At 35.7% G+C, this 60,948-nt stretch overlaps 3 protein-coding genes and 3 long non-coding RNA genes across 8 annotated transcripts; 4 read left to right on the forward strand and 2 right to left on the reverse strand.

Annotated features, from left to right (window-relative positions):
* Positions 1 to 1,951: 1,951 nt before the first annotated feature.
* On the reverse strand, positions 1,952 to 14,019 carry LOC113297651 (vacuolar protein sorting-associated protein 8 homolog). The gene is made up of 19 exons (XM_026546199.1): positions 12,208 to 14,019; positions 11,467 to 11,778; positions 11,118 to 11,360; positions 10,877 to 10,997; positions 10,652 to 10,809; positions 9,184 to 9,817; positions 8,677 to 8,741; positions 8,210 to 8,311; positions 7,921 to 8,063; positions 7,036 to 7,091; positions 5,807 to 6,456; positions 5,459 to 5,643; positions 5,045 to 5,345; positions 4,584 to 4,871; positions 4,393 to 4,502; positions 3,930 to 4,260; positions 3,222 to 3,626; positions 2,290 to 2,538; positions 1,952 to 2,201 (listed from the first exon to the last, which is right to left on the reverse strand). Exons 1-18 carry the CDS (start codon positions 13,879 to 13,881, stop codon positions 2,305 to 2,307), a joined length of 6,012 nt encoding a protein of 2,003 aa, XP_026401984.1. The 5' UTR covers positions 13,882 to 14,019; the 3' UTR covers positions 1,952 to 2,201; positions 2,290 to 2,304.
* Positions 14,020 to 32,353: 18,334 nt separating this feature from the next.
* LOC113297652 (60S acidic ribosomal protein P1-like) lies at positions 32,354 to 34,408 on the forward strand. The gene is made up of 4 exons (XM_026546200.1): positions 32,354 to 32,468; positions 32,579 to 32,679; positions 33,765 to 33,977; positions 34,094 to 34,408. The coding sequence occupies exons 2-4, from the start codon at positions 32,608 to 32,610 to the stop codon at positions 34,145 to 34,147; spliced, it is 339 nt and encodes a 112-aa protein (XP_026401985.1). The 5' UTR covers positions 32,354 to 32,468; positions 32,579 to 32,607; the 3' UTR covers positions 34,148 to 34,408.
* A 3,632-nt stretch (positions 34,409 to 38,040) lies between these two features.
* Positions 38,041 to 41,210, forward strand: LOC113297653. Of its 2 annotated transcripts, none has more exons than XR_003333568.1 (4): positions 38,041 to 38,212; positions 38,550 to 38,697; positions 39,477 to 39,562; positions 40,497 to 41,210. It is a non-coding gene; the product is annotated as an uncharacterized LOC113297653 (long non-coding RNA). The 2 variants fall into 2 exon arrangements; XR_003333569.1 differs by having other exon boundaries at positions 38,550 to 38,633.
* Positions 41,211 to 49,191: 7,981 nt separating this feature from the next.
* LOC113293823 lies at positions 49,192 to 50,441 on the reverse strand. The gene is made up of 4 exons (XR_003332593.1): positions 50,305 to 50,441; positions 50,105 to 50,182; positions 49,768 to 49,838; positions 49,192 to 49,617 (listed from the first exon to the last, which is right to left on the reverse strand). It is a non-coding gene; the product is annotated as an uncharacterized LOC113293823 (long non-coding RNA).
* Positions 50,442 to 51,770: 1,329 nt separating this feature from the next.
* LOC113294773 lies at positions 51,771 to 52,789 on the forward strand. The gene is made up of 2 exons (XM_026543150.1): positions 51,771 to 52,040; positions 52,130 to 52,789. The coding sequence occupies exons 1-2, from the start codon at positions 51,771 to 51,773 to the stop codon at positions 52,787 to 52,789; spliced, it is 930 nt and encodes a 309-aa protein (XP_026398935.1).
* A 3,917-nt stretch (positions 52,790 to 56,706) lies between these two features.
* Positions 56,707 to 60,627, forward strand: LOC113297654. Of its 2 annotated transcripts, XR_003333572.1 has the most exons (9): positions 56,707 to 56,810; positions 57,059 to 57,169; positions 57,633 to 57,783; positions 57,904 to 57,936; positions 58,325 to 58,394; positions 58,483 to 58,632; positions 58,751 to 58,786; positions 58,864 to 59,072; positions 60,044 to 60,627. It is a non-coding gene; the product is annotated as an uncharacterized LOC113297654 (long non-coding RNA). The 2 variants fall into 2 exon arrangements; XR_003333570.1 differs by lacking the exons at positions 56,707 to 56,810; positions 57,059 to 57,169 and having other exon boundaries at positions 57,250 to 57,783.
* The last annotated feature ends 321 nt before the right edge of the window (positions 60,628 to 60,948 follow it).

Raw genomic sequence — 60,948 nt, forward strand, 5'->3', positions numbered from 1 at the left:
AAACGAATGACAAGTAATGGGTTTGTGAGAATATCTTTGTTAATGATTTAAATTAAGTTATATATATAGAGGTGGTGGTGGTGGTAGCCGGAGGTGGTAGGTGATGGTCGGTGTTGGTGGGCGGCGGTGGTGGGAGGAGATGGTGGTTATATATGTGGTTATTAGGTTGATTTTAAATTAAATTAGGTTAAGGGTAGGTTAGTCATTCCAACGCTTTAGGACATCCCTTATAACTATAAGGAAGGTGGCCTAATAAAACCATGACCCCCTCGAAAAAACCATGGTCCCTAAAAATAGTTCATATAAAAGGTCCTCCCTCGCTTCGCGCGATCGTCTGGCCCAATGAACCATTCTAAAATCAGCTTGAAGATCAGGTACAACGTTCGTTTAACTCAGCGTTTCTCTGGTTAACATCCTAATTCCATGTTTTTGCTATCATCTACCTGAATGATCAGCATCCCCCCCCCCCCCCCCCCCCCCCCCCACCCCCAACACACACACACCCTTTTTTTTGTAAGTTAAAATGCATTTAAAAGACTAACTTGGGGAGTTAGTGACCCTTACATGAAAGTGAGTAGAGCCATATAATGCAGGTCTAGAGTCGTCTCTAGCATTTGATTTATCTACTTATAAAGCATGAGTAATACAAGATGGAGCAAGAAGTCTCCAATGAAGAGTGATTTTGAAGGATTTAACTTCCTTAGCCAATATATCAGCTACATGATTTGCTGTTCTTGGCACATAGAAAAAACCTAGAAAATTTTGCCAAAAAGAAAACTCCCTTTTCACTTCATCCATGATGGATTTCCCATTCAAATAGTCAAAAAGATTCTTACAGTCCCCCTCTACACTGAAATTTGATAGATTTTCTTCTTTAGCCCACTGTGCTGCTTGGAGTAGACCTAATGCTTCTGCTTCTTCTGGGGATGAGGTTGTAAGTGGTCTTGCTCTGCCTTGAATGAATTCACCTGCATCATTTCTAAGAATTAAAGAAAAACCTGCTGGATCACTCATTGAAATCCAAGCAGCATCCAGATTTAGTTTATTTTGACAAGCCTCTGGGTATTGCCATTTACCATTGGAATTATTCTCAGCAGCTAAGTGCTTATTATGGACTATGTACTTATCCTTATGCTAGAAAGCTAAGTATCCTTGGATTTCTAAAGCTAGTTGGTTATGGGTTTGTTGTTGTTGACCAAAAATTCTATTGCACCTTTCTTTCCAAATGAACCAAATCTTAGTCATTATAATTTCTATAGGTATTGTTGGATTATCTTTACCCGGCCATTCTTTACAAATATCTAAAAAGGAAGTAGAATAGTTGAAATTCAAATCTACATGGAAAGGCTCTGTAGCCAAACAACTTTTGCATAGTGACAATGTAAGAATAGGTGTTCTATGGATTCAGGTTCATTACATCCAAAAACACAGTTAGGAGAAATGTCTTTCTTAAATCTTGACAGTTTAAGATTAGTAAAGACAGCATTTTGCAAACATTTCCAAGTAAAGATCTTGATTCTTTGAGATGTTCATATGGCCCGTAATTGCTTCCAAAAGGAGTCTCGTTGACCTAATTTATAGTTATTTAGAGTTTTTTCATTCAATATATTGTACATGAATTTAACATAGAATTTACCTAATTTGGTTAGAAGCCATCTAAGAGAATCCGCTTTTTGTTCCATATTATTGCCTATGGCAATTCTAATGCCTTACCCTAGTCGGTAGGAAATATTAGTTTAATGTTTAGAACGAGTCTTTTATTTCAGGGTTTCATTGAGTCGCCTCACACGGTATAAACCGTTGTAGCCTATCTGCGGTGGGTCTAGTATATTTGTAGCTTGGACTTGATGCTCTTTTCCAGCTCAATAAAATCCATAAACAGATAAGATAAAAGGATGAAATAAATTGCTGAATGGACTATTGGACAAGTTACAACTATCTGTTAGCATTCTAAGGTTGGTCGTATAACTATCTGTGCAGTGTGTACTGTGCTAATAGTTGTTTACAATTGCTGATGGTAATTACAAAATTGTTTATATTGACAAGTAAAAACAAACATAAAAACTCACATCTATACAAAACACATAAGAAATAAGCCAGAGAACACAAACATTTTACTCCGATAGCCAAAATCCTGGCTGAATCTGTCTGTGTAAAGCTGGTCTACAGCAATTGTTAAAGCTTTCTAGTCTGCTCATTACCTGCAAAACGCAATTGTAAATATGTTAAGAATTAGAACGGGGGAAGACCATGTTATAAACAGAAGAAGCTGGACACTAAGTAACATACCAAAAATACTAGATTTTAAAGGAAAAATCTATGTGTTGCTGATGATGAACCCTTCTTTTTCAGATCCCTTGGCTTCCTGGTTTTATTTATTTTTGCAGCTTTTTCCGGAGTACTTGATTCCCCAAGCGAAACAGCCATTCCTTTCTTTACCTTCTCATGATATACCACAGGAGGTGCAAGCCTCAACTGGGGCAGATTTTCTATTTGAAAACTTTTTTGAGCTTTCTGAAGACTATTCAAGATCTCAAACTGCATATATTATATAGATCAAAGAAAAAACTGTTGATGAGACGCTGAATTAAAAAACTGCCAGAGCATAAAAAAGAAAAAATATTGTCACCAGACTCACAATGACACAATATAACCAGATACGTTAACTTTACGTGCACGCCACTTATTATTAACAGCCATTTTCGCTAATGAGACACACAGTATACTGTATGTCAGAAGTCGGGTTCTTTTTTAAGCTTTTCTCCCTCCATTATAAAGATGAATGTCATGAAATTTCTCATAGCTCCGCCAAAATGCAGTTAAGGTTTGTCTATTCGCCAGATCAAAGAGGTCATGACTCACTATCTCTTAAAGATGGCTAGATTCACAGTTCATCCTTTACTAACAGTGTGAATGTCATGAAATTTCTCATAGCTCCGCCAAAATGCAGTTAAGGTTTGTCTATTCGCCAGATCAAAGAGGTCATGACTCACTATCTCTTAAAGATGGCTAGATTCACAGTTCATCCTTTACTAACAGTGCGACAAGTTAGGTTTAGATGTTTCAAAAGGAACTAGTTTTTATAAGGATGATCTAATGGGATAGCATGATCATCACAAAATCAGCATCAACCCCATGGAAGATGCAGAAATAAGGTGTTAAGTAGCAGTTAGAATAAGCAGGTGCAAGTGAAGTGTTCCTGATTCAGAAACGTTGATTACCCGTGAAATCTGATGAAGTCCATAAGGTTCAGCGTCAAATTCATTAGTGTGATGAACAGAAGTGTTCCCTTGGGTTCTCTGAGATCTTGGTGAAGAATTCTTCACTAATCCAGTCTCTGTAAGTATTGACTTGCTTCTAGCTCGTCCAGCCTTCTTCTTCGGGATACAAATAGGGCATCCCACTGAGTAACGATTCGATATTTCATTTTCTTGAAATTCACACTGGAGATGAGTTGCATGTCCACAACTAAATACTCGAATTCCAGAGGCCGAATATCTTTTGGTAAGGGAGGAATTGCAAATACAGCAAAGTGGATTCTGTGGTGAATAACCCTGAGAAGCTCCCTTCTTGAGTAAGCTCATTGTATAAAACGTATCATCCTCGATCAATGATTTGGCAGTGTCCTAAAATGACAGTAGAAGGTCAATGTACCGAAGAGAGAAGAATATTATATATTCTAAAATGTTTTTAAATATACTTTGGAAGCATGATTTCCTAATTGAATATTAAAATGCAGTATAAAATGCTTACAAAATGAAAAATAATATGGTAATTTCGCTTTCGAACTTTCATCTAAAGTTTTCCAGAATATAATGCACTACCTCCAGTAATCTTGTGCAGATCACTAATGGCCAAAAACCAATTTCAGGTGGTAATAATGAAATAAATTAAAAAGTACGTCAGTGAATACGAGGAGGGATAGATACCAGAATTCGTCTCTCAAATCCATAGGTTCCCAGCAATCCCGATATGGTGAGTTTATAATCGCCAAACTCCTGGCTGCCATTATCCGCCAGGAGCTTAGCCATGATTGATGGAAGGTGTACATATCCGATCATTCCATCAACAACCTCCCTGATGAACTGAGCAAAAACTTTTTTGAGAATATGAGCACCTCTGTGAGATTTCAATATCCTCCATTTCTCCACCAATGCTTCCTTGTCCTCTTGAAAACCAAACAGGAATTCTCCATTGCCAACAAGATTTGCTTTGGATATCATTTTATTATCATAAGAATCTTTTAAAGGGTCACAAAACCTGCATGCATCTCGAGGATGAACACACATCAAAAGGGAGTCATATCTGAAGAAGGTTGAAGTAGATTTCCTGGCTCCAATCATAGAACAATATATACAAGCGAAAATGAGTATGGTGGATGTATCAACTTACCAGTCAAGCAACTCAAACCATAGGGACTCTGACTCCTCGGGATCTAAGCGTAGGGTATTACGCTGGCATAAGCCGATCGAGGCATGCAGGATATCAAGTATAGATTTTACCTGCATAACATCAACAACTGCCATAAAGATCAATTCAACCAACTTAGTTAGTAGCGGTAAGGTTTACATTTATCTACAAACCTCTTCCATCCTCATAACAAAGTTTAGATGCTCCATCTCAGGGAGGCTACTTGATGATCGGTCAGAAATTATACTTTCCACAGCAATTCCGAGATTTTCAAATTTGTCTTTGAGCCCCGAAAGAGTAAGTAGCAAAGCACTTCCAACATCACCAACTCTTTCTAATAAGAAAGCAGCTGCGTCAATGACCCCGTACTCTTGACACAAACGCAAACACTGCTCCAGCCTATAACTTTCAAATGTCTCCAAAAACTTAAGAACAGATATCCGTTCGTACTTGCACATAAGCTGCACAAGAAAATGGAACACATGCTGAGAACTTGACATGACACAGGGGCTTAATAATATGCAAACACAGTTTGCTTCACATGGAGAGACACGTGTACTTGTACATGCAGTTCCTAAAAACTTGAGAGTTAAAAAAAGGGGGGAAATATTTCACCATTCTCTTTGATACCCACCTCGAGATAAAGTTCTACTAAATCGTCAGTTATACTGACTGGATTATGTTGTAGAAGCTTAGGGAGATCAGAGATCTTTTTCAAATAAGCCTCCACCATTTGCTCTTTCCCTAGCCTTCCACATGGCACATCCAGAATATAACCCTTTTCCAAAAAAGAAAAATCAAGTTTCCCCGACAGGTGAGCTTCAATGGTTGTCTTTAGATATAGAAAAAGGCTTTCTGAATGAGGACGGAGTTCAGATAGGATACGTTCACTTTCTCTACTGAAATGGTCAACGACCAAAAAGAATGCTCCCTCCCTGAAACAACAAATGAAGTTTGTAAATCAAATCTCACAAAAGCAAAAATAACAGCAATAGCACAAAAAGTAATGCATACAATGTGTAAATTTATGAGCTATTCCAATATTTACCTGCTTAAGATAACTAGCTCAGAGATTCGGGAAAGGACAGCAGAACGAAAAGTTGCTGACTCATTATCTCTTTCTAGTAACATGTTGATAAAAGAAAACGCATGAAGGGGCTCCTCCAGATCTTTTATATAGGCATCCAAAGCAGCAATATGCTGACCTCTACTAGCATATACAAAGCCACAAACCTGTATATTGCCATGAAAGTCAAACCTATAAATATTGTTTATGCCTTCTGACAGAGAGTAAATAAGATTAGTAAAGGCATCAAGATCGGAAGGAAATAGTTCATGGCAATGGATTTGTAATGTAGTAGACGATCTTCATGAACTTTAAAGTTGTTGCAAATACCTGGTAAAATTGGGCCATTTCGCTCAGATGCAATACATAAGATGACTCCCAGTCTGTTTCAGAAACTGCTCTTAAAACGGCAAGCACGTGCTTCTCTCTACTCTTAGAATTTTCGGTTTTCACATTGCGAGGGGACAAAGTAGTTTCTGAAATCAGGTACTCCAATACACGACTTAATACGGCCTTTGAAACTGTAGCTCTTTCCCATATAATGAAGTAGGAAATAAATTCAAGCAGATGACCAATGTCTTCTTTCGAAGGCCATATTCTTAGGGAACCAGTACCATCCACGCACGAACCATCGACTTCTGAGATTTTTACATCAAGAATATTTGCAAGAGAGTTTATTGTATGTTGTACCATCAAATTCTGATTTTCGTTGCTCTTCTCACTATTCTCTTCATTATCCTCCATATCTGGATTAGTCGAATCAAGGTCAGATATAGGAACTTCCAAGAAAGCAAATCTCAGAACTTCCAATGTTGCTTCAGTATCCAACCACAAGAGATGATACAGGTTTGGGCAAGCTCCACTGGAAGATTTGCAGCCTGCTGCAAGCTCTGAAACCGTAGCTTTTGAGTCTTCTAGAAGAAAGGATACAAGCTCTGTTCTAACCGAAGGCAATCTGGTGGGAGAAACGGTGCCGTGTCCTGAAAGTAATTCTTAAGAAATTCAACATCTACTCAAATATTTTACTATTTTGTCACCAAGAGAAATCATTACCACTCAACAGCAGCATGGTATTTTCAAAGTTTTCCTCTCTCTTGTCGAGGTGCATGTTCTCGCATGTATAGGTATAAATATAACCAACATAGCAACAATATGATACTTTTCTGGGTTTCCATTTACTTGGTGCTTCAAGGTTCTTCTTACACACAGATGGAAACAAAAACAGGTACAAATATCACACATGCACAAGTGGGAATGGTTCAACATCCTTGATAATGATATGAATATTAGAAGAAAAAAAAAGTATGCAAAGGCTCATTAGTAGGTGGCGTGCCAAAGGAATAAACTGAGATCCTAAAAGGAATAATAGCTCCATATACTCATATTTGGAAAGGTTGAACTCTTAAACCTAGAAAGCTTGTGATGCAGGGCTCATCAGCTTGCATGTGGAATGATATGTTTGACTTTTTTTTTTGTTTGGCAATCAAAGATCAACACCAAAAAATCTCATGCAATTTTACTTGCAAGTATGAAAACAATGGAACAGGTCAAGAGCATACCTGGAGGAAAGGCAAGACCTGTGAAGCAATATTTTAGATATACAAGCATCCTGTACCTGTTAGCAGAATTCATCAGGAAGCACCAGTTATCTAGAGAATGGAAATAGGGGGGAAAATAACAGTCAAGCTACAACAAAATTTAAAAGAAAAAAATGAAAAAATTACGAAAAACTAAGAAGAATATTAGATTCATGAATGCTTATGATAAACTCACATGGAAGTAACTAAGGTGAAGGATAGGAGAAAGTTCCTAAAATCCGTGAATACATTGTGCAACAAAGAACTATAATAATACAACATAAATTAAACCACACAAATCAACCAATGATTAACATTAAAACGGCCTACAGCATGTATAGCCAAAACAATTAGTTCTCTACTTCGTTCCAAGTATTCCATTTTTGTCGAGAGGACTGTTTTTCCTTTCAACTAAGAATTTGATAGTAAAACAGAACAATTCTTGGACATAAGAATTTATTCAGCAGCTGTTTACCATGCAACCACATTGATGCAATGTTCGTGGTTTTTTAAATTATTTTCTAACTTATTTTGGGAAAATATGGAAATTCCTTTTTCAAATTTGAATATATCTAAGGTTATCCTGTCTTTGGAAAATAACAACGGTTTCTGAAGATAACATTTTTTTAACTTTCTGAGACTAACCTTGAGTTGGGATACTATATTCATTTAATCTTATAATCATAGAGAGGTGAGTTATGTAATTCCTAAGCAACGAACATGCATTTGATCTTAAGTTTATGGCAGAGACGTGGAAGTTTAAAGTGTTTTCAGAGATTAAACGTATAAGGGTGCAGATAATAGCATATTAGCCCATCTATAAGTTAGAGTACATTCAATAGAAAATGATAAGTAAACGAAAGATACCCAATGGCAAGTGCATTTTCTCTTTTGCTACTCTGTACAACAAGCAAAAGTTCCTCAAGAGGTGCTTTGTAATCATCTAATCCTCGGTTGAACAGATAAATAAGAGCTCCATATAGTCCATGTTCTCGGCATAACCTTACTACCTACGATACAAATTCGAATTATAAGATTTAGCGATTTAATAAATTAATAGGATGATTCGTAAATGGGTCCAAAGGGTTTTAAGATTTAATATGACTAATGAATTTTACTAGATTCAAAAATACCTTTGTATACATATCAATCTTACCTGATTGAAATCCAATGATGAAATGTCCATGTGAAGAACACACTGTTCAACACGTTGCAACCATCCTTTGCTGCTGTAATGTTCAACCAGTGCTTGCATAATCTGCAAAACCAGTAAAACAGTATAGTCAAAACATTTTTGCTTAGATAAAAGGTTAACACTTGGCACAAAGTTAAGGCTTTTTGAAGCCTCCACTGGAACGATTCATCACCAACACAATGAAGTGATAATTCGAACAGAAAAGTCCGATTTTTTTATTTTTTTTGGCACTTTAAGGCAAATTTTCTCATTTAATATGATCCAATAACAAACTAACGCAATAATCACAAACTGGAAGAAAATATATTTAAGATGGGAAAACAAAAGGAAAAGAGAATAGATGAGAGAAAAAGTAACTTACAACTATGACACTCCCAATAAAACTAACTAAAAATAAAACAGGTAGGAAATTGATTAGCCAGCTATACCTCTGGAGGTAAACATCCGAGCATATCTTTCAATATATATGGCTCTAAAAGCTCCAAGAATGTTCCTGGAAAAAGAGAAAACTGGGAAGTCAGCATAATCAATGCAATAATCTTAAGGTGCACAGTTGCACTTTGCAGGAACATAGCTTATTTGTTTCGAACAGCGAAATAATTCTTGTATAGACACTATGATTTGATAATTCTCTCTTTCCTGATAAGTTAATGCTTACCCTAACTTTCCTGATAAGTTAATGCTTATCCTAAAGTCAGGTAGTTGAAGTATATAAGATTACAGAATTGCAATTGCTCCAGCACATAAACAGAGGATTAGTAAAGATTCTCCTACTATTTGAGAATCCCAAACATAAGACTCATAATCTTCTCATATGAAAGTTCATTAAGTTACGAAATCACTTGATTTTCTCTACGATATCAATCTTTGACTACTAGGTTGACAATGAATCGACAAATCATAGGTCATTGGATGCATCATTTTTTGACACCTACCTCCATGTTGTACAGCCACAAACTTGGAGAAAATTTTGTCAAAAAGGATATCGACTCTCTTGATGTGGACACAAAATTCTACAGCAACACCACCGACCCTTGCAAATTGCTCTTCCATCTCTGACTGCATGGAACTACTACTACTCTTTGCATCATCAACTTGTTCAGCCTTTCCTACTTGGTTGTTAAATGCCACTGAAATATAGGAAAATGATTCATCTACATACGATAAAACCAATTCCACCAAATATGGCATTACAGCCTCCCGTATGGCATCAACAGTTCTAGGAAGATCAATAACACCATGTGCTTGACCATCATAGAGTCTCATTGCCATTTCTAGTGCACCCATCCAGTCACCTGCCATTTGCAAAACCTGAATACGCTCCTTCCAGGGAAGAAGACGAGAAATTATAAGCTGCATAGACCCAATCACATATATAGTAGCTCCTCTTACAGCAACACAATTGTGATAAGTCTTCTCAGGATTCCCAAAAATATTAGTTAAATAACTTTGATAAGTAATGAGGTTGTCTACTACAGAACCATCTACAGAAAAGCTCGAACGATGAAGCTCCATTCCTTCCTTCGCAAATAGACAGAGATGGCCTTTCAGGGTCAAGACCACCAATATCTGAATAAGAAATGAGACTCATAAGTCATGATAACTTATTACTTCGTATATGTTAGGATCATTATTTGCATGATGCATGATGAAAGCACTGAGGCAGACGAGGGACATGGACATGCCACCACAGTAGACGCGGCAATTTCTCAAGAAACTAGGACGCGGACATGCTATAAGATCAAGGATACTTTCTACAAAAATCTATGCATTATGAATTTGAGTTCTTAAAAATACTAATAAACTGCTGGCAAACAGAAATTTTGTGAATGAACCAGAAATCCTTTATACCCGGTATTTGAGCAATGCTGATACATAATTATACTAAAATTGTGCATGGGATATGCATGTGACGTACTGATGTATCCATGGTGCGTCCGAACGCATCCGAGCGTCAGACATGCAACTATTTTAGGAGCTTCTGTGATTTCTAAAAGCATGCATGAATATGCATCCAATGATCAGAATGAGAACAAGGTGACATTTCAAGATGCTGCAAACGTAATACTTTGGTTCCAAAGAGGGCAAAACATAATACACCCTACAGAATTGTATTGTAAATATGCCACAGAAATATTTTAGTAAAGGCCGAGAGTAATGTTCAACAGAAATATATAATAAAGTTAAAATAAGAGTGTTCTAAGACCTGATTATTTCCATATTACGCAATACTTGGCTTTTCTACTGAAATTTAAAAGTTATTTCTACCAATTATAAGATGCTCTTTATCAAATAAATTTAATTTCCGTTTTATCTTTTCTCTTCTTATATAATCATCCGTTTGCCAGTGACACCTAAATTAGATGTTTATTATTCCAACTAGGGACATACACCCCAGCTTACCTGGTCGTCCAACCATGCCACACCTATTGCCGTATTATCAAGGGTCCATTCCCTGTATACTTTCAGCTCTTTTTTAACCAACTTTGCAACTTGGACTTTGCGATCCCATGCTATAGCAAGCAGTGAAGCTCTGTCTGATGGCTCGCTAGACGTATTCTCTGGTGAAGGTATTTTTTTAGATAAGATCAAACACAGAGATCTGAAATGAAGCGCTTTCATTCATACCTGCAGATGAATCTTGTGCCTGCAACGTACATTTCCATGCAGTGTAAGGCATGGAACCTTCTCGGACTCCATCCGGCTTTGGGAGTTGAGCATAGACTTCCAAGTTGGAAGTGAGCCTTACCTACAAGGAAGATATCTCAACAGGTTGGAAAGCAAAAAAAGAAAATTGCTGCATAACTGCAAGCACAAACAAGACAAATCAGGTACATAAATCTTGAATATCATCTTAAGGGATCCATACCACCAGAGCATTTTGATGGGTAGCAAATATGACCACACCTTGTTCGGCCAATGAAGATGCTTCACTGTCACTGAAGAGCTTCCAACCTGCCTTAGATCCAACTACACCACCCATCATGCTACCTATACCACTTGTGGAAGCTGTAGCATTTTTGAAGGCGGATGATAAAGCACCCTCAGAGACATCAACTAGAAGAGGGGAAGCAGACAGCACAGTCCCTGTTCTTTGACCATCAAGAAGGCACTATTTGATGAACAGAGGGTACAAAACTTGTCAGAACTAGGTGAGAAAAAATGATGATGCACAAATTTTCAATGAACCACTACAAGGGGAAAGACTTTTTACCTACCTTTGTTTCAATGGTAAACCGGTAAAACATTGGAACCACTGAAATTACATGTAAAAGGACACGCCCTTTACAGTCACCAGTAACGACTTTAAAATTACGTGTAGCTTGAGAATCCTGACCTAGAAACAGAGTGTGCACCACTGGTGATGTATGTTCCCCAGAGATAAGTTTTACCACTTGTGCCTTCTGCACATCCCAAAATATTATATGACCATCACCATATCCTGCTAAAAGCAGATCACCTTGATGATTGAAGCACATCGAAGTAACTTGCGACTGAGATTTGTCAGCTTGATAACCAAGATACAACATCTGCAACATATGAAAAATATTCTCAATAGGAAAAGTGCCATTTGAAGTAAATGCAGCAATTAAAGCGACAATATGAAATCTTGAACCCATGGAAAACCATACAGAAGCAGATGGTTTAGTACACCAACTTTCATTTGCTAAAATAGAGAGTGTCCGACATATACACGAAGTACTCAGCCTTAAGGACTTAACATTATGCTACTGTAAATGGGAGGCAGATCCTTTCTATAGTGACGGTGAAAGCAAAAGGTCTACTAGAGACCCCAATGGACAATACCATTCTAGTTAAACTTTTCAATATTTTCAGGGTTTAAACAGGGACTGTGTCTCTTGTTGGGATGTAATAGCTATAAAACCAAGAGTACGGTAACAAAGATAATTCTCAAGGAACAACCAAGACTACATTTTAATAAAGGTAGCTAATGTTACCTTGGGATCCATACGGTCAGCATGATAAGGAGAATATTTACTTGGTGCCACAAGTATAAGCCCTTTTGACATGCCCACGGCAATAAAATTTGCATGAACTGCTACTGAATGAGGAGACCCATGGTCGCTCCTGAATGCTTGAGATGATACTTTTCGTGTAATCATATTATCCAGATCAATCTGCAAGTACCCAACTGCAGGGGGGCCCCTCCGAATACCCTCAAGCCTCATCGGCTGTGCTGCCACACCCTCTTCCCAATCCAAACCAGAAAAGGCATGCTTTTTCTCAATTTCTTCAGCTAATTCGAGAGGCTTCAAAGGAGAGCGTGATGTTTTCACTGTCCAATCAGAACTTCTCTTACACTCCGATCCAAACACACTATCATTAACGAGCTCACTAACACCATTGTTTGCATTAGTTTCATCTACAGAAAGATTTTCTTCTCCATCTTCAGCACTATGACCAGTATAATCCTTTGACTCGGTATTCTTCAATGGCTGCGACTTTACTTCTTCACCCATATTGTGAACCTCTTCACTCTCAACAAAAGAAGAAACATCCTCCTTTTCAGCAGAATCAGGTGGAGAAAATGTAGGTCTCTCATCCATTTTTCCATCAGATGGACTTTCAATATCAGCAGGAATATGCGCTTCAACAACATGAACAGAATCTAAAACTACAGAATCATCATTCGAATTCGAACTACTCTCTGCCACACAAGAAGAATCCACCCTTGCTTCTGTGTATTCAGTAGTAGTACCACAAGAATTTAAACCCTTAAGACCTAACCCAATTTTACCCACTTCGGAAATTGTTGATTGTCCTTCTATAACCTTTTTAACTGGACTTTTCTCAGGTGAAACCTCTCCTCCTGAAGCATTTTCACCGAAACATGCTTCCACTACCGGTTCCACTGAAGAGGAGGACGACAAATGGCCAACTATCCCATCTTCTCCTGATTCTCCATCGATTTGATTAGTTCCAGATCCAACGGCTTCTGAAGATGTTAATCCTTCTAAATATACACCATTACCTGACTGAATCTCCAAATCACTAACCAAAGAACTATGTTCTTCAGCTCGAAGAGATTTCTCTCGGCGAGACTTAATAGCAGCAGCATGAGGAGAAGGAATCAAACGAGACGCTGCAGTAGCAGCAGCAAGTGCTGCTCCTGGTTTAGGGTTAGGTTTAACACTACCAAACAAAAGAGGTAAATGTCGTGATAAATCCCGCCCTAACAACAAAGAATTCCCTGAATTTCTCCTACTAATGAATGAATTGCTGACAGTATTCTTTTCATCTAGTTTTAATGATCCACCAGAATTACCAAGAGATGATCTTATAACAGAAATTTCATCAAATGTATTTGAAATTCGAGAATTTGAAATTAGGGTTTCAAAACTACCACTTACGGAAGATGATGAAGCAGAAACTTCTTCATATGATTGCTTCGAGTGAAAATTGTTTGAATCGATTAGATTATCAGACAATTTGAAAATTGTTGAAGAATCGGTGTCATCAGAATCAGAGTCGTTAAGAAGAATTTCATCAACGGTTCGATGAGGGATGATATTGTTGTTGAGATCATCATCGTCTTCATCACCGCTACTTTGTAATTGTAAAAACGAATCTAGGTTTAACGCCATTGGAGCTTTATTAAACTTCTTTGTCATTGCTGTCGATGAAAAAGAGAAAACCAGTTTTTAAAGTTGAATTTCTGGATTTTTGTTTGATCGCCATTGTAGAGAGTGGAGAAACAGTAAAAAGAGGAATTTTGGTGGGAACATTTACCAGTGTAAAGTCTTCTGGACTGTGAGTACTGTAAGGGCAGTTCCCATGGGAATTTGCAAAAAAAAAAAAAAAAAAGTATTGCCCAGTCACGGGATGAGGTTCGGCCGTTATGGTACAAGTTACTCGGCGGTAGACGTATGCTTTGGAACCTTGAAATATCTACATTGGATAAGAAAGAAGATTATTATTGGGGCGTCACACTTCAATAGAGGGGCTTCATTTGGATTCTTAATGTTCAAAAAAGTAGTTATGGGATATCCTAACACATATACAACATGTCTAGCTTACCCTTTAACTAAAATAAAACTTAAAAACCGTAGAAGTGATTTTACGTCCAGATTATGATTAATTTCAACCGTAAAATTTTATTTGCATGTAGTTTAACGTCCAGGTTTGGATTAGTTTCCAACCGTAAAAGCTCATTTCGTCGCAAGACGACAATGTCATGGGGCTTTATTTTCGCAAGAATATTTATGCCTGTCATATTGTCGCAACATTCCTGAAGAGGCCATAATACAAAAGAAAAAGTTAAGGCAAGATCAATGGGTTCATGCATGAAAGTGCAAGAACGTTCTGCGATTTTGTCGCAATGACAAGAGGTGGCATAATAAGATCTTTAATTAGGAAGGCAAAATAAGACCACATGACAAAACAAAATATTTATAAGTATTCATAACAGAAAAATTTTCGCAAGAAAGATAATGAGAGACAAGTATGAGAATCAATAAACAAGAGGCATTATCTTTCTCACCAGCAAAATACTAAAAGGGAAAATTGATTCCAAAGTAGGTTGAAGAATATTATTCGCAAAAAGTAATAAAGATGAGACAATTCAAGAAGATAGAACTAGATAAGAAGCTCATGCTTCAACATTAATTCCAGTAGAAGGAGATAATAGACGTTCTTCGCCAATGTTCTCATTATCGCGAGCCTCTCCTTCATTTCGATTCTGATCTTCGCCTTGATTAGCACCTTGATTATGGCCATCAATTACTTCTTCAGAAGAGATTTCTTTTTTGTTTTCATTTTGATTAACACCAGCAGTTGCTTCCTTAGAAGGAATCTCTTCTCCATCTTCCAAAAAACTATCCTCTGCACCACTTTCATAATCATAATCACTGTCAGCAGGACGAGGAACTTCATCATCATCTACTTCCAAAGGTTCGATTGATGTAGGAGGAAGAGATTTAGATAATAAAATATCATTTATAAGGACTTCAGCCCGGAGATGAACTTGACGAAGAAGTGCTCTCTGATGATTCCTATCTTGAATATCCTTAAAGTAAGCAAGATAATCAAGTCTTCTTTCTGCTCGGTCGCGAGAACCAGTAAGGACAGAGACGAGTAATGCATTTTCTTTGCGAATTTTGGCATATTTAGCCTCCAAAACAGAAATGGAGGAATAAAGTTTTTTCTCAGACTCTGCGAAAGGTAGAATACAAAATTTCAATAAGATGAAGAACTCAAAAAGATATGACAAAGAAAAGATAGTTAAGGCAGTCAAACTATTATGACTACCTTCCTTTTGCGAAATAAAGTGTTGAATCAAGGTCAAACAACTATTCTCCCAACGGTCCATTGCGTCATCAAATTTATCTCCAACTAAACCTTTAAGTCGAGACTGAAGATTTTTCTCTTTAGAAATAAGAAAGGCATTTTTCTTCGCAAGAGAAGAATAAGATTCTTCTAATTTGGAATATTGTTCTTTAAGTTGATTCGCCTTTACACTTAAAACTATTCTACCTTGAAGGAGTGTATCTCTTTCAGCGATAGATGACTCTGTTACTTCTTTAAGTTCATTTCTTAAAGAGCGAAGAGATCGTTCTTGGTCATCACATACTTTCTGAAGAATGCTAAGTTGTTTCGAAGATATCGCCATCTTGTTTAAACAAGTTCGCTTCTCTTGAGATAAGGTTTTATTCTCATCTTATAAAGTTTCCATCCCTAAATTAGCTTTAGTTAAAGAATAAGAAAGGCGAGATATTTCATTACTTAATAAATCTTGCCTCTGAACTAATTGGGTATTTTCATTGGTAAGATTATTTATATGATCAACATAATATGAATAGAGGTTATCTAATTGGTTATATTGATCCATCAAAATCTCTTTATCAACACGGGCTTCTTCAACAACAGATTCACATTGATATCTCTCCATTATTCGTTTCTGGTTTAAGGCTTAACATGCGAAAGAGGGATTTCAAGGATATTTAAATATGGGAAGGATAAAATCATTAGAAAGGCAAATTGAAGACACAGATAAGGAAATCATACCTCTCAATTCATCATTATTCTTGCGAAGGTTGTCACGATCCAGCAAAACATTCTGAAGCTTTTGATTTTCGAGACGAAGAGCATTACACTCTTTTTCCAAAGCTGTTTGCGAAGCAGCTCTGTCAGAACCAAAATACTTACTCAGAATTTCGCAAATACTAGACTTGACAGGATCAATGGGAGACTTCTTGCCATCATCCAGGACTTCAGACAAAACTTTGAAAGCAATATCTATTCCTTCCACAGTTTCTTTCGAAAAGGGAAGAGGCTCAGGTAGAGAACTGGCAATGATAGAAGGTTGAGAAACATTATCAATAGGAAGAGAAGAAGTTTCATTCACAGAAGGATCAATAATGGGGATTTCAATCATTGAAAGGTCAGTTGAAAAAATGAAGTCTGAGGCAGCTTTTTTGCGAATTGGAGATAATTGTTTAACTTGCGAAGATGTCGCAGGAGATTTAGAAGAGATAAGTAAGTGGAATGGAACAGAGGTTTCAACAGTTTTAAGGTGGCGAGATTTCTTGAGAGGTTTATTGACATCCTTATCACCCTGCGAATTACAATCCAGATAAGAAACAGAGGCAACAATATTGTTATTAGAAAAGAATAATGTTTCTTACTACCTTCTGATTCGCAGACTTTCTTTTATGTACAACAATCTTATGCTGCGGTTTGGGAATATTAGGGTTCTGAACCGTAAATTTAGTGTTGGAGGCGCTTTTGCTGAAATAACAACAGTATGGGAATCACATAAACAGCATCAAATAAGGCAGTAAGCAAGATCAATTTCAGCAAAACCCATAAGGAAGAAAAAAGAAAACTAACTTTGATGAATCCATGGAAAACACTAGCAGGAAGATTATTTCGAAGAAAATTACGAATGATGAAGATCTACAGAGGGAACAGTATGGAGATGAAGAAGAACTTAAAAAGATTGAAAGAAGAAGAAAGAAGAAAAGTTGCAATAACGGAATTTGCAGAAAAACGATGAAGTTGCAGAGAAAATAAAAAGAGAGAAAAAAATAGTGAGAAAGAGTATATATAGAGGAATTTTTTTCTCGAGAAGATAAACACGATTAATGCGGAAAGATGTAAGCGGTTAAAAAGCAGCAGTTACAAAAGACGTGTCAGGAAACAGATGGGAAAAGGGATACGTATGATAAATGCAAAATATGAAATGATGGATAACTGCAGCATTTCTCACATCGTTCTCTACTTCGCAGAGAAGATATGAGAAGAGGCAATATGTAGGATCATGATCTCGCAGCAATAATGTCTCAACGAAATTATCAACAACACAACAACGTCGCAGAACAATTTCAGAAATGATATAATAAACGACGTCAGCTAAAATCATGAGAAAGATGTGATAGTCCTGCGAAAATTAGAGGGTTTGCGAGATTAACATTTGTAAGGTTGCGAGAATGTCGCAAGCCATATCCGAAAATAAAGGACAGATTAGTTGTCATCCACTATGTATTTCCCTATAAATAGTCATTCAGTTATAAAGGAAAGGGAGAGATCTTTTTCTGGGTGAGAAGCTAGTAAATAGGAGAGAGAAAATCTAGAGCAGTGGTTATTCTCGATTCCTTTATCTTTTCTCGTAAGATTGTTCAAAGATTCATCAATAAAATTAAGGTTGTTAATCTAAAATGAGTTGAATGTTAATGAAATCATATGAGGGGTGTAGTGTAGGATTTCCTGCAACTACAGTAGGCACAACCAATGTAGTCAATATCGGCCGTATCGGCCGATATATCGGGGATATTTCGGATATCGGCCGTTTCGGTCAAATATCGTCTGTATTGGTCGATACGAAATTTTCCTACATTTCCCGATATGAGACGGTATTGGTCGTTTTCTATAAAGTTTAAGGTTAATTTTGGCGAAGAAAGTCTTCCAGGTGGTAGTAGAGGTGCATGTAGCTCTCGAAGCAAGTTACTAAAGTTACTCTTTTGTTTTTTTAATAAAATTGATGTTATCTATTATATCTTATCCGAAAATGTGTGGAGAAAATGTTTAATATAAAATTATAGTCTCTAAATCTAGAACCGATATTTCAACGATAATATCCCCGATATAAAATCGTACCAGTGTATCGGTCCCGGCCGAGATGAACCGATATCCGATATTAACTACATTGGGCACAACAAATTAATAAATATATTTCCCACTAATTAACTGGTAATATAGCGGTAGTAAGAGATCGTTCCCACAGAGAGCAATGTAATTGATAGGTTATTTGATCATCAAAACAAAGTAAATAACAAAAGGGAGTTTTGGTTATAAGATATAAATAGAAATACAATAATAAATAAAAGAGATGATCAAGGAATCCTTCGCCATTACCAAGCGTTAATAGGATTAGAGTACTTATCTATCTTCCGTTAGAATCATTCATCACCAACCGTAGAATAACAACTAGAGCAGTGTTATCCTCAAATCTCCTTTCGTAACTTGATACCGAAGCGCTCGCATATCAAGTTCTATCCAACTGAACCACCAAGTAGTATGAATGCTCAAGATGTAACCCAATCGGAAGCTTTAAGCTATGTGAACTTAGGTTGATCCTAGCAGTTAGACTCTTAGAGAAAGGTCCACTTACTAGTGTTATCTTCACACACGATTCCTCAATAGAATCCCTCTACGAGGTCTCACGTTCTCTACTTATGTAAGGGTTGTTCAACAATTACACGGATATCCTAACCCTTTATTAGCAATAGAGTGATCAAAAGATTAATCAAATTGTACACTTAAACAATTTAGAAATCAATCATAAACCCTAAATATAGTGAAAACAAACGATGATGATTAAAACCTCAAATAGACTTGTATTATTAATAAATCTTCACGCTTAGAACATTGAATTCATCCTTAATCAACAAAGGATTTAGCTACTCATATTACAAAGAAAATGAATAATGGTGGTTTCCCCCTAAAGGGGTAAACCCTAGGTTTTGATATAAAACTTGTGATATGAGATTCGATGATATTGATTGAAAGACCTAATACCTTTTTATAGGTTTACATTGCTTGACCATCAAATATTTAGTTCGGTTAAAGAACCCGACCCGAAAATACGAAATAACGAATCCAAACGTGCCCTTAGGCTTTCCAAGGTATTAATACACGTTTTCTACTTGCTAAGTTCGCAAACCCAGTCCGAGAACTTCAAATTCCAGCAGAAATTTTCGGAATTAAAGTATGAAACCCGTCCGTGAACTTTGTTGTCTTCGGTATTCAATAAAAGCTTGTTTTGGCCACAACTTCTTCATCCGAACTCGGAATGACCTCATTATTTTTGAGTTATTTTTATATTTCAATTCTATTCAAGATGATGATGAGAAATCCTTAATTTGAATGAGTTAAGATCGGTCTTTGTCCCTTCTCTTGATTTTGAGCGTTTTGCTCCTTTTCGTCGCACTTCTTCACTTCTCTTGGACTTGGGCGCTTGGATACTTGGAATACTTCTCTTCTTAGATCTTTTCAGCACTTTATAGATCCTTTTTGGATGATTCACCTATTAGAGGAAAATAAGAAAAAACAATAGTAATAATACGAATACATGCAATAATAATAACTAAAACAAGTATGGAATGGATACTAAAATCATATGAATTATGCACTTATCACCTACAACGCATAAAATATTTTACTTAAGAAACACATATAAATAATTTGTATAGTTTATAAGGCATGTATAAGCATGCTATAAGGTAAATCAATAGCATTAGTTTACTGAATATGGAATTACTGAACTCACCTTTGTCACCGCCATTATTAGATCCCATTCACTGTTGAAAGCTTGCAGATATACTAGGAGGAACTTGCTATTTAAAATTAAAGAAGTAATTTTTCAATACATGTATTGTGAATTTACTAACCATAATTAATCAACGACCTGGATTGTTAATGCATTAACTGGGGGTAATAGTAGGTCGACATTCCCAAATCAAAGAACAATTCATTGTTATAGTTAAAGTAACAAAAGTCGGTATACTATTCATATCAAACAAATAGGGTAAAAATTGCATTCGCTTAGGCTATTTACAAACTCTCATTGTTCAACTCCAACATCTTATATCTACATCATTAAACATAATATAGTCTAAGGAGGCACGAATTGCATAAAGCTTGCGCAACCTTATATGATTGAACTAATTGAGCCTTTCCAAACTAAAATCATAAATGCAGAATGTCCTCATTTAGGACACATCTGCATTTTGGAAAAAAAAAATATGACTCCCGTAATCAAATAGAAAATCAAGGCATTTTAATTTCATCAATCCAATTGATAATTGTCACCAGATACCAATAAGTACATAAAGTTCCAGTTTTAAAATGGTGCCCATGCCAGAGGCAAAAAAGGCTAACCTTCCCCTATAGGAAAGACCAAATTTATTTATTTATTTTCAAATACTAACAACCACTTGGGGCATAAATTCTAATCTATTTAATATAACTTATCCTCAATTTACAGAAACAACTCAAAATCAGATTCCTCATATTTGTCTCATCCAAAAAACCTAAAAATTAGACCTAAAACCTTGAAAGAGATACAAAGATGGAAAGATACATATGCATGAAAAGGCTTCAAGATTTATGTTCCTCAAAGATATCATGATCCTGATTTTGTTGAGGTACATGATGAAGCTCAACCTCTTTTCCCAAAGAAGACACCTTACAACAATAACATGATAAACAACATAATAATCATTAAACCTACCATGTCTACCTTCATACTACTCCTAAGAGAACCAAATCCACAACTACCTAATACCTATGATAATAATACTTAACCCTAATCTCTCAGCCTCTAAGCAAAGTCTTCCTTTCAAATCAGTTTTTTAGTGTTAGAGCACTGCTCGGTCGAACTCACAAACGTTGTTATCTCAAGCTTGTTTGTCAAGTTTAGTTGTCAAAACTATAAGTTTTGATTTATGGTCTACTTATAGCTATGCCTCGGATTAGGATATAATGTGTAGTTGAGCTTTAGACTTCACGACGTTCATCGATTGAAGACGAAAAACTACTAATGGGAGCTTGTGGAACTTCATCAACAAAAGGTATGTGGAGACTTGAACTCATCTATCACTCAAAAGTCTATTCTATTATATCTCCTATTGAGACAAAAGTCGTATAGCTGTATAGACTTTACATTATACACATTTGATATTTCGAGCTGAGTTTAACTCGCTTATATCTTTCTCGAAATATGTATTGGTAAACTTTTTGCTTTAACCACGTTCATCATTATTCTTGACGAAAGTCAAAATATGATCATGTGAAAATCACTTGGTAACATCTTACATGATCTGTGTGAGACAATCATTTGATGTAGACTCGAAATGTTTCGTATTGATCATTCAATCACTTGAAAATTGCTTATGAGCTAATAGTTTGTGTGAGACGTCTATTGTCGTCTTCTAAGAATGTTTCAATGATTGAAATGGGAGTTAAGAGCTAAAATGCATGTCCGGATACATTACGGTTTGTGTACTTATTGTACGAACTGTTTTGACGGAATTTAGGACCAGAAGTTTGCATACCCGTTCACAAACTTATTCAACTGTTTAAGTCGGGGTACTTAAGGTTGCATACCCGTTCGCAAAATGATTTAACTGTTGAAGCCCGGGAACCAAGTTTGCGTACCCATTCGCAAACAGTTTCAACTGAATTCGGTTCGGAGCTACAGTTTGTGTACCGTTTGCAAACTGTCGGCTTGTGACCAGTGTCCGGAACTTAAGTTCGCGTACCTGTTTGCAAACTTAAGTGGTTCAAGTTCTTAAATCGGTTAAGTATGATTTCATACTCATGAACAAATACATTTATAAATTAAGGAATGCAATCTTTGCAAACCGTGGCTAAAATGTTTATGAACTGATTCTTTTGAATCGATCCGGTTTTGCTTCAATTGTGTCTTGTATACTTCTATGAGAATATAAACAATTGAACAACTCTATGAGTAGCACAATTAGATTAATTTAATTATCAATTGATCTAGAAGTGTTAAGATGAACAAGGTTAAGAGAAAAGTGGTCATATGGCTAACTTTGGTTAACTGTTATTGAGCCAACTCAATATACACGTTTAGGTACGGTTACCCATATCTAAAATGAAGGTATATTTCATTTGTGTGTAACAAGCTAAAGACCATCTAACGGTGGAAAGATATTAGCTTGAATCTTGAATCAGGTTTCATCTAATGGTGAATATTGAATGCTTTGTTACCAAGGTAACATTGATTGCAAACCCTGATTTAAAGACTATATAAGGGAGAACTCTAACAACTGGGAAACCTAATCCCCACACCTCCTGTGGGATATTAGTTGCGACTAAAGTCGATTCTCCTTTAACCTAGATTTTTCCTAAAACCATTATAGGTTAACGACTTAAAGACTTCATTAGGATTCTGAAGCCAACTATTTTCGCTGTAGTTGCGTGTTCTGATCTTACTTTGTTATATCGTATTGAGTACTATCTTCTCTAAGATTTGCTCGAGATTTATCCTCGATAGGTAAGATATAAAAAGTAATCGCAAAGCTCTTCGTCTCATTCTTTATGATTCCACAATAACTTGTTCTACTACCATATAGTTAAGTTATTGTGAGGTGATCGACATTTCTAGTCTGTTCTTCGGGAATATAAGACCGAATTATAAATTGGTTCCTATTCACCGTGATTTATTAGAAGACGAAACAAAAACTTCGTACGTATTTTTGTGGGAGACAAATTTATCTATTATAATAGACTTTTCTGTGTGAGACAGATTTGTTTATCAAGTCTTCGACTTTGGGCCGTAGCAACTCTTAGTTGTGGGTGAGATCAGCTAAAGGCATCAAGTGCGCAGAGTCCTGCTGGGAAGAGGCGTAAGGAATGCGATTGTACCTTAATCGGTGTGATACTTGGTTAGGGCTCAACTACATTCCAGTCTGAAGTTAACTTGTAGTAGGCTAGAGTCTGTAGCGGCTTAATACAGTGTGGTGTTCAAATCTGGACTAGGTCACAGGGTTTTTATGCATTTGCGGTTTCCTCGTTAACAAAATTTCTGGTGTCTGTGTTATTTCTTTTCCGCATTATATTTTCTATATAATTGAAATATCACAGGGTGTGTGTAGTTCAATCAATTGGTAAATCCAACCTTTGGTTGTTGATTGAAATTGATTGGCGCTTGGATATTGATCTTTGGTGCCATCCAAGTTATTTCTCATATCGATCCGGCTCATAAATTCATATTTGTTCGATTGCAGATTGATTTGAGAAATAGAGATATAACTCTTGGATATATTTGGCTTGATTGAGTCTGACTGTCTAGTTGATTCTCTTGGAATTATATTGGAGTTAGTTCATACAGATTGCCTAAACGAAATATTGGGTGTGGTAGTTAGACCCCCGCTTTTTCATTTAGTATTAGTAAAAGCATCAATATCAGATTCTAATTTATGTTGTGATTTTCATATGTGTAAAAGTATTACAGCACCACAAAGAATGACTAATGACAACTCTATGACGTTGTTTGTTATAAATGTCAAACATATAACGGATAGAGAACGACTTACTTTGTACTTTTGTTTCCCTTCTTTCCACTAAATTAACTGCTTTAAACCTTCTAGAACACATATACTGCTTATAAGCTCTACTACAACCCTGTAACACCAGCCGAAAATTGAGTGAACACATTAGAAAATAAAATAAAATAAAACAACTAAATTTAATGGAAATCATATGTTTTAAAAAGTTGTAAATTTTGCGAACAAACCTTCAACCACCAACGGATCACAGAAACCTGGTTAGTGCTTCAACCATTCCGAAATGGCTCATATTGCAGCCAAATCATTAAGAACTCCGAAACTGGAGTAATATACGAATAATTCAGTTTTCGCAATTTGGAATTCGGGCAGAACCTATGATGAACCAAAAATATTGCATAACTCTATGAAATTTTAATGCATAATACATATTCAGAAGTTTTTAGTACCTGAACACCTCTCAGACTGCTTCCGAATGTCACCCTTGGGATACAGAAGATCTTGCACATGTTGGTATTATCAATTATGTCTTTGCAAGTTTCCCAGAGAAAAACAATGGTTTGATATTTTTATCAAGAAAAAAAAATAAAAATCAAACCCTAGAAAGGCATACAATTATATTGATAATACTCTATGCCCAACGACAATCAATCAAACCAATGTGTAACAGAACGATGCAAAAAAAAAACATATTAATCTACTAAAAATTAATCATGCTAAACCCTGATACCCAGATTTTCGAAACCTAACTAAGTTTCTAGTGATACTTAAGATTACAAAAAATAAAATCAATATAAAAACCTTGAAATTGCAATACCCATCACCGAGTTACATAAAAAGAGTTGTTTTAATAGGACAGAGTTGAAAATCTATTCCAACTTTATTCTGGGGCATAAATCCTGGTTAATTGTTTTGGCCATTCTGTTGATTTCTTTCAACAACTCTCTCAAATTATTTCTCTCTTGTTTGCATCTAGCGTCTCCTTACAGAATTATGCCATTTTTGTTCTATTTTGATGCAATACAAGAAACGGTTTGGGTAGTGAAATTTCACAGAAATATTAGAACCTGTTTTCACAGAAACTATGGCTACATCTGTTTCATCGGCCTCTTCTTCTCAGATTTCAGCTCCTTCTCAGACAACTGGGTTTGCTGCAACCTCTACAGCGTATACAAGTCCCTCTTCTTCTAGCCTTCACCCACCTAATTCCCATGTCGTTTCCTTCTTTGATTGCCCTTTTAGGGGTTTTGATGGTTGTCGGAATGGTGTCGGAGGCTGTGGATACGCCAGTAATCCTCTTGTTAAACATATTAATGATCGACATTTTGTTTCTGAAGAGAGAAAAGACACCTGCAAGGAAAGATTCAAAAACAACATTGCATCATACAATGCATGTGAAGAAGTTTTAAATCGCCTGCAGATGTGGTTATGTACATCCTGTATGCGTTTGTTGTCTTGGAGAAGACCGTGTAGTTTGCATGAAGGGGATATGATTCCTGGTCCTTTCAATGGCACTACTGCAGACTTTCTTATTCACGGTATTGTCAAGCCTACTTGTTGTATTCCCGTCAATAATGGAGTTTCTAATGTTTCCAATGATGCAGTTTTGCCTGTTAGCCTTTCTCCGGAGATGCTCAATCTTGTCTTTCTGAAGAAAATCCCAACGGTCTCCAATATACCGGTTCCTTGCAGGCTCGAATTCTCTAGAACGCTGAAAAATGTTCTTGACAAGGTAATCCTAAAGCCTTATGAGTTATCTTCATGGATTCAATTATTATTATTCCCCTCATGTATTCTTCATAGATATACTCCTAAATGCTCAATGGAGGAAAGGTCGGGCAACAGAAAAAAGTTACAAATTGCAACAATCAACCATGCTTTGAAACTCTGGAAGGAACCCAATGGATGTTATAATTTGGTTCAGAAATTACTTGATCATTCTTCACAGTCACGGGCCAATAATCAATCTTATAAGAGGAAAAGAAAAAGGGATTCTTCCAATCTGGATGCTTGTTGCAAGAAAATAGCATATGGGCATTATGCAACAGCAGTTAAACTGCTCAGTTCAGATGGGTTGGCGGCAACTACACCTGAAACATTAAATGAGTTATTGAACAAACACCCATATGCTGTTACGCCTACTATCCCTTCAGAAGCAATTAACGCCCAAGCTTTATCTGTTACTAATGCTACAGTCTTAAGCGGGTTGAAAAGATTCCCCAAAGGTACCTCATGCGGTAGAGATGGTCCGCGTGCGCAACATCTCTTAAATGCATTAAATGGTCCTGCAGTTGCGGTTGCTGAAGATCTTTTGTCGTCTATCACTCGTGTTGTTAATTTGTGGCTTGCAGGCTCATTTCCACAAGCTTTGGGAGAATTTGTAGCTGGTGCCCCTCTAACTCCTTTGCTGAAGCCAGGAGGGGGAATAAGGCCAATCGTTGTTGGTACTATTTGGAGGAGGCTAGTGTCCGAATTGGCTGCGTCCGTTGTATGTAAAGAAATGGCTAACTATCTCGGGGATTTTCAAATGGGTGTTGGTATTCCTTATCGGGGTGAAAGTATTTTTCACTCTGTCAACATGCTAATCGAATACAAAGGCCATCTTAACCATTTTTCTATGGTCTTAATGGATTTTAGTAACGCTTTTAACCTCGTGAGCAGATCATCGTTAATTTTTGAATCCAAGCAACACTGTCCTTCCATCTCTAGATGGATTGAGTTCTGCTATGCAAAACCAGTTAGGTTATATTATAGGGACAACATTTTTTCATCATCTCAAGGGGTGCAGCAGGGGGACCCTCTTGGGCCTCTGCCTTTTGCTCTAACTCTCCACCTCTAGCGAAGAAAATCAACCACTTATGTACCTTGGATCTTCAAGCCTGGTACTTGGATGACGGTACGCTAATTGGTGATATCATCAGGTTTCTAAAGCTCTTTCCATTTTACAAATTGAAGGACCTAACAGGGGCTTACATCTCAATATATCTAAAACTGAACTTTTTGGCCAACTATTGACCCACGTAGCTATGAAGATGGCGTCTTTCCGGCTAACATTAGCAGACCAGTGGGAGGTGTCAAGCTTCTGGGGGTTCCGGTAAGTCTAGAAGACCAATGACCCACAAAGTGAATTGCTGGATCGTATTCACAAAACTGATTTTGGATCGTATTTACAAAACTATCAAGCTCATGTCTTCTGTCCGGAAACTCCGTGATCCGCAAAGTGAATTGCTTTTCCTTCGCAGCTACACGGGCGCTTCTCGGTTGTACTTCTCTGTGCGCACCACAAATCCAACTGATGTTCGTCAAGTTCAAACTGCATTTGATGACTATCTATATAAATACCTGCAACAACTCATTGCAGCAGATGGGCCTGGTTTTGGACCCTTTGCAGTTTCGTCTAGCTACACTTCCTTTCAGATATGGTGGGTTGGGTATCTATAGCATGTCAGACACAAGTAATTACAGTTACCTTGCTTCTTGGGCCGAAACGAAATCCATGCAAGACAACATTCTTCGTAAAGCAGGTATTACCAGTACAAGTGCTACTTTTCAATATGTTATTGACAATTACATTCAGGTATGTGGTTCCTTACCTTCTTCCTTCAGCATCGACGACACTATCCCTCATCTCATGAGAGCTTTGGCAGTCCCATACTTCGAAGCTGTGAAGAAGGAAATGCCAACCAAATATTGTATGACATAACGAGATTCTGCTCTTTGGAAATGCAACAAAATCAAGCGTGCCCAGGATTACCTCTTGGCATGTCCTATTAGTGGGCTTAACCAAAGTATTAGGCCATGCCAATTTAGCTCAGTACTCTGTTATCGTTTATGCATCCCTCTTTTTGAAGTTGGTGGAACTTGCCCCAGTTGTAATAAAGAGATGGACGTTTTTGGTGATCACACTTTACACTGTGCAAGTGATGTTGGCTATAAATTTCGACATGACTTGGTGCGTGATACTTTGGTGGATGCCTGTTTTAGAGCGTGTGTCCCAGCTGGAAAAGAGGTGGCGTTGGGCCTTTTTTCTGAGGATGGTTATGAGTTGAGACCTGCTGACCTTTTTGTTTACAATTGGGATAGTGGTAAAGACATTTGTTTTGATATCACTGTGTCTCACCTTTTATTGGCGTTGGTGTCTGTGCTATTAGGCTGGTCCTTGCTATCTCCAATGCAATCATTCGTAAGCGGAACAAATATGTAGACAAATGCAACTCGCATGGTTATAGTTTTGGTGTCTTTGTATTTTTCCACTTTGAGCTCAGTGATGACATGGTGACTTTCCTGAAGAGATTGAAGAATTGTATTGCGAGTCATGATTTCAATGTTAAAATTACTAACTACTTGTTTCATATAATAGAGCTTGTCATTCAGAAAGGAGTTGGAGCTCAGCTTGTTTCTAGGCTTCCATCTAACTCGTTGTAATCTCCCTTTTAGTACTGTAAAAAATATCTGAAGTTTTTACTGAAAGAAAAAAAAAATTCTGAATATTATAAACTAAAGAAAATCTTGAAGTCAAATTGATAATCTCTGAGAAGAACAACAATATGGATAATAATTAACTTACCGATCTGAAAACTGGTACGAAAGTAAATGAAGAGTAAGCAGTAGAAGCAACCAAAAAAAAAAGCGGATCTTAAGTGAACCCATGAAAATGAAGAAGATGCAGAACATGCACTGATTGCAGCCAAAGAAGAAGATGATGATCAGATATAATTTTTTTTCGAAACCCCTAGCTATCCCTCATTCACTTCAGACTGAAACAAAGAAATATCAGTCGATTGAGTTCCCTCTAGACAATAAAATTCGTTCCCAAACGCCACATACTAGGTTTTTTGTTTTATCTTAACTACCACGTCCCTTAATTTAAAAGATTAATCAAACTTTCATACAAATAATGAATCGAAATTTGGATGTTCAGGGAAACATAGAACTAAGACTCAAATACTCTTTTTTTTAATTTGTCCAAATCTACTTATGGAGGCAGAAACCTTTTTTTTTAAATAAAATTAATCAAAATTGGATACAAATAATTGACACAAAATCGAAGAACTAAGTCTCGCAAAATCATACCCGTAATTTGAGTTTTGCAAATCTGGTTGATTCTGTAAATCTGACTGATCTGATAAATGAGAGTTAAACCGAAACTAAAGTCATGAAGAGCATCACCATGATTAACAAATTGAAACTTGTGTGTTCCATGTTTAATGATGAAAGGCACGAAGACGAAGAAATCGAATACCTGTGGATAATGAAGAATTTGAGGGTGGAGGAATTTGGGTCTGGGATAGGAAGAGAGAACGATTGGGCGCCCACGGTTGCTCATTCCTCCCATAAAAGCTAAGGCACACTTGCAAGAAAAGGGTTTGGCCTGGACAACCACAACCATGGAGTTATCTTTTCCAAGGATAACATATGCAAACTTAGCCAAACTGTATTTTATATGCTTGATATTTGGATTTGTATGCTTTCCATATCCCAAAATATTGTAGAGGAAATAATCGTTTGGTTATTTTTTAGGTGGTCTCAAGTCTGTTTGGTTCTCTTGGAAAACGCATTTTTTGTTTGGTCCATAATTGTTTGAAAATATCGAATGAACCAAGATACCCTTCCGTGTTAATTTTCGTAGTTGTTCCATTCTCGTAATTATTTGAGTTCATCCTTTCTAATGAACTTTGAACTTCCTACTTATTTTCTTGTAGGAGTTCATTCTGTTTGATGAACTATCAGGTGTTTGGTAATGCTTTTGTAGATTTGAGTCCATTCTTAAAAATGAACATACAACAAAAGTTTCATTATTGAGACAAAAAAAAAACAGAGTTCATTCTTTCGAATGAATACCCAATCAAAGTTCATTATTATGAACAAAAAACAGAGTTCATTCGTCAAAATGAACACCCATAATTATGAACAAAAATCATAGTTCATTCGTCAAAATGAACACCCAATCAAAGTTCATAATTATGAACAAAAAATCAGAGTTCATTCTTTCAAATGAACACCCAATCAAAGTTCAATATAATCAACAAAAATCAGAGTTCATTCGTCAAAAATTAACACCTATCAAACAAACTAGTTCAAACCTAGATTAGAGTTCATTATTTAAGATGAACACATAAAAAAAACAGAGTTCATTCGATATCTAAAAAATAAAGTTCATTCTTTATCATGAACACAAAAAAATAGAGTTCATCTAAGAAAATCTCAACAAACCTTCATCCTCTTCAACATCAGCAACAACAAAACAGAGGAAGAAAAAACACATCATCTCCGTCGTCTTCATCATCTTCAACAACAGCAACAACAAAGAAAAGGAGAAAAAAAATACAAAATCTTAATTCGCCGTCATCATATTCATCGTCTTCATCATCATAAACACAACAGTAGAGAAAGAAAATAAAAAAAACCTAGAAGAAAAAAATCTCTGTAAATCATCTTCAACGACATCGTCTTCATCATCTTCAACAAACATCGTCTTCAAATCTCTGTAAAACAAAACCCTAGAAAAATGAATCTAGTGTAGCAGAGAAGAAGAAAAAGAAAAAAGAGGGAGAGAAAGTTGATCTGAAAAATCGAGAAGAGCGAGAAAATAAATCTAAAAATGATTCTCTTCTCTCTTAATAATGAGTATATATATGGTCCCAATTAAAAGAGTATTTCTGCCATTACCATTTGACAATTACAACATCCATAACGTCATCCCGCGTGGGTATTGTCCACCTCAGGACCAAACAACAATATATATTTTAAAAAAGGACCAACAAGATAGTTGACTGGGTCAACTGGACCAAACTAACTCTAATATATTATTCCTAGGACTAATTGATATTTCCTACAAATTTTTTTTTTTTTGGGTCTTGCAATCTGTCTGCTGAGGACAGGAAGTATTTCTTTGAACAATTGTGTACCGGACAATGCCCAAATTTAAGTTTAGTCAATAAAAAGAAAAGAACGATTTTTTAGGGACCATGGTTTTTTTGAGGGGACCATGGTCTTATTAGGCCATCCTCCCTATACTTATAAGGGGTGTCCCAAAGTTAGGTAAATACCCATTTACCCTTTACTTTAATTTAAATTAAAACTAACTTAATAACTATATAAATCTAATCATATACATCTAATCCAAATGAATTTATTAACTAAAATCAAAATCAAAATCAAAAGAGCAATCGAAAATTTTTAGTTTTGAAAAAAAGTTTATTCTCTTCTTCTTCTCTCTTTCCTTGACGTTCCTCGTTCGATTGAAAAACCCATCAATCTTTTTAATTCGTTTTTGGATAGGAAAATTGAGTAGAAATCATCAAAATATGGTTTAAATGGATGTTAAAGTGGCATGTTCGGTTAGGAATAGTTTAAAAAAAACTAGTTTTGTAACCGAACATTCTGAAACCAAGAACACGAAGAACACTTCGGTTATCACGAATTTATTTTTTCATAACCGAACTCCGAGTTCGGTTGGTTCGCAAAAAATTCTAAAACTAGTTAGTAACCGAACTCTACCCATAATACAAAAAAAAAATGTAACCGAACTGTGTTATTTTTCCTACTATGTTGAGTTATGATATAACCGAACTTTACCTACCTTGTTCGGTTGGTTCGCAAAAATTTCTAAAACTATCTAGTAACCGAACTCTACTTATATTCCAAAAAGAATTTTTTTTTCCAATGTAACCGAACTGTGTTATTTTTCCTACTATGTTGAGTTTCAATTTAACCGAACTTGTTCCACTATGTTCGGTTTGTTCGCAAAAAATCTTGACAAACCGAACTCTTCACTAATTGCATACATGTGGAGTTCAGTTAGATATGTTGTTGGTTAAAGTTTGCGAACCAACCGAACATTACTCTGTAAGTCCTATAAACAAAGTTCGGTAACCTGCGTGTATGGAAAAGGTAACCGACAACTAAAAACCTCCATTAAAGAACGAGTTCGGTAACCTGCGTATATGAAAAAGGTAACCGAACTACACTTTCAGATGAGTTCGGTAATCTGTTCTTCACATAAGGTAACCGAACAAGCCCAAATCTACCCTGAAAATTTACAGTTTTTTGAAAATTTGGAGCAATTCAACCAACATTATCTAAGTTTGAAACATATTTGGGTACCCAAATACTCTTCCTCCGGTTGTGGTTGGTAAAATCTTTTGTTTTTCATGTTTTCCTTCTTCATCTTCTCCAACTTTACTCTCTCAATAATTCTTCTTCTTTTAAAAAAAAAGCCATCTGATTTTTTAATCTCATTAATTATTTTAACTTAATCATTTTACTAATCACTACGCTAACTATTATTAACACCAACTAATCATTACCAAAAAATTAATCAGGAGGGTAATTTAGGTATTAATATAAATATCTAGATAAGGGGTGACCTAAATTTACTTCTAATGTTTTTACCCAAAATAAAACCATGGTCCCCCAAAAATCGTTCAAAGAAAATTGGAGATGTTATTAGGGGCTCAGATTAAAGCCCAGGCCGGAATACTTTCGGGTCCGAAAACTATTCCGGAACATTTCGGACCCAAACTTGGAGCATAGGACCATTGGTGGAAGTTGAGAACACCGTAGTTTTCCCGAGGGGTTTATAAGGACATAGGATTCCAAGTTCTGTTCCTCAAAACCCTAGTACGTAGAGGAGATCTCTGCCCCCGCTTCAGTTTCTTTGCAAGGTTCGTCCTCTTCTCTTTCTCTCAGTTCCCCGCTCTCGTTTTTAGATGTTCATTTCGTTTATCGTTCGTCTGATTAAAGGTTTCTGTCTTTTGTTTCTTTTCCGGATTAGGCCAAGAATTTCAAATCTCTACTACAAAGATGTCTTCCGGTGGAGAAATCGCTTGTACTTACGCCACCTTGATCCTTCACGCCGATGGAATTCCTGTCACTGTGAGAAATCTTTCTTTCTTTTGCTCCTTTTGTTAAATTTAGTCTTCCATTCTGTTTTGAGTGATTTCAATATATTTAATGGTATTTTACTTCACATTTTGATTTTTTATGATTAATTGCGTGCCTTATTAAAAATTAGGGTTTCGTTTAACTTTCCTAAGTCTAATATTGAGTCCCAAATCCCTTGTAAAAGTTAGGATATCACTTCATTAGTACGAAATTAATTTTGTTTTGATATTAAAACGTTAATTCTTAGTGCTTTGGTAGATGTTGAATTTTAGTTTTAATAATCCCAAAATGTACCTCAAATAAGACGATTCTTTTGTGATTTTGTCTTATTTTTTATCATCAATATTACGACCAGAGTTATCTTATAACTGGATTGGGCACTTTTTCCTAATCTTTATATGTTTTCACTTGCAATCTATGGTATTTGCTTTGTAAAACTGAAATATAAACCCGTAAGCATCTGTTTTCTTTTCTTCAATTAAATCAAACCATGTTAAATATTTTATCCAAATTAGTAACTCCAATTTCTTCCATTAAAGAACATATATATTGTTATTTGCTAACACGATGAAGACGAAGAAAGTATAAAAGTGATTTAAGATTACTTTCAGTTAAAGAAAAGTTTCAAACTTCCTATATTTAAACCATACGAGTTATTCACTCTTTAGTAAAAATCCTTCTCTCATGCCACCTCATCTTCACATTTACTGACAAGTTTCCACTGGTGAGGGATTTTCATTACAATGTTAACAAAACATATGTGGCCTAATCTGTAGGGAATTGAGAGTATCTTGTTGGAGATGCTCTTAGGAGTTGGTTAGTATGGTTTTTTGCTGGGATGAATCTTTTCTGTAGTTGTTATGAGGCATTCGGGTTATATGCAATGTACTATATTAAACATCTGAGGCCACAGATTGATGTTACGTTTAAGGGTTTTTCTATAGTGCTATTGTGTGCTATTGTATGAATGTTTCCGTACTATCGTTTTTATGAGTTTGTTTTGTAGCTTTATAATTGTTTGCTGTTACACTATTTGGCCTTGTATTTTTGGTTGATAATAGAATTGTTTGCAATAGGCTGAGAAGATTGCTACCTTGGTAAAGAAGGCTAATGTTCAATGTGAGTCTTACTGGCCCAGCCTCTTTTCTAAGTTGGTTGAGAAGAGGAACGTTGAAGACTTGATCACCAACATTGGCTCAGGTGGTGGTGGTGCTGCTGTTGCTGTCTCTGCTCCATCAGGTGGTGGTGGTGCTGCAGCTGCTGCTGCACCAGCAGCTGAGGAGAAGAAGGTAAAAATTCTGTGCTTGTCTGAGTTATTTGCCTATTGTATTATATTGCGATCTTTTGTTTCTTTATTGTGTATTTTATAGAGGTATAATGCATTTACTGATTCTATGTTCTACAGGAGGAGGCGAAGGAAGAAAGTGATGATGATATGGGATTCAGTTTATTTGATTAGGAGCTCCTCTGCAGTATAATTTGTTCCTTTTGTGTTTTGCTTCTTAGTGTGCCGTTGAATGGTTAGTTTAAGTTCCTTTAGAGTTTACATATTAGTTGTATGACTCTGCTATGGAGAAACTTAGAAGTAGCTCTGATTATTTTGTATATTTTATAAAGATAGAGACAGCACAATGTCTAATTTGCAGTTAGAAGATTATTAATTGGCTGTGTTGGATTTCTATTTGTGGTTAAATGTTTTAGATTGGAGTGTCCTGCGATTTATTGTGTTTCCGTTCGGTATTTTTTGTGGGATTGGTTGCACCATGTTATTACTCAAACTAGGAATTACCAATAGGTACCATTATAGTGTTCTTAGTTAGTGGCAGGTCCATCCATTAAAGCCCACTAATCAGAGGCCCATAATTAAAAGAAAACATGAAAATGGACCAAATTTTTTAAGCCCAGGTCCTATACACGTGCGGGACCAAAGATGTGTATTTCAAAAATTCCTAAAATAACCTTCACCTAACAAATAACATTTTAAGTTTTCTATATTCTCGATCAAAAAAATTCAGATCGGTTTTCTTCTCTCCTTTCTCTTTCTTCTGCTGTTGTTGGTGTTGGTGAATTTAGACGTAGGGTTTCTGAAGGTCGCCCTCTTTTTGCAGGTATGTTATCTAATCTTTTCTATAATGTTTGTTTTTGTTTTCTGTTATGCTTTCAACTGAATCATAAAGATTAGATCGATTTTATGATTTTGGTAACTCGATTATAATGATGTTCTCTATGTTATTGATTTCTGTGATTTACATTGTTTATATTTTTATTTGTGAATTGCTTTTTTTGTTTTTGTTTTTATAAATCTTCTTTGTGATTGTTCGATTCTGTTGTTTCTCATAGATTCTTAAAAAAGTGAGAGATCTATGCTTTCGATTTCATTATCTTTCTGTTTTCGCTTCAAAATCAGGCTTGTTTATACTTTCAGATCGTATTATCCAGCAGTACATATACGGAATACTCATAGAGCTCGGTCGTTTTTGTTCTTTTTTTATGAATCTTGTTCATATTTATTCTGTTATTTGGTTAGATTATCATGTTTATAATGATTTTAGCTATCGATTTTATTATTTTTCTGTTTTCGATTTGTTTGTACTTTCAGATCGTATTATCCATCAGTACATATATGGAATACTCATAGAAACTGCTCTTAGATTCTGGTTCTTTCATAGATCTCTCATTTTTTTAGTTTGATCCATCAGTAAGTATGTGAAATACCGTATTATGTGCTTCGATTCTGTTGTTTCTCATAGATTCTTAATTATTCTTGTCATGAAGTTGATTTGTAGTTCATGAAACTGCAGTACATATATGACATACTCATAGAAACTTCTCTTAGATTTTGTTTCTTTCATAGATCTCTCACTTTTTTAGTTTGATCCATCAGTACATATGTGAAATACCGCATTATGTGCTTCGATTCTGCTGTTTCTCATAGATCCTTAATTATTCTTGTCATGCAGTTGATTTGTAGTTCATGAATCTGCAGTACATATATGGCATACTCATAGAAACTGCTCTTAGATTCTGTTTCTTTCATAGATCTCTCACTTTTTTTAGTTTGATCCATCATTACATATGTCAAATACCATACTATGTGCTTAGATTCTGCTATTTCTGATAGATCCTTAATTATTCTTGTCATGCAGTTTGATTTGTAGTTCATGAATCTGCAGTACATATATGGCATACTCATAGAAACTGCTCCTAGATTCTGTTTTTTTCATAGATCTCTCACTTGTTTTAGTATTGATCCATCAGTACATATGTGAAATACTTTGTATTAATACTGTTACATCTTTGTCACATTTACAGGTTCAAAACATGTCTGATGCTGAGTGATCCAATCCAAATACTTACTCCTATGCATACATCTATTATAAGCATCATCATTTTGCCTTCCTTCTGGCAACCAGGCTATGTAATGCTGGTATTAATTGATAGTCCCGACAGTTCCTTCATAAATGCCTTTCTACATGGATCAGAGAGTGCACCAGCTCATTGTATACTGATGTCTACTTTCCGAATGATTCATACACAGGTTTGTACTCGCCATTTTCTTTGTGCTTTCTCTTTGTGTTTTCATGAATATTCAGTACATATGTCACATACTGATAGGAAGTGCTCTTTGTTATGTTTGATTCAGTACGTATATGAAATACTGAAATAAATGATCTTTGTTACGTTTGATTCAGTACTGGAATTGGATGGAGATGATCTGGAGCTGCAGTTCAGAACTTATTGCAAGAAATGATAGATTTTGAATGATAGGAACAAGAGTTGCTATTGGTTCAGATTTGCAAGCTTGTGAAATTGGTGGTGGTCTTGATAAAGTTACAAATTGGTTGTGATGTGTGTTTGAAAGAAGGTGTGCTGAAAATGGATTTGGAGGAACATAGAAGGTTGGGTTGCTGATGTAAACTGAAGATATATATGAGATAGAGGAAGAATTGTATGTGGTGATTACTGTGAACAAAATCAGTGGATGAGATGTTCGTCTCAATGGGTTTATGAAGATGGTAGTGCTGTGTAAACAGGGAAGAAGAACAAGTCTGTGTTGCAGCTGAATTGAAATGACAATGGTGTTGATGTAGCTGTTGCAGTTGTGGTTTAAGCTAAGAAGATTGTGATGCAGCAAGAGAGAAGATTACTGAGAAATAAAATAGTAGAAGTACTCAAATTTGTAAACAGTGTAGCAGATATGTACTCAAATCTATGGTCCTTTATATGTTTTAATTAAATTTGGACCTTCAGATAAATAAAATCCTGATTTGGTAGAAGTATGTTATTTCACACGTACTTGAACAGTGGGGTATATTAGTCATTTCCATGTTTTCAAATAACTTTGGATCTTAGGATAAGAGTAAAATCCAGTTGGACCTTACTATAAATAACCTTATGGGCTTAGGACCAAACAAGAAATTTTCCTTACTCAAAATTAGACAACATTGGATGTGGGAATTAGGTCCCTGATTTGTATCAGAGCTAAACAAGAGTCATGTTTATTTTCTCGTTGAATCTCACGGGGGGTAGTTGAATCTCACGGGGGGTTAGTCGATTATGATTTGTAGAGAATCCTAAAGATAGTTGAATCTCACGGGGGTTAGTCGATTATGATTTGTAGAGAATCCTAAAGATGTTCCGAATCTCTTGTTAGTAGATAGGGACTAGGGAGTCTTTGTAAATTGCTAAAACTTTCTGTTATTGGATATTGACTTTCTGAAAGTGTCTAGAATTCCTTGTTATTGGATTTGGATTTCCAAATCAATGATTTAAGGTTTTGAGATAATCTTAGAGATCTTTATAATAAAATATGCCATAAAAGGTTTGAATAAAATCTCTGCAAAACAGGTAATATTTTAAGGGATTTTTGTTTAAATTTTTCTTATAGAAAAAACAACAAACCCCATATGCAAGATTCCATTCCATGCCTGAGAGTTTATGTTCAATTTGGTTAATTTTTTTTTAAAAAAAAGAAAAAAACAAATGCCTGTAATAATAAATAGTAAAAACTAATATCAACGACCAAAAACCCCATATGCAAGATTCCATTCCATGCTCGAGAGTTCATGTTCAATTCGGTTTAATTTTTTGATTCACAAAATAGTGATAATTTTTATAAGGTATATCTATATTATAAGGGAGGTGTTTTACCAATGGACGGTAATCCACAGTTCGTACGCATAAACGACGGTCCAGATTTAAAAATACAATTTAAGCATATAAAAAATGTCTAAATTGAGATCTATAGCTTGAGCACATAAAAAACGGTCCAGATATAGCCGCATAAGGTCTAGATCAACTACATTCCCCGTTTCACTCTTCCCATATGACCTCTTTAAGAGGCGTTTTTCTTTGACTCATTAATGTCAGAATCTCGAAGGCGTTTCTATTTTTTTTAAAGTACCAGAAAAAAGTTTCAGATTAGGATTCTTATTAAGCTGAGCATATAGAGAATCAAGATGGGTGATTCCGGGCTAAAAGTGGCTTAAGAAGGGAAAATTTGGAAATACAACCTAGATTTTAGGTTTGATTCTTTTCTCTATTGGGTTGTTCTTATTTTATTTCTTGATTTTTTGTTTTGATTGTATTTCTTTATTGGAAACCTACTGATGCTTTTGGTTTTCACCTGCTTTTGGAAATATACCATTGGCATAACAGAGTAGTAACGAAGATTGTGTTGTGCTGTTGTCGTTGATACTATGTTTACCTTCATAATGCCTTTTTCTTTTTTAAAATTTCTTATGGCGAGACCCCTATATTTCATTTTATAACGACGACAATACAATAGGGGAAAATGTGATTACATCCTTATCAAAAATATAATGATTGTTTCATTTTCACTTCCATTTTGACTTTCTCAGCGAATTAGATGAAGTCAAGGATTTCGGGTAGCTGGGAGCTGAATTTTGAGATTGTTGTAGGTTTGAATTTGATCAGTGCTGCAGGTGAATTCTGAATCTGCACATATATATCAAGCACATTATTTCTGCGTTGTTGAAATTGTTGCAGGTGAATTCTGAATCTGCACATATATATTTAATCTACAGCAAAGACTCATCCAAATACACTACTACATGAAATTGAACTATAACCTTCCCTGTTGTTTATTCTTCAATTTATATCTTATTGTTTTAATTGGCAGTATATACTTATTGTGAAAAGTGAATGGAACTGACAGGGAATCCAAAGTTATTGGAACTAAAAGCAACAAAGAAGAGATCTACAACTTGATAATCTGATTTGTGATAATCACTATATTGCTTATGTTGGGCATAAAGAGAGATTAATCTGATTTTTCAATGAGATCCATATAGTTGTTGTCTACTCCCTCCGTTCCTTTTTAATAGGCTGGTTTCTATAAATAAATGTTTCAAAAAAATAGGCTGGTTTCCTAATTGGGAAAGTCAAATGTTATTTTAATTTTTTAGGACCACTTTTCTCTTAATTTCTTTTGATGACAAGTGCCATGTGGACCATTGTACTTTACTTCTTTTGCTGACAAGTGTCATGGGGACCATTTCACTTCACTTCTTTTATTGACAAGTGTCATGAGGACCACTTTCAATGATTAGTTCTCTTAATTTCCTTGAATTTCTCTAAAAACAAAACCAACCTATTAAAAAAGAACGGAGGGAGTAATTTATAGTAGATTTTTTAAGGGTTTGGGTAAGACAACACATCCATATGTATTACTATTCAAAAGTTACTTCATTGAGCATGCCTATGTGATCAACTGGCAGCTAGCATGCACCATTTTCTTTTATGTAGTTTTTTTTTCTCTGTTGCAGGGAAAGTTCCCCTAATATACGTCTATCAATCTTGAGATGACATGTAACAAAAGATCATTAAGGATCTCCTTTTACCATCCGGTTTGGTAAGACTTAAAAACCCCTTTATCAAATTGGAAGTTACTTGAATATTGTATGCTTACATATGTTCATTGTCTGTTGATATGCTTAAGACACCATGCATACAGGTCTGTGGTGCAGTGGCAGCGCACCTGGCTTCAGTCCAAAAGAACGTGTGTTTGATTCATGCCATATTGTTCTACAATTTCTGTTTTTGCTGATATGGAAGTAGTCGTCCATGATTAATCTATACTTTTTTTTTTCTGCTTAATCACATATTTATTAATTGAATGGCCAAAGTATTTCAAAGATTACAAAAGATGAAAAGCAACAACATGCATCTTAAAGACACAACTGAAATCAAAATGAAAGAATTTTAACAGAACTTATAGTAAACTACATTTGGCATTTCAACTCTTGATTAATCTATACTTGAAATTGTATCATCTAATTTTTTTTTATTACATCAGCTCGCTTCGATTGGTTCTGTTTTGACGCAATTAGTTTATCAACGTAATTAATTTGTGATGTACTCTCGCTTTGGGTTTTGATAAAGATATCGTCTCATGGGTTATCATTACTGAGTAACATCGAATTCCTGCGGTGTATGCTATTCAAGTTACTACAAACTTGAACTACTTATATTTTCTTTTAGTGTTGTTCGAGGTTTCACAAATACTATTCCGTCTCCCTGCTTTCACCAATCAAGTAGTCTTATGTCGCTTCTATTAACGTGGTTGATTGGCGTGTTCTAATATATTCAAATATCTAGGTAGTGTCATGTCGTTTCTATTAACGTGGTTGATTGGCTGTTCTAATTTATTCAAATACCATCCAAATACATGAGAAATCTTTCCAGTTGCTAACCCCCAACAACACAATCCTCCCTGTTAATTAATATCTTCAATTTTTGCTTAATATGTGGTTAAATTCAAATCTTCTGGAACTTTTTTTTGGCAGGAAATGAAGATGGCCCTTAAAATTACATGAGTTGCTATAGGATCACTCAAACCGTTGTCTACTAGACTCTTCACCAACTGTTCAACGGAGAAGAATAAAAAGCATGCCCAATTCGAATTGGGATTGTTCTAATGCACTACGTCTCCACCAACAAAGTTATCATCCTGGATGTGCGCAGTCTCAGTTAGAAGGTAGGATATCCCATCACCATTTCAAATTACATTCTAAAAACAGTTCATATACACAATTTTCGCATTACATGCTACCTAGAGTTCAACTGCCGATGAAAATTTTGCTTACTGTTACCGTCTCGCATGTTTGCTAATATGTTTTTGTTCTATTATAATCTTATGAACCCCAACACCGGAGTCAAAGATGGTCTTCCAGATTACATGATGTCCCTATAAGATCTTTCAGGCCACTGTCTAATAGACTCTCAACTAGCTGTTGGATGGAAAGGAATGGAAACCATGAAAAAAATGCCAATGCGAGTTTCTAAAAGTTGGGAAGAGATTAGTCTACCCTAAGGAAGTTACCAGCCTGGATGCGGTCTCCACCAACAAAGTTACCGTTATCGAGTTCAATAATTTTTTCTTGCATGGGTTGTAAAACTTGACCAAAAATATCATCAGAGTTTTAAGACACAACTCACTACTTTTTAGTTCTTACGTTAATACTTCACAAGTTATCTATAACACAATTAAATTGTGGTCACTCACCAATGTTGTTACGCTTGATCCACTAGCTGCTATTTTTATTTCTTGGATTTGATGTGCTTTTGCGGCAGGAGACATTCTAAATTAGAATTAAAAATATAAGGAATTCTGAGACTTCTAAAGATTGTGCTCACATGTAGCTGCAAACTGATATGCACGGTCATTAGCTTCATGTAATTTATTTTTAGGTCAGTTGCTTGCTTGCTAGCTGAAATTGGTCTGTTAATACTGCTAAACGAGTTCTCAACAGAGGAATCATGACTGCTTTACTTGATTTCTGTTTGGGATGTTTCGCTTCTCCCTCTTTGAACGAAAGCAAACCATAAAAATTTCATTTACGTACCACCTTAAAATTACAAAGCTCTGATCAAAACAAAATAAATAAATAAAATAAATATAATTTTTACAAAGTTAGAAAATGAAAACTCAGAATCCCGTACAAATTCTGCAGTAGCTGGAACATGCCAAAGCCCGTGCCGTAACATACCTTAGTCGGAGATCTACAGTTTAGACACATAAAGGATGGCCCACATTTTGATACATATTTAAGTTATTCAATTACATTTCCGGCATATAAAGAATGGTCTAGATTGAGCTAAATATTTAAGATTTTCAATCTACATTCTAGGCATATAAAGAAGGGTCCAGATTACTTCACATATTAATTTTACTTAAGACAATTAATTTAGATTTTTAATGTCATTTATTTGGGAGTTATTCATCCCATTTAATGCCAAATCTGTTATAAACGTTTATTTATGCTAATAATATCTAGGGTAAATCCGGTTTATTACCGGGATGTCCTTGTGTCTAGCCTATATAAATAGAGGTTGTATTCTCCCTTTTCTACACACACATTAATAAGAATTCTTCTTATCTCTCTATTTTCTCTGTCTCTTTCTTTCTGTTACACTACGTTATCAGCGTGTTGCTCAACCAACTGATCGGTAAATAATTTTACTAAACCTATTTTTTTCTTCGTTCGATTTGAGCAGTTTAATTTTTTATTTCTTTATGAATCTCTGTACCCTTGCTGGTTTGTCTCTTCTATAGACAAAACAATAATATCAAGAGTAATAAACTATTGGAATCCGTGAAAATCTAATACCCATATACTCTGTTTTGATGGATATTGGATGTCTTATCAATCGTTTTCTTTTATTATTTTTTTTTCTTTGCTTTCTTCTCTGTTTATACACCGGATGCCTAATCATTATAATGTACTAGGCATGTGAAGGTGTCAGCTCCAGTTTTTCTTTATGATTCTTTTTTGAATCTCATAAACGGGATTTATCCTAGATATTATTAGCATAAATAAAGGTTTATAACATACTTGACATTAAATGGGATGAATAACTCCCAAATAAATGACATTAAAAATCTAAATTAATTGTCTTAAGTAAAATTAATATGTGAATTAATCTGGACCCTTCTTTATATGCCTAAAATGTGGATTGAAAATCTTAAATATTTAGCTCAATCTGGACCATTCTTTATATGCCAAAAATGTAATTGAATAACTTAAATATGTATCTCAATCTGGGCCATCCTTTATGTGTCTAAACTGTAGATCTCCGTCCATAGGAAAAAACACCATTATCCCATATAATTGTACTAGAAAAAGATAACTTAGATTATAACCTAATTTAACTAAAATTTTCAATAACTATTCTAAGATTGGATCATCTTTTAAGAGGAAACCTTGTATTATCTTACTATAATTAGTAGAATAAAATCTATGGAGGAAGATACTCGGGATAGACTGGTATATCGAGTATATGATCATAATATTGAATGAAAGAAGAAAGGGGCAGTTATAGGTCGGATAGACAGGTAAATTAAATAGGCTAACATGACGGGCAATGTTAACGGGAAAACGAGACGATTATTGGGCCGGGCGAGACTTTTTAACTCGTGACCTTTGCCCGTCCTGTTATTTAAATGAGATAGGTCGGGCGAGCCTTTAATGGGCCACGGTAAACCATGAGATATCATGGGACAGGACGGTTGGTACTGGGCCATGGGCTGCCGGGCAAAATTTACAGCCCCATGCATTCGAGAAAATGGCAAAATTTGTTGTATAACTTGTTATACAGTCCAGAAAACGGTTGTTTAACACGTTATGCAGCAACTTTTTTGTCACTATTGAAACCAACAAAAACAAAGACTTTTCATAACTTGTCATGCACCTACAATAATATCTGCATAACATATTATGCAGTCGTGAAAATGGATGTATAATGCATTATGAATCAATTTTATATGTACGCACTAAAATCAACCAAACCAATGGCTACATAACATGTTATAGATGCATAACTTGTTATGCAGTCGAGAAAACGGTTGCATAATTCGTTATGCATCTGTTTTTTCTGTTGGATTCAAGCATATACAACGTTTTAGTGGCTGCATATTGATGCATGAAAAAATGGTTGCATAACAAGTTATGCATCTTTTGTGGTATATGCATATTGTGTGTTATGCATCTTTTTTGGAGGCTGCATAACGAACATGTAGACAGTTTTCGAAATTTTTCCCTAAAATGATGATCACCTCCATTCTTTTTCGTGAAAAACAAAAATTTGATATTGCTGTTTGTGCTCGTTGCTTAGCTCTCTTTAAGAGCTTTCTAACGAGATAAAATTTTTTAAATTCCAAGGCGCGTATTTTTAGAGATGTTATATTCAAGTTTGCTTTACAATTATACCCCTGAAAAAAATAGTATGCATAACGAGTTATGCCTGAAAAAATATTATGCATAACGAGTTATGTATTGATTCTTAATAATTTCGGATAATTTTGGGTGTCACGGTATCTAAAATTAATTGTGGGCCTGACAATAAGAATATTATTTTTTTTGGGCCTGCGCCTATGATAAGACTTAATATGACTCATGAGAACTTGTAGCTATGAATATCTTAAATATTTGTCATCCAAATAATTATAAATTCGGTTATACTTGTAGCTAATCTAAGAGAAATCATTAGACATAATGTGAATGCGAATGTCTGATTTGTATGCCTTCTCATTGAATCCCACATCAAACATGGTATTCGATGTACCAATCATAGGCAAAATACATATCATGAAATGTGAGACTGAAAAATTCCAAGTAGGCTAACTCATTATCTGTGATATTCGACAAAAACAACTTTGCTAATTTCTAATACAAACTTGAGTTATTTTCTTGAAGATTTCTAAATATCAAAGATAATGGAGAAGGCGATAGGATGAGAGATGTGGAGAGAAATTCTTAGATCCGAATAAAACATTTGGATTTCACAAAAAATGTTTCACTAAAACGAAAAGAAACGCCTTCACATTGAATGCTGAGAATAACTCGTCGGGTAAATGCGTCATGTACATTGAACAAATGAGAAAGGGAGGGGAATATGGGTAAGACGTGGATCGATCTTGGACATCCTTTATGTTGTGGGTCAGTTGATAGAAGACAACGTTGTGGTATGACGTGGAAAAAAAATGAAATAAGACAATGTTGTGGTATGATGTGGAAAAAATGACTGTTCTGCAATGCAAGCACACTCGGCCAAACATGTAGAGCTCAATCTTTTCCGTAAAATAAATTAAGGAGTACAACTGTTTCATTTTGGTTGGTTAACATAGTTTTTAAAATAATAAATTATGATAAAAATGCCAGGTAAATTGTTTTATTTTATCCCGAAATAATTTTTTTTTAGTCGATCCCCAAAGATCGGTGGTGTTTGATATTGTTTTGTGTTGTATTCAGACCATTATGCTGAATCTGATCATCGATATTTGCAACCGTTTCTGGATGAAAATATAACTCCGCTCTGCACGTTTTCCATATTCGATATTTGCCACACTGAATCAGGAGTTGAGAAGGTGGAGGTGAATCATGATAATAAAGAAGGATTTTGGTGGTAATGATGGGTCAGTAATTGAATGTTTATATGACAATGCTCAATCGTGCTGTTATGGAGGAAAAGACAATCAGGATCAAGCGAATAAAAAAAATAAATCTAGTAGATGCATAGGAAAAAATGAAACCACCCAAAAAGTCAAGGAGGTTTATGAAAGGATTGAGGTATCAGTGTAGCTTTGGAAAGGAATTTGATTCCAAGCTACATTGTTGTCCCGTTTGCAAGGCTACAAAAAATGCAAGCTTGCTAGTCTACATGTTCTAGATATGTCAAATATAAGCTTTAAAATAACATATTTTTTTCACTAAAATTAAAGTTAGGCCTATGATTGGAGTGAAAAGTTTTGGTGATTCATTAAATTTGGATAGATCCCAATTTTATGTATTTATTTTTCGATTGTTTCCAGAAGAAAAAAATTTAAGTCAAGTGAAGGACTGTTAATTTATTTCAAGGCAAAAATAAAGGTTTTACATGTTGTAACCGGTTCTAATCTTATTTCTTCTTTGTAGGTTGACGAAGGTGGGGTAATTCTATTTAAAAAAAGATATAAGTCCAAATATGAGTGTAAAAATATGAGTTTTACATAGTTGTAGCATTTAATTAGTAAAGATTTTTTTTGTTGGTACATTATTTTCTTTTAATTGGTGATAAGCTAATTATGAGAGTTATCAATACATATATCCATAATTGAAGGAGGTTACAAATCTTATATCCATCGGAAATCATTTGAACATTCTAGCTCTAAGGATTTGAAAGAAATTTCAAAATATTTGGTCAATATTAAGAGAGTTTTGAGTTTGAAATTTCACATAGAAAAATGGGTTAAAACTGGATCAAACACGAACATAGAAGCCAGGGCATAGGGTCAACTGCGATTTGACCCATTATTATATCCACGTTTTTGCAGGTAGTTTTTTTACTTCTTTTTTTTCCTTAAATATTATTTCTTTTCTGTTTCTAAAAAGATGATAGTATCTCTTTTACCGAAACAGAGAGAGTATATCTGCGTTAAATTGAAAAAGTGAAACATCATTTTCCTCAAATGCAGAAATCATTTTATTTCATTTTTTAAAGTATTATTTAAATAAAAGAGAAAAATATTTTAAATTTAGTCTGAGATTAATATCTTGGTTAGAAATTTGAGAATAATATTTGGTAAAAATTAATACTAATAGATTAGACTTCACGGATTTTTATACCATTTGATATTATCTAAATCTATACTATGAAGATAAGATATGATGATAACCTTAATTTTCTCTGGACTGTTTCCGATGGTTGCTAACTTGTCATGTTGCATGTTGTTCCCCCACACTCCAACGGTAGACATTCTCTTCAGCTGCTGGTGCCATTCTACTACTTAAAAAGAACTAACCAAAAAAAATTATGTCCGGGATATCATGTAGTGTAAGGATAAACATACAATGTATGGCTCTCAAATTACAATCACATGAAAAACAAACAGCTAAAATTAAGAAAATGAGTAGCTTTAGGGTAACACTTGCATATAAAGTTCATACAAAAAGAGGCGGGATGTCATATCCCCCTAGTATGTTCTTTTCGAACGTATATATCATTAGTAGAAACATATAATATGAAGGTTTACTTTTGTCATCTGCTACTCTTACGAATTGTAGGTCTATCTAAATTGATCATTATAGTTTCATTGGAAATCATTGTTGGAGATCTCTTAACCCAAAGTGATTTTTCTTTTTGATTTCCCAGTCAGTAGTGAGAGATGCACATTGTCATATGAATGTCAATGAACACAACATGCTCTTAATGATCCACAAAATAGTGGAGGTACGTCAAAAATTCTACCATCATTCAATATCGCCTGATCCACAAAATAGTGGAGGTACGTCAAAAATTCTACAATCATTCAATACCGCCTGATCCCCCTAAGAACGTCAGATCTTATAGTCTCTTTGCAACCAATATGAGTGCAACTCCTAATCGACGATGGTGATTGTGAGATAATGTTAGCTGGATCACCAACCTGTGATAAAATGTTGAGAATTACAATTCACCACACTAAAGTTGAGATGGACTCCAACCCAGGTAACTTGAGATGATATTTTGAGTTGTTTTGTATAACCTACATTCAAAAAACTTAATATACTAAAATAGAAATGACTAAGGCAGAATCAAAACAAACATAATGAAACTCAATATGAGGATTAACGACAAGGGAAATGATGAAATCCTATTAACCCAAAATAATATTCATGTAAGATAAAGATGGTAATAATAAAATACAATCAAAGTATCTCAACTCAAATAGAATTCTGACAAACACGATGAAGTTTGGGAACACAAAATTCTAGCAGTTACGCAATGAACCGAAACGATGGGAGGGTAAGGGTTGCATGAGATAAATTACAAAATTCAATATGTATTTTGGGAAAATAAAGATGGGATTTTTAACAAACTGCCACACTTGCAAATCCCGATTCAAGAAAATGCCACCGTTTTTTTCAGAGTTTATTAAATGCCACAACCGTTAGTTTTTCCGTCAGGACCCACACACTTGGTCTTTTTCGCTGACTCGGTCAAAAGAATCTTTCGTGATTTACATATTTACCCTTGAAAACCCTATTATACTAGTCATGGGTTCACCGTCTTTATCACCGGTAAACAAAAAAAGAAAAGAATAACATGAGGAAATGTGTTGCTTCCGTGAATCATTTTTCAGAGCCTACAATGGGTATTTGCCAGGGTCTATCAAGAGCTTTTATATCTCGACTTCCAGGCTGAAATGAGTTCGAAATGCTGAGCAGTTGATGGAGTTTGAAGACCAATTAAACCAGTGAAGATAATGGTCTTGTTGGTTGATAATTTGGACTGGATTTGGAGATTTATGATTGTTGAATAGTTTCTGAACTATAGGTTTGTTGTGAATTGAATTTGCAGGTGTTTCAGTGAGTTTAGAAGCGCTAGAAATTTCAATGTTACACCAAGATGAGAATGGCACATTAGGTGTTCGATAAAAGTCCTAAATGGATTTTTCTTCACCTCTTCAAGCTCAGTTTCTACCAGTTGAGCCTGTGTACAAGGGATGTTGCTGAAAGTTGTTGAATAGAAGATGAGTTCAACTCGGATTCGAGTTTTGAGTGATTTTGGGGATGAAATTAATATCGAATTGAATTTTAGGGTTCAGTGAAGAACATCTTCAAGGAAAGGAAGTTGATGAGAACAAGGGATAAGAAGACACTCCTGCTACTGCCATTGATAGTACTTGAGGAAATGATGTTGCTGTTGATATTATAGATGAACTGAAGATAGGTTTGAGCTGGAATTGCAGGTGTGTTTTGCAGTGGTAGTTGCAACAGAATTGAAGGTGGTTTGTGCTTGGTTAATGTCACAGGAGCTGCAGGGAGTTGCTGTAGGCTCTTGAGATGAAGCAAGAGAAAATGACTGCGATGGTTGGTGATGAATTGCCATGGAACTGAAGTGTTGCTACAGAGTTCCATGGGTATTTGGTGACTTAGATGAATGCTAGGACAGGTGACATGACAGTGTTGATGCTGGAGAGTTTTACTGGTGGATGTTGCAGGTGCAGTGAACCCAAGAACAAGGAGGAATCGGTGATGGATTACGGATGGGTATGATGCTGTTGAACTGGACATGGCGAGATTGCAAGCGAGATGAGTAACAGATTTGCTGGTAATGAAATTGAATTGGCACTGGAAATGGTATGAGGAGATGTATGTTTATGAGATGAAATGGTGCAGCTGGTATTGTTGCCGCTGCAGTTTGGTAGTAGTTCTGATGTGTTCGCAGGCAGAGATTGTTGGAAATGAAGAAAGGAGGTTAAGCTGGTCGTGGTCCTGGTGAAGCTGAGTATGCCAGATTACAGGGTGATGGCTGGAGTAAATGGAGTTGAGATGTTTAAGCAGAGATAGAGCTGTGACAGATTTGAGGGTGTATATGTCTTTTACTAAGCTGGATAAATGCCACCTATGCACTAACTGATGGCAACAGTTTTTTTGGATGGAAAAGGTCAAACGTGTGGCATTAAATAAACTCTGAAAAAAACGGTCGCATTTTCTTAAACTGCAAATTGGAAGTGTGGCACTTTATTAAAATCCCCAATAAAGATCATTCTGTACATACCCACAATATAGATTTGAGAGACAGACATACAAAAATTTTGGGAAGTTGAATTGTATACTTGGAAGTCGTCAATGAAATTTTCCGAAATATCCAGATACGATAGGTGTAGTGGAGCGGCCATAAGTGTAATGTAAGCTTCATATCTTCACGGCGACTACCAAAATCTCAACATATGGCACAAAGAATGGGTAAAGTCTCAACAATGCAATCAGTACAGAGGCTGAATTCTATCACAAAGAACAAAATAATAAGAAAGCCTTTTTTCCATTTCCGCCAGTGTGTGCCTCTCATCACAACAACTTTTTGTTATGCGAAGGCTTTCTGATCCAGTAGCTGGATTCATTACTCCATCTTAGCCTAGAGGATCCTTCGCATTACCTGCTAATGCTTTGGGTCGCAATCATGTATAGGTAAATAAAAAAATTAGAGCTTAAGAACCTACGACATGCAAAAATATATATGTACCACTACTTTAAATAACATGAGAAGCCAAGATATGGAAACAAAAAATGGAAGCTAAGTAGTCAAATTATTTACCATAATTAAGCTCTGATGGCATGGCTTGTAAAGCATTAAAAATTCATCAACGAATCAGGATAGCAAATAGACTGTAGGAAAAAGATATCAAATAGTGTTACCAGTTATACCAGCATTTCAATATTGCAGTATGCATATAACAAAGTAAATAATCTCCGGCATAGTCAACTTCTCTTGTTCATCATTGATAAATAACAGACCTAAATAATAGTAATACCCATGAGCACTCAATCGAAAGCTATGACTTAGTAAAACAAAAATCTGTTTCCAGCTTTCAGGTGGCACCATCAACGCACCCATTCATCTTCTAACAAAATGGAAAGAAAACTAAACTTACAGTAGCAAATCGAAAAGTCACATCTAATCCATCCTGCCGAAATCATAAATCTAACACCACCTTGGAAACCCAAAATACCTAATAGAATTTGAAACATAAATAGTTTAGAAATGAGTGTATAATATCCGTCAAACCGAAAATGATATAAACAATACCCAAATTTAAAATGCATCTCAGTTGGCCCTGAAGAAACGAATTACCTTGATGTCGATTGCTTGCTCTACAATGAAGATAAATATATATATAAATATAAATATGGATTTGAAATCCCAAAATCTTTAGAATTGAGAAAGAGAAACAACCCTAAAAATAAATATCATCGATAAGGAGAATGAAGAAATCCTACTTGAATGAGTTCTTATTTCAGTTTCAATACATTCATTATAAAGGGCTAAATGACGGGGGATATACGTTACGCTTATTAAGGATTTGAGAGATGAACGCTGATTAATGAGTGAGAGATGACATATCGGAGGCTCAATCTGGACCGTCCTTTATGCAGTTAAAATGTAGATTTTCGTCCATACGTAAATATATTCGTGGTTAATTCTGCATCATCCTTTATATGTCCGAAATGTGGATATCCGTCTGATGAGAAAAACACCATTATCTCTTATAATATAGTTTTTCCCTTTTCTAAACACACATTAATAAAAATTCTTCTTATCTCTCTAGTTTTACTGTCTCTTTCTTTGTGTCACACTACGTTATCAGCGTGTTGCTCAACCAACTGATCGGTAAATATTTTTACTAAACCTATTTTTTCCTTCGTTCGATTTGAGCAATTTATTTATTTTTTTTCTTTATGAATCTCTATACCCTTATTGTTTTGTCTCTTCTAGACAAAACAATAAAATCAAGAGTAATAAACGATTGGAATCCGGGTAAATATAATACCCATATACTCTGTTTTGATGGATATTGGGTGTCTTATCAATCGTTTTCTTTTATTATTTTTTTCTTTACTTTATTCTCCGTTTATACACCGGATGCCTAATCATTAAAATATACTAGGCATGTGAAGGTGTCAGCTTCAGTTTTTCTTTATGATTCTTTATTGAATCTATGAAGTCTGTACTCTTTATGAATCTCTTTATGATTTAGTGATTACATAATTAGATCACTATTATTATACTTTTCCCTTACAAAGAGGCGTAATAGCTTGTACAATCTTTAATAGTTTCACGTTATTTTTGTTCTGTTTTACGACATTTTATTTGCATAACTTACACAAGTTTTTTTTTTCTTTCTTATCTTTTCTCTGTTTAAGACAAAAAAAATGATAAGTTCTTGGTTCGGTGAAAGGACTTTACAAGTCATATAATTATGTTACACATCTATCCAAGCCAAAACTAAGAAGTTAAACGTCCAAAAATATATATTTCTTTCTTTGTAAAGGGAGCTCTAGTATCCATGATAATATACTACAATTAATGTTTTTATATTATCACAATTTTTTTCCTTTCCCGGTTCTCTCTGTAAGTTATGTATCTTCCCTTACCGCACTTTAATTATTTATTGGTCATGTCTGGCTATGTCGTCTAACCTATAGTTATTTCTTTATTTTCTCATGTATACCGTGTTAGGAGTTTTATTTTTTAGTTTTAGTTTCACTAATTATATATATAAATTACGGATCACCATTCATTTTATTAATATTCAGATCATGTCTCTTTCAAAGGTGAACTTCAAAATCCTAGACATATCCGATAAGAATTATTTGCCTTGGGTTCTAGATGCAGAGGTACATATGGGTGCTAGCTCACTTGATAAGACTATTACTAAGGACAATAAGGAGTCCCAAGAAGATCGCTCAAAAGCATTAATTTTTATTCGTCATCACTTAGACGAAGCTTTGAAGTCCCACTATCTTATGGTGAAAGACCCGTACACTCTGTGGACAGAGCTGAAGGATAGGTTTGACCATAAAAAAACGGTCATCCTTCCAGGAGCTAGATATGAGTGGATCACCTCCACTTACAAGATTTTAAAAGCGTAAGTGAATATAACTCAGCTTTATTTCAGATTGTCTCTCGCTTAAAACTATGCGTAAAAATAATTATTGATGCTGATCTTTTGGAAAAGACTTACTCCACCTTTCATGCGTCAAACATTTTTCTTCAACAACAATATCGTGAAAGGCAGTTTAAGAAATACTCCGAGCTTATCTCTTGCCTTCTAGTAGCTGAGCAGAATAATGAGTTATTACTCAAGAACCATCAAAGTCACCCAACAGGTTCAACAATTGCTCTAGAGATGAACGCTACAGAAAGTCGTGGAAATGCTCCTGAAAGCCGTGGGAAAGGACACGGACGTTGGTTAGGTCCTAAAAAGCCCAACAAAAAGAAGAAGGCTGGTAATTATTCCCATCATCAGAAGAGGAAGAACAATGTGTTCCCAAAACACAAAGGCAAAAGCTCGCAAAGCCATTCAAAGCGCCATGAATCTGTCTGTCACCGTTGTGGTTCACCAGGGCACTGGGAAAATGTTTTCCGTACTGCAAGGCACCTTGTTGATCTTTATCAGGCGTCTATTAAACAAAAGGAAAAGAAGACTGAAACCAATTTTGCCCAATATGACATACCAATGGATATTGCCCATCTTGATATTTCCGACTTCAAGAATGATGGGAATGATACTGAAGACATGGATTCCTTCCTCAAGGATATATCTAAACCTTTATAATCCTAACTCATATTAGACCCCACGTTGAATGGTAAGCGTCACCGTTTGCTTAGAGAATAGAATCGCCGAGAATAAAGTATTTACAATCGCTTAGAATAAAAATGGAAAGAAACTTGGCGAGACTCTATTGATTGACCGGTTATAAACCTAAACCTAAATCTTGAGACTTTAATCGTTCATCCTAAACCTTTCCCAGTTCATCCTAAACCTTTCCCTCTACGTTTCTTCTACAACAAACCATGAATCTTCATCATCAAATACCCGAGGTGAACAAGGAGGTCACCAAGCTTGCTAGGAAGTTACGCCTTTCACTTTGCTCCATAAACCGTTCTATGCACAGTTGCGATCTAGCAGAATACAATAAAGTAATCTTGAACCAGGCCTTTCGTTTTCTATTTTTCTTTAAAAAATTGATGAACTTTTTCTCTTCTCCGCTCCATCAGTTTTTTAATAGTGTACAAGTTTTGAATTTTGCTTATTTTGTTTTAGTATTACGGTCCGCGAGTTATAACCCCAAAGGTGTCACTATCCATATACAAAAACTCCAACAAAACAAATTGTTCACAAAAACCCCATTTAATATAAACTGTCTATATTACCCTTTTAGTTTAAATCACCCCAACAAAAACAAAAATCAACCACACTTTAATTCTTATTATATTGTCACCCCCAACAAGAAATAAACAACCACCAATAAGCACCGCCGCCACCGATAACCACCGCCACCACTTCCGACCACCGCCGCCACCGCCACCACCACTTCCGACCACCACCACCTTCCGCACCGCCGCCAGACCACCGCCGCCACCTCCGACCACCACCCGCCACTGACCACTGACGCCGCCACCGACCACCACCGCTCCGCCGCCGCCACCACCGACCACCACCGCCGCCACCACCGACCACCACCGCCGCAACCCGCCACCGACCACCACCGCCGCCACGACCACCACCGCCGCCACCGACCACCACCGCTCCGCCGCCGCCGCCACCGATACTGCGCAATTGCACCACCACTGCCAGCCACCCTACCATCCAGCACCACCATTGTCGACCACCACCGCCACCACCTCCGACCACCACCACCACCACCACCACCGATACTACGTAATTGCACCACCAATACCAGCCACCCTACCATCCATCACCACCACTGTCGACCACCGCCGACCAAAACCAGCACCACGACCGCCCACCACCACCACCTCCCAAAAATAAGATGAAACCGATTTTGGTTTCATCATAAATACGATGAAACCGATTTTGGTTTCATCTTGGTTTCGTGAGAAATCACCTGCAAGAAATTTTTTAAGAGGTATTATACATCTTCATGGATAGAAATACATTGTTGAAATACGATGAAACCGATTTTGGTTTCATCATAAATAAGATGAAACCATAATTGGTTTCTGCGCTTCAACAGCAATACCACCAGTTATGTCTCAAGACCCATTACTCAGCTTCACCTGGTATATCTTTCCATCTAGGTTTACACGCAATTCCTCATTGTATTGCAGTACTTCATTGCACCTGCAACTACAAATTCACTTCAAATCCCATACCCACTGCATTACTGCCTTTCATTTCAGTTCAAGCTCATACCTGAACACCACAAATGCTCCATCTCAGGCTCAGTTTGATCTTCAACTGGACCTGCAATATCCATATTAATTCAACCAGAGCAACACCATTTCCTCCATGGATTCTGATTATCACCAGCTGCAGTTCATAATCACCACCAACATAGGCATCTCAGTTCTTCTCTACACTCTCAACCTGCAACTGTACTTAAAAACCATTCTCAAGCATCAGCTCAAACCATTCTTCATAGAGAACCAACTCAAAGCCAACACCAGTACCACCTTCTCTATAATATTAACTTCAACTGCAACCGGAGCTTACTAGCAGCATCAAATGAAACTCGTCACAAGACCCTGTCACTGCAATAACCATATCAAACCCATCACTGCAATAACCATATCAACAATACCAGCAACTACATTTGCACACTGCCAATATGAAAGCAACGGCAGAAACATCTCCTAGCTGACTCTACTCAGCTCCACAATCCAATTCACCACCTGCAATTGCTTCCCATTTCAATTCTAGCCATCATTTTTCTCTATTAAACATTCTTTTGGACCCTCTCCTTCACCTAATTTCAGAATCAGATTCCATTGTTTCCAGAACAGTTTCCTGTTTCCCTTCTTCCTGTAGTAAAGAAGTTTCATCAACTTTATTCATCCCAAGAGCAGTCCTTAATGTCTCCATCTTTCTCTCCTTTCTAGCATCAATTTGATGGGTCTGACTGAGTACCTGACACCCTGAATCAAACACAAGCAGTTCCAACATATCAGTAATAAGATATAAGAATATTGGCCAACAAGAATAGAATAGTTACTTTTCTCTTTCCATATGCTCAAATCATCTCAAGTAGGTACTCTGAAATTAAAAAGAGCATGTTTTAGGGAGATGCCTCCTTCACTTACGCTGCACACAAGTGTCGGTGCAGGAGTCAAAAGAGGGCCACACTGTGGTACTTATACAAGTTTTCAAGTTCAACAGGGGCACCTAGTCTAACCACTCTAACCATAGATGATAACTATCAGATTGAACTGCAAAATATGACTTTGAAATGTATGCATGGCAGCTCAACATTAACAAACCACATAATGTCAACTTCTAAGTTAACCGTGGAAACGCAACTTAAGTTTTCAATAATTGCACAACCAAACAACTTGTACACTTTCCTTAACCAGTTCTTTAACTGGCATGGACTTCAATTAAAAAGTTAGCCCATAAAATGGACCTCACTAAGAGACAGTAATGCACACTTCATTGATCTCAACATTTTAGACTAAAGTACTTAGACAAACTTCATTTCAAAATTCATCTACTATTAGAAAAATCAATCCACCAACAAGCAACATAAGACTAACTGTGATATTCATATCCCATTTCCACCAACACAGAGCAAACAAGGGACGAAATCTTGCACCTGGCAAGTTAATCTCACTACTATTTGGTATAACATTTTCAAGAATAAATCTAATTCATCATCAAACATGTAAATGGAATTAAATTTACCAAGTCAATAAATCCTTACAGTAACAATCAAAAGTAAAAGGAAATAAGATTTTTACCAAGTCAATAAATCCTTACAGTAACAATCAAAATCAAATTCTCAAGAATAAAAACCAACGAAATGTCAAACAAAACGAAATCTGGTATCCAATTCAATTGAAAAATTAGTGAAATGATAAGATTTTGTAATACTTCAAAACTTCAAATTATCATTCTAAATCCACCGTTTCTCCCAACACGAGCATATCGTCATCGGTAGTTCATTTCCACCATGGAATCAATTCCTAGATCTAATTCCTAGACCTTGTCTAGAAACGTCACCACTCCATCATCCCTTCCTTGAAAAATCGATCTCAATCATCAATTCGTCACCAACCCATCTCTGTTCTTCAACTGAAGTTAAAATCGCAACCCTAATTTCAACAATTAAGGGTTAAGGGAACGAAGGTGGTGATGGAATTGAAGGAGGCGGACGAAGGTGGTGGTGGTGGTGGTGAGATACGAAGGTGCTAGTGTGGTCGGGGAAGCATAAAGTTTCTGCTGGTGAGATCTGGTATCGCTGGTGGTGGTGATGGTGGTGGGGAGAAGGAGAGAAAGAAAGAAGAAAAAAGAAAGGAGAGAAGACGAAGATGAAGAAGGGTACGTTTGGGTTTTTTCAAAGTAAAAAAAATTAAATTTGCTAATTATTATTTGAGCTGGGGTTTTTGAATCACTATTTAATGAAACTATTTAATTTGTTAAAATTAATATGGGTGTTTTTTTTGTTCCTTTAAGTTGGTCTCCTAGTGGTTTTGTCACTAGTTTTGTTAGTATTATCATCCTTTTTTTATTTTGATTGGGGTTTCTTTTTTTTTGGTTTTCCAAAGAACAAAACTGCAAAACCCTAAACCTAAACTTTTTTGTTCGATGCAGAGGTTAAACAAAACTTCTGCTTAAGGTATTGATCTTCCTTCGTTTCTTTTAACATGTTTAATCAATTATTTGTTTTTTATTCGAATATAGTTCTGATTTTTGTTGTGATTTTGCAGCCATCAATTCCTTTTTTTTCTTCTGCCCATCGAAATTCATTTTTATCATGTGTTTTGATTAAAATTGATTTTAAAGGAGTTCGACGATTAGGTTTTTGTGTTTGAATTTTACTACCAATAGCTTAAGTGGTTAACAATTTTTTCTTTTACTATGCAGGTGATTATTGAAAACACAGACATGCAGGAGTGGGTTAAAGTGGACTTGATAAAATTCTGCTCTCTGGCGTTTATTTGAGCACATTGCTTACTGTCGTAGGAATGTTGGGAGGTTACCATCATCTTTATCTTGATTATTTTACGACGCACAAATTTAAATCATAGATAGGATACGTGGTGTGTGGTGTTTGTTTTTTTGAGCCTTATGGTGTGACACTAAATATTTAACTTTAGATATTGAATTATACTACCGAGCAGTTTTTCTCTTCTTTTTTTGGAAATTAATTGATCAGTAATTATGGGGGTTAATTTGATTGTTAAATACTGGATTTAGGTGGTAGCAGTTCAATCAGTGGCTTCGATTGTATTTTTAGTAAATATTGGGGTTTGATTATGCATGAAAAATAATTCAGATAGCTAATTATTGTATGCGGTTAAATTCAAAAGTTGATACTGGATTACCTTTTCCTTAGCATTTATTTTTTATTAGTTCTGATTCAGCATAAAAACACTTCTTCTCTGATTGTCTCTTATACTGTATGGTCATACTAATCTTCCATCATGGACATTGTTAGATAGCCAGTATGGTGGACAGTCTGTTCCGGAGTAGCTGCAAGCCCATAAGCACTTATGTAGGATATGACCTTATGATACAGGGAATGTGACCTTATGTATGCATTATGATCGAGGAGTTGTAAAAAAATTTCTAAGGGGTTGGTTGCTCAGGTACTATATGAAAAGTCCTTGATCTCTTTTTTAGTAAGTTATTGGTTCGTTTTGTATTTTTTTATGTTGTAAGGAGTAGAAGCTTGATAATAATAGTGATTCATAAAATTCATCATGCAGGTACCGTTTCACAATAGTTGCATCCTCGATCAGGTAGAAAGTACCATCCTAAAACCAAACCATTATCATCCTATTATCGAAGCTGTATTATGTCTCCTGCCTCTTCCCGTGGAAATGTCTTCTACTAAGTTAAGATTTTAGACGTTTCTAACTTTGTAGATCATATAATTATACAAATCTCTAAAAAAAAACTCTAAAAAAAAAATCAATCTTAACTTTGTAGAAATGTATGTGTTCTAAGAATAAAATTTTTCTGCATTTTTTCTTCATCCTATTCTCATCCATCTATTTCTTTCGCACGATAGCTATGATCAATAACTTCGTTTTTTTTTTGTTTTGATAATCAATTTGTTTTATTTAATTTTGCAAGTACAATTTTTATTGAAAAATAATAACATACTTTTGTATGAGAAATCTTTAGGATGACAACGAATCCGGACAACTGATCGTTTTGTATGCTTTCATTGTCATTTCTTGGAATCACAAAAAAGGTAATTTTTAATGTTACTAATGTATTTAAGTCAGTCTTTGGTTGGGATTGGTCTTTAAAAAGATGATTGTTAAATATTGTTGTTTCAGGTTTTCATAATTAGGAAAACTTAGGGTGTGGTTCACATTACTATCTTCGTAAGATGACAGAACATCATATGCATCCTGTTTCGCTCTGCCTAACATTTAGTCGATGCTAAATCTCAACTGGTGTAAGATGAAGTTTAAGGTTTAACAGAGGTAATTTAATTAAATTACCACAGAGCACTTTGTAAAAGAGACTTTTTCCATATTGTTAACTTCTAGATTTACCATGCACTTTGTATTGCTTGCTTACAAGTCCATAATACCTTTCCAGGTCTAATACAAAGAATTCGCAAGGCTTATTTATGGGGTAAGGTTTATTTTTATTTGTGGAGTAAGGTATATTTTTCCAATAGTTTTGATTATTGTTTTGTTTTGATTTTGCAGCACTAAAGAAGTTTTGTTCAGTCACAGGGTTTACTTATATTGTCTACCATCTGGATTTGCAATCAGTACTACATGCTTAGAGGTTCTTATATCTGTTCGGCCCCGAATGATAGAGGAAATTATGCTCTTGCGCAGAGAAGGGAGTATGCACCAGCTGAGCATACGATCTCAATTCAAGTTTCTAATGATATAGGACTTCAGATAACTAGGTAAATCAACTAACGAACACAAACTATTTTTGATTGTTGAAGTATAGAGGAGTTCAAATACTGTTGAACAGGCGATCTGTAATACTTACTCAAACTGGCCAATGACCTGTCTCCATTAGTAGGTTACATTACTGCCTCATTTTACAGTATCACGCAAACTTAAATAAGATCGCTATGCAAGTGTATGGAAATCAAATATGAGTTATTTTGTGTTTTCAAGTTTTCTTGGATCAGAAGTAGTTAGTTGTTACTGTTTTTGTTAGCAATATTTTTTTGTACCCTACATACAAACTAGAACTTAGACTTAGAGTCATGGTGGCTTAAATATTATTGTTGAAGCTTATCTTTGTGTTGGAGGTTCACCGTTCACCTAATTTGACAAGGAGAAATAGACTAATTTCTTCCCAGAGATGGAGGAATTGTTTTTGCAATGACCCCATACCCTAAGTTGGCACTTGACAGGTGGATGTATTTGATGACGACCTGTCAATATGCCTTGACTGATTTACAATTAGATACTGAAGGTAGACAAATTATTATAGTTAGTTTATTTTTTACGCATCGATTAGTAAGATAGCAATCTGCAAACAACTCTAGAGGATTATTTTATTCACATCACCAGTGAGATTTTGATAGATTACCAACATCTTAAGTGAAGAAAACACATATATTATACCTGCAACTTGCTTCAAGTTTGAATTGCATGAATGACTTCACAGGAAGTCGATTAGTCTATATTGATTAGGCTAATGATAGAATATAACACCTATGCCCTGGATTAATAATGGTCAAGTTTGAATCTACGCTATGCATGGCCTTAAAGTATAAGTCCACCACTATCTACATTGTCAGATGGAAGCCATATGGAAAAACGATACAAGATATTTTGTTAGATTTACTAACATATCAGATAACATATGTATTTTCATACCTGCCAAAACTGAAATTGGATTGCATAAATTACTTTACAGGCAATGTGGGATGGAGTTCAAGCCAGAGAGGTTACACTCACACATGAAGTCATGTAGAGGCTTTAAAAGCCTGAGCAAGAATCTAATAGTGCTACAGCTGGGTATGATTTTGAGACTGATCAGAAGTTCTTAACACCATTCAGATCTTTTACAGAAAGAAACCAGCAGGGATGTTTTGAACTATCTTATGCTTTGAAAATGATGGTGAAATCTCTGTTATCTGTCTGCTTATGCATTACTATTAATATGTTTACTGTTTAATTTTACTGCTCTTTATCCTTTGGTCTTAACGTTATAGCCTACGAACAGTAGCATCATGTTCTTGAAAAGAGGTGGCGCTGGACACGTCGCCTATTTAGAAAACGAAATGTCTTTGTAGACAGGCTGGTGGTGCGTCTACTTAAAAAACCGAACGACTTCGACGGGATGATGCTGCTGCTAAGGAAAATAAAGCTCAACTCTTGGTTGTTTAGATATTAGTGTGTAAAAGGACTAACATGTAGCTGAACTTCAAAACCATTTCATATGAATTGGCTAAACAAAGACAATAATGTAATTAAGTTGATAATAATAATCTAAATTTTGAAAAGTAATTAAGGTATTTACCTAAGTTTTCAAATAAGCACCTACATGTTTTCATGCTAGGAACATTATGTTGTTTTGTGCAGTGACCTAAGGATATGAGTCGGATGGCTTATAGTAACCAATGACTCTTAGCGAAACACAATTTTATGCAGAAACTTGGCGACAAGAAATAAAAAAATGCATCTGGACGGGACGGGGCGAGGCAAAGCCGAGCTTATCCAAATCAAATCAGGATGGGCGAGGCGAAGCCGAAGCCAAGCTTTACCAAACCATATCGGTACTGGGCGAGGCGAAGCCGAAGCCCAATTTTACCAAATCAT

Source organism: Papaver somniferum, chromosome 7, assembly GCF_003573695.1.
Source record: "Papaver somniferum cultivar HN1 chromosome 7, ASM357369v1, whole genome shotgun sequence".
NCBI classification, from domain to species: Eukaryota; Viridiplantae; Streptophyta; class Magnoliopsida; order Ranunculales; family Papaveraceae; genus Papaver; species Papaver somniferum.

Excerpts from the sequence above, each read along its gene's own strand:
- LOC113297651 (XM_026546199.1), bottom strand. The coding sequence starts at position 13,881 with ATGACAAAGAAGTTTAATAAAGCTCCAATGGCGTTAAACCTAGATTCG. Across the intron at positions 11,361-11,466 it reads GGTTTACCATTGAAACAAAG|TGCCTTCTTGATGGTCAAAG; the intron begins GTAGGTAAAAAG and ends TTCATCAAATAG. Across the intron at positions 5,346-5,458 it reads GAGCTAGTTATCTTAAGCAG|GGAGGGAGCATTCTTTTTGG; the intron begins GTAAATATTGGA and ends TTGTTGTTTCAG.
- LOC113297652 (XM_026546200.1), top strand. The coding sequence starts at position 32,608 with ATGTCTTCCGGTGGAGAAATCGCTTGTACTTACGCCACCTTGATCCTT. Across the intron at positions 32,680-33,764 it reads CCGATGGAATTCCTGTCACT|GCTGAGAAGATTGCTACCTT; the intron begins GTGAGAAATCTT and ends TGTTTGCAATAG. Across the intron at positions 33,978-34,093 it reads CAGCAGCTGAGGAGAAGAAG|GAGGAGGCGAAGGAAGAAAG; the intron begins GTAAAAATTCTG and ends TATGTTCTACAG.
- LOC113294773 (XM_026543150.1), top strand. The coding sequence starts at position 51,771 with ATGTCTCTTTCAAAGGTGAACTTCAAAATCCTAGACATATCCGATAAG. Across the intron at positions 52,041-52,129 it reads GGTTTGACCATAAAAAAACG|ATTGTCTCTCGCTTAAAACT; the intron begins GTCATCCTTCCA and ends GCTTTATTTCAG.